This window comes from Anastrepha ludens, chromosome 5, assembly GCF_028408465.1.
Source record: "Anastrepha ludens isolate Willacy chromosome 5, idAnaLude1.1, whole genome shotgun sequence".
In the NCBI taxonomy this organism is placed as follows: Eukaryota; Metazoa; Arthropoda; class Insecta; order Diptera; family Tephritidae; genus Anastrepha; species Anastrepha ludens.
The window spans coordinates 87,818,378-87,890,466 of NC_071501.1; positions in this window are offsets into that span (position 1 = coordinate 87,818,378).

Here is a 72,089-nt window from a genome sequence, read left to right on the forward strand (position 1 = left end):
ATCAATGGCTCGAAAAGTGTTATGAGGACTCCGCTCCATCAGAAATAACAATAAAACGATGGATTTCTGACTTCAAACGACATCAAACGTCGTCGCAGTGACACCGATGGTGCACAACGCACTTGACGTCCAGTGAGGCGGTAAGACCAGAAAATATAAAAAAATCCACAAATCGAATGAATGATCGGAAAGTGAAGTTGCGTGAGTTCGCTAACATCGTAAAGATATCAAACGAACGTCTTGGTTTTGTGTTGCATTATCATTTGACTACGAGAAAGCTCTGTTCAAAGTGGGTGCTCACTGTTGACCAAAAACAAAAGTCATAGGGCAATCAAAATAATAACAAAACTACATCAATTGAACTTCGTATTGCTCCCATACCCACCGTATTCACCAGATTCGGCTCTGAGCGACTACTGACTGTTCGCAGACCTGAAAAAAATGCTCGCCGGTAAGAAATTTCGCTCAAATGAAGGATTATCTCTGAAACTGAGGCCTATTTTGAGGCAAAAGATAAATCGATCTGCAAAAGTGGCCCGGGACTTTTCAGTCTATATGTTATTTAATATGGTATACTACTGACCAGCTGCACTCCACAATAAGGGACAGTCAGCTGGTTTTCAGTTTTCACATTAGCATCAATCGATTTTTGTGTGCAATATTGGGGAAGCTTAACGCAAAGATTACTGGCGCAAACTACTTAGATGATCGTTCTTATGGTTTGAAACCCCTGAACAAAATGCCCACGACAGCTACAGAAATTCGTCAATAAAGCACAACAAATTTATTATTTATTCAAACTTTTTGTAACGAAGGTTGACTCTTTCAGAAATTACTTTACTTATGCCCAAGGCGAATCTGTTAAAGGTGGTATAGGTAAATCAGCTGATTTTTTTTCTTCTCCTTCTTTCGCTGTGTCCATGTGGCTGTCAACACAGAATGAAACAAGGCGAAGTCATTCTTTGTTTTCCACTTTGCCAATACTTTGCCATGACAATCAAACGTACAAAGCTTTGTTGTTGGTCTAGTGCCACCACCTGACTTATGCCAACAAATAATTAAGCCATCAAAAAAATTTTCTAACAGAATCAAATGCAGTTTAGAATTTTTCAATTTAGTCAATTTAGCCGTAAAACTGTTGCCTCAAAATGGTAGTTTCAGTTGTATTGTTATTTCCTATGGTTCCAGTGAGGAACAAAGGGCCACAATGAATTTCTTCCATTCAGATCTGTTCTGCGCCAGCCTCTTAGCTTCATTCATGGCACGCATTTCCAAATCCAACAATCGTCTCGAAGTGTTCGGTGGCCTTCCTCGACTACGACTGTCTTGGGGATTCCACTCAAAAGCGACTCTTGTAAAGTCGGCACATTGTCTATGAAGGGCGTGGGCAATCCAACCCCATTTTCTTCTGCAAATCTCAAGGAGTATTGGAGTTTGCTGAGTTGCTCTCACCATTTGAGATTTTGTTCCAGTTTTGGAAAGACGAAAGACAGAAGAATCCGGGGGTCGTTTAATGATGTTAACTGAGCCAACATAAAAGTAGACGCAAAAATTGGTCCCTGCATTCTGATTTATCCCCCTGTTCTTTTTATGTGAAAATTTGCGTGCCGTTGAAAGCTTAAGTATCAAATTTCAGTTCTTGTACCGTATGCCGCAAATCCCGGCATTTGGTACCATAGTGCAAGGCGCGCAACGCGAGTCTGTAGGTATTAAAAAACCCTACGCTCGCACTAATGCTCCACTGCATAAGTTTGGATATTTGTATACGTTTGGACTTATGCAAAATTGGCACAAATCACAGGAATTTCGAGCGAATCTGCAGCATATGGCCACTGCTAAAACAAAAACAAAGTCAAGCGACTCATTAGAAATAGCGCAGCGGAAAAGAGAAGAAAGCAAACGCAGTAGTAGTAATGCTCGTCATCGCTTCATTCATTCAGCCAAGCCAGCATGAATTTAAAGAGCTTTAATGCTTTTCAGCCTCAACCATCTTCCGCTATGTGGCATTCACTCGCCCAACTAAGAACAACTCGGTTCATCAGCTGTCCTCCGCCATACAATTACCAGCATATCCATTGCCTTTGCAGGCGGTTAGGCAGTTCGGCAGTCAGGCAGCGAGCCAGCGACTGTTGCTGATTACAATATTCTTGTCAAGCTGTGGTTGCGTGTGTGTGTGTTTGTCACTTTTCTGAAAGCGATTTCAACGCTGTGATTACCATCGGGAAAATTACAAGATACACACGCACACTAATGCACTTTCCATGTACACCAATAAGATTTTGCTGATTTGAATGTACAAATAATAGAACGCGTCAATCTGCCCCGCCTTGCTCGCTTCAGAGACTTCTGCTTCATTGATTCAAATTAGTAGCTGGAAATGAGTTGAGCGTCGACGCGTTGCGAATCTTCAATGCGAAGCAGTGTTGAAAACCTCGAGACGAATGACGTTTATTTGATGTATTTTTGTGTGCTTTTGTTGTTGTATGTAATTGTTCTTCTTCTTCCACTGTGTTGTACATGTTTTTTTCTGTTACTGTTGTTGTTGTATATGTAGTGTGCTGTCATGCAGCTTTCTTATCTGCCCGCACCATTTGGCATAATTATTGCCCTGATTGCCACGACCGTTGCTGGCGCTGCTGCTGGCTGTGGGTTTATACTCTACCCACATACACACACACATATATTGCTTAGCTTGTTGTTGCTGTAGTTATTGTATCATTCCAAAAGTCATTTGCAATTTTCTAATAATACTTATTGCCGCTACCACCGCCACTGCCTTGCTATTGCTGTTCTATGTGCCTTGACGGGTGTCTTCTTCTTCTTCGGTTGCTGCTGCTCCGCACAGCAACTGTCAATTGTCATGTGAAATGCGTATGAGTGTTAGTGTGTAAGATGTGTGCTTACGGCCATTCTCAGGCGCAATATGCAATCTTCGCAAATGAAGACAACATTAGCGCGCTAATGGCAACAACAACAACAATGCCAAACGGCAACATAGTCAACTCGGTGGCTCCAAATCGTTGTTACCGTCGATAAATCTGACCTAATTTTTATTGTAGCATTCATTCATTCGTTTTCATAATTAAATTGACAGCCTGACTGGCTGTCTAAATGAATGAGTGAATAATTTTCGTATCTCCGTATGGCAAACCGAATGCGACCAACCTCCTTGTTTGCATACATTTGTAATGCACTGTTGCACTACTTTGCATAGCTCACACTGCTTGATTTTACAATGTGCGTATTTCGTCTTTCTTTCCGTCAAATTGTCAGTAATACTCGCCATAGCTACTTTCTTGATATTCGAATGCAATAATTTTTGTAATGGACTGTTTCATATGTTATTTATGCCAGTTTGGGAGGCACAGATTTTTTGTATGTAAGTTTTATTGATAAGTTAACGCCACTCTGAAGTAAGTAATGCGAATTCGGTTCCAAATGATGGTAAGTTTTTCAGTCTCATGACATACCTCTGCTCCGACGGCAGCTTTGATGAGGAATTAGTCATTTTAAACCTCCTCATCCGCAAGAAAAAAATTTTATTTTCATCAATTTCGTTTTTAGTTAGAATTTCACTGGGCAACAACCGAAGCCTTCTCGTTCCCAAGAAATTATTAAAAAGGCACCACTTTTGACAAGTTTGATAGTTCATTTATTTATTTTTCAAATTCTTTAATTTAAATTATTAAAAAAAATTACGTTGGACAAGTTTGACTGTTAACTTACTTATTTTTAATTTCACTTACTTTTTTAATTGTTTTAGTTCAGTATTTTTTTTATTATTTTTAATTTCAATTATTATTATTTTTTCTTTTTCCTACATTTGACAAATTTGAAGTGAAAGTAAAAACTAAATAAGTGAATCATTTTTGAATTTCACTTATTTTTTCAGTTCAATAATTTTTTATTAGTTTTTGTTTTTGCATATGACATTTTTATTTACTTTGCAATTTCAGTTATTTTATTCTTTAATTTCAATTTTTTTTCGATTATTTTTTTTTGGTTTTATTTTACGTTTGATATTTAGTTATTTATTTATATTTTGATTTCATTTATGGCAGGTTGAATTAGTTTTAAAGGTGACACACAGATGGCGCTATTTATCACTTTATCGCGTTGGCAATACTGAATATATATTCATGACAAAGCCTCATCCCTAGGCTTTGTTTATCAGTATCTGTCATTTCGCTGAAGTATAAACAACGCAGTGTTTTCGTGCTCCGAGTATGTCAACTTTCGTGCCGTCGAAAAGCAATTTGCGGGAAGCTTTGCTTTTCTGCTTCAATTTGAAAAAAAAATACAGCCCAAGCCCGTGAATTGCTGCAGGAAGCCTACCCAGACCATACTCCGTCGATTTCAACATGTGAGTACTGGTTTCGACGATTCAAAAGTGGTGATTTTCACACCGAAGACAAGGAGCGTCTTGGCCAGCCCAAAAAGTTCGAGGACGCGGAATTGGGGGAATCGGTAAACGAGGACTCGTGCCAAACCCAAGAAGAGCTTGCTGAATCATTGGGCGTTGATAAATCAACCGTTTGCAAGCGTCTAAAAGCGATGGGAATGATCCAAAAGCAAGGACATTGGGTCCCGTACGAGTTGAAGCTGCGCGACGTCGAACGGCGACTTTTTACGTGCGAATTGCTGATCGAGCGACAAAATCGGAAGGGTTTTTTGCATCGGGTGGTGACTGGCGACGAAAAATGGATCCACTACGATAACCCAAAACGCAAAAACTCATGGGGTTTGCCCGGCCACGCATCAACGTCGACGGCCAAGCAGAATATTCACGGCAAGAAAATCATGCTCTGCATTTGGTGGGATCAGGTCGGCGTCGTATATTTTGAGCTGCTCCAACCGGGCGAAACAATCACGGGGGATCGTTACCGACTGCAATTGATGCGTTTAAGCCGGGCATTGAAAGAAAAACGGCCGGAAACGGTAAAAAGGCACGACAAGGTTATTTTGCAACATGACAACGCTCGGCCGCATGTTGCTCAACCTGTCAAAAAATACCTTGGAACGCTTGGCTGGGAAATGTTACCCCACCCGCCGTATAGTCCAGACATAGCTCCCTCCGATTATCATTTGTTCCGGCATATGAGTCTCGATTTGGCGGACCAGCGGTTCTCCTCGTACGAGGCTACCAAAATATGGGTTGAGTCATGGATAGCCAAGCAGCGGCCAGAATTTTGGAGAAACGGCATCCGGAAATTGCCCGAAAGATGGGCGAAAGTTGTAGCTAGCGATGGCCAATACTTCAAATAAAATATTTTTTACCGTTTTTTCACAATAAAGCCCCAAATCTTCGAAAAAAACCTTTAAAACTAATTCAACCTCCCAATATTTTTATTTTTTTATTTCAATTATTTTCAATTTTTAAATTCTTTTATTTCATGTTTTCGATTTTTTTAATTGGCAAGTTTTGCATTTAATTATTTTTTTTTTTTTAATTACAATTATTTTTTTAATTATTTTAGTTCAACAATTTTTTATTATTTTTAATTTCAATTATTAATATTTTTGCTTTTTCCTACATTGGACAAGTTTGAAGCGAAAGTAAAAAATAAATAAGTGAATCTGTTTTGAATTTCACTTATTATTTCATTTCAATAATTTTTTTATTTTTTTAATTTTGATTTTTTCTTTTTTTTTTTTAATCTGACATTTTTATTTATTTTCCAGTTTCAATTATTTTATTTTTTAATTTCATTTTTTTTTTACTGTATTTTTTTATTTCGATATTTTCTTGGCCTTTTTTACGTTTGACATTTATTTATTTTTTAATTTCATTTATTTTTATTTTTTATTTCAATTATTATTTTTTGAATTTCAATTATTTTGATTTTTATTTTTAGTTCCAGTGATGTTTTGGATTTTTTAATTGCCAAGTTTTACACTTTATTTATTTATTTTTTAATTTCAATAATTTTTATTTTTATTTTTTTTTAATTTTTTTTTATTCTATTTTTTATTTTTTTACATTTGGCAAATTTGCCAGTTCACTTATTTATTTTTTAATTTCAATTTGGTTTTTGTTTTTTACATTTGGCAAGTTTAACAGTTCTTGTTTTTATTTTCTAATTGAATTATTTTTATTTTTTCATTTCAAAAATTTTTATTTATTTTTACTTTCAATCATTTTTTTCTATAAATGTAAATATAGTGACACTAAAAAATAATGAAAAACTTGCCTTGAAAATTGCCTAGCATCATGAAGTTTTAGCCTCTTGATATTACAAATAATATAACTGGACTAGCCTTTCTGGGTTCCGATATTTTAATGCATTGCAATGCAAATTTAAGCAATTTTGATATGTAGGTATGGTACGAGTTTAAATTTCTTGAACTCCACTTAAAAATAGATCGCGTATATAGTAGTTCTTTATTTGAATCATCTTAGTTTCTCACATTTAAGCTTGGTTGTTGCATATTTCAACTTTCTTTGTATAAAGATTTGTCCGAGAACACCCCTAGTGAAATTTTCCGGCAAATAAAGGGTGGTTAAGTTTTAAAGGCCCGTGTTGATTTTGAATAAAATACAATTTTTTTAAGAAATTGTTGTCATTTCTCCTTATTATGATAATATTGGTATGGCTCAATTACGTATAAAATAAAATACTGGTCAAATAGCCACTACGGTCTCAGCGGCACACCTCCATCCGATGGTCCAAATTTTCGATGACGCTGAGGCATAATTGAGGTTCTATGCCGTTAATGTGCTGAATGATCTCATCCTTTAGCTCTTGAATTGTACCTCGCTTATCGACGTATACCTTTTCTTTCAAATAACCCCAAAGAAAGAAGTCCAATGGTGTCAAATCACATGATCTTGGCGGCCAATTGACATCGCCGCGACGTGAGATTATTCGGCCGTCAAATTTTTCGCGCAAAAGAGCTATTGTTTCGTTAGCTGTGTGACAAGTCCTGTTGAAACCACATATCGTCCACATCCATATCTTAAAATTCGAGCCATAAAAAGTTCGTTATCATCTCACGATAGCGAACACTATTCACACTAACTGCCTGACCGGCCTCATTTTGGAAAAAATACGGCCCAATGATGCCGCCGGCCAATAAACCGCACCACACAGTCACTCTTAGTGGGTGCATTGGTTTTCCGGCAATTACTCTTTGATTATCATTCGCCCAAATGCCTCAATTCTGCTTATTGACGAATCCACTGAGGTGAAAATGTGCCTCATCACTGAAGATGAAGTGCGCGATATGCATTTTGATTTGAACTCCCGTTTTCATAATAAGCCTGAATAACTTTAACGCGTTCCTCGATTGTGTATCTTTTCTTGTCAATTGAATTAGTCTGAAATTAAAAAATGTCAAATGGAATGCAGAAAAAAACTTGACGTGGTTTACATTCAACATCGGCCCTTGAAATTTAACCACCCTTTAGTTTTCTAGAGTATTTGAACCCTATAGAGGCCTCCCAAATGCCAGTTTATTTACACTTTCAAAATTAGAGGTCCAAATAACCCTTTCTTGAGCAATCTAATTGGTCAAAATGTGCTACGAAACTATATTATTTTTCGTGAAATTTTACTATATGCACACAAACTACAATACTTACTTCGCTCTGATACGAATTTTAACCCAAAAATACTCTGGCAGCAAATTGAAAAGTTAATATGGCCTGAGAAAACAAAATGATTTGGGCTCCCAAAAATGCTGTTGCACTGCGTTATTACGAAGCATTAGATATGTTAGATTAGTCTTGTGCTGGTATTCTTTAGACTGAGTTAATACCCTCGGTGGTCACCCACGCTTAAACAACAGCGACAAAAAACGAGTACTTCCGTCTGCAAACTTCACTTCGTTTTTTTTTATTGCAAAACTGTTACTCCATAATATTAAAAGAAAAGTGCTACTTTGGAGACTCCAAAAATCCTCACCTGAGCAAGTTTTGGTGCCGCTAGCATCTTAAGTTACGAAAATCAGCCTCATAGCTCTTTTGTTTAGAATTAATGCTGTTTCTCATAAAACTGTAACTAGTCATTTTGCAACTAGTCCGATTCTAGTCTATATATATTCCACATGTTTCAGATTTTAGAGCATTCCGGAGTATGTGACATTCATGTAGACAAAAATGTTGTTTCTTATAAAACTGGAATCAGTCATTTTGTCACTAGTCCAATACTAGTCTCTAAATTCCACATGACACAGACTTTAGAGCATTCCACAGCATTGGGCATTGTTGTAAACAAAAATGTGGTTTCTCATGAAACTGGAACCAGTTATTTTGCAACTAGTCCAGTCTAGTCCAGTCTTAAAATTCCAGATGCCACAGACTTTAGAGCATTCTTTTGCATAGTGTATTGATGTAGACAAAAATTCGGTTTCTCGTGAATTCTTTTTTTTTTTACTTCTTCTATAATTTTCGAAATCATACTCTTAGAAGTTAGCCTAGCATTGAAACTCCATAAGTTCCTCATCTCATCCACGTTTAACAACAATGATCGTGCCCGGAAAGTATAGATTTCAATATGGACAGATTATTATTCTTTCCTCTGGTTCCAAGGAGAAGCAAAGGGTCACCTAGTATGGGCAGATGGTGATGGGAAAAAGTAAATATCCGAAGAGATAGAAAGGGATTTAGCTTCAATCATTGTTTCTTTTGACGTAAACTTAAATCGATAATAAATAATGAAAAAATCTAATCTCATCTTCATGCTTCACTACTGTTTCTCCAGACTTTATGCCCATCAACAAAAAAAAACGCTCTAAAAAAATATCTCTCTTAAAATTCAAAAATTTTTCCAATTACTTAAAGTATCCGCTTACAATTCGCACGCGCTCTTCCAAAAGTCCAAAGCTCAAAAAGTTTTCCCGGCCAAAATCACTGCTGCTGCTGCCTCGAATGTAGTCAACAAAAACCTGCTCACAAAACTAAAATCCTCTTCATCTTCACAATCTATGAGGGCATAGCTTTTATTGCAGTCGTTAAATGTTGCCATCATTGTTGCCGAGTTGCTGTTGCAGCAATAAAAACGGAACGACAACAACTCAGCGACGATAAATGCACCGTGCATTCACACATTTCTGCACATTAAGCAAATTTAATTGCGCACTATTGGTGAAATGTGAGCGTTGCAGCCGAAAAGCCAGCAGTCGACCAATAAGCGAGTCCGACATCCTGCCATTTGGTCATGCCACCGGTGTGACAACACACAAACACCAAATACCCAAATGGCTAAAAATTCACAACATACCAGACCCATCTTCATCCACAACCTAGCCTTTAGCCAACCGAATAGTGCTCGTTTCACATATTTTGATTCAACGCTGCTGCGTAAATTTTTCACGACTCACAACAAATTACCCACCCAAAGCTCCCGGTCGGGAAGCTAGGTGAACGCAGAGGACGAGTGCATAACAAAAGACCAACATAGCATAGCAGAGCACAGCACATTTGCGAAAATTCGCGTGAAAATCTCTTGAGTTTACGACTTTGTTATTGCTGCCAGCCAACAGCCAGTCGTCAGCTTGGTCAATAGCCCGCAGCCCGCAGCCTGCAGCTCGCAGAACTCGCTTTTGACCATAATGATGAGATGCTTTGCAATTTCGCCCAAAATGCATCCGCTCGGAGTGAGGAGACCTGTGATTAAGGGTATGCCGGGCATGTGAGGTGTGCAGATTGATGTTAATGTTTGTTGTGTTTATCGCTTGCGGCCTGATTTTGTTGTTAACGCATTTGAAAATGTCATTATTGCTTTCTTGTCTCTGTTGGTTTTACCAGCAATAATGCCATCTGATATCTGGTTGTTTTTGCTTTTGATTGCAATTTCCTACATTACAGTATTTTACTAAGTTTGCCGAATTTCCAAGCAAAATGTTGCACAATTGTCTGATTTTGTATCGGAAATGAACTTGAGAGGCTTGAGCCATGCTATTGCATCGAATTGAAGCTCTTACGTAGCAGAAATATACTGGAAGTTCAATGCTGCTCGCACAGGTGCGTACTAGATTCTGTGACTATTGAATTTGGGAGATGGATTTTGAACAACAACACAAACTTTTAGGGGAGTTCTTTGCCAGATATTAGTCCAACTCACTGTGGCAGCGTATAGTAAAACCGGCTGTCGTGGGAACGACTAAAAAGCAATTTTGTGTGTGGTTAAATCTAAAGACTACTCTTTTCTCATTCCTAGCCATAGCTCCCGTTGTTGTTATTATTGTTGAGGCAGCTTACCAAACCCTGTCAGTGAGATGTAGTCACTGATCGTCATCGTCTAACTCATCTACCGGTAGACCCAGGAAACGTGCTGCTTCGACAGGTTGGGTCCAGAGGGAGAGGGCTGTTAGGTGAGTAGGTTTGATGAAAAGATGGTTAGTGTAGTGCGGTCAGCCTTCATATGCTGGACTTATATAGGGTATGTCGGGATCGATTCTGGATAGGCAGGAGCTTAGCCCGCTACAGTATCCAGAACCCAATTGAGCCAGGGTACTAAGGGCAAGCGTTTTGAAAACTTTTTACGGTTTTGAACCTTATTAGCAATTGCAGTTGTGTGCGCGGAAAAGGAAAGCAAACTATCAAAGGTGGTTACGCGCAACAGCTTACTTTGACTTTTAGCTGTAATTTGACCTCCTTCGCCCAGCTGGTAAAGGAGGTCGCCGTGGATTTAGTGACTGGTAGCGAGAAAGTTGGTGGTGTAACGTTCACTTTGGAACACAAGCCAGCGATGCCATTGCCCGACACCATTATCGAACAAACGTCAGCATAGAAGACCAGTCAGACTCCATCTAGTGGCTGAGCGAGCTTCAATTGTAGAATTTGAAAAGTAAGAGTGAAAGGACACCACCCTGCAGAGCACCCTGCTTTATACTCCTCTAGTTTGTTCTCGAAAGGATACTGACGAATTCCGACCACTCAAATAATTTGCGGACCGCCTCTTCAGCTCCTATGGGAGGGTCGTTGTATAATATCATCTAGCAGCGTGGTCTTCTTCAGGGCCAGAGCTACTAGGATAGTCCACTTGAAGAAGCAGTTTTGCTAAAGCCCGCGATTAGTTTGGGCGTTTATGGCCATGAGTGCTATGGTGCTGCTCTGCACTCTTCGGAATCCATGCTGATGTGTGGCTGGGGTCAGGTGTTTCGTGTAGGGAGAAAGTCGTAGTCAGGGTCGGCGGACTTTACGAGTCTTCACCACTGGGGAAAGGAGAGCTATCGGGCTATGAGGCTCCCTTTGGTTGGCGGATTCCTCAGGTTTCAGTAGTGGAACCACTCTCCCTGCTTCCCACTTATCATGAATCATGAGAGTGCCATAGGCAAGTTAAACACCCTTGTGAGAAGTCCTACTCCTACATACCCATGTCAGCCGGTTCTACGTTACCGAAATGAATCGGGGGTTTTCCAACCAAGGGTTGCCGCTCCAATAAACTAGCCATGTCCAGGGCACCACAGCTCTTCTCATAGTCATCGCTGCTTGCCATATGCCTCGCGCCGGCGACGACCCACTCCCAGAGGTGAAAAGATCTCAAAATGTGTAAGTAATATTAAAAATATATAGAAAATATTGTAGTATCCCTACTATTGCCTTTTTATTGGAACTACATTTTTTTTTATGTATTACATTTTTCCCCAACTCAGTTGCACTGTACTCATACAGCAGTCACCAAGTTAGTCGCACTTGTCGTAAAATTTCCCAAATTCAAACGCATGAACTTTACGACCCAACTTTGTGGCCCACTAATGCAATTGCAATGCTGACAAGAACGCGTAGCCTCGGCTGTACCCGCATGGGGAAAGAGGATTGGGGCGAAATCTGTCTTGCAGCAAAGCTGTGCGGCTAGGCGATTTATTTGGGCCATGCAGCATAAAAAATTTCTATTTTCGTAAAAACTACTGAATGTCCATGTGCTGTGTTGCTACAGAAAACCGAGCAGCTGCTGGCAAACAGCAAAAAAAAAAACCAAAAAGCTGTTCACGGACTGCAAGCACTGTTACACAATTTTTTGCCTGTGAGTGACGAAAATTTTCCACAAACTCATAATCACTTTACCTAGAAAGTTAATGTACTTCCCACGCTTCGACTTCAATTAATTTATTTTAATTAATTTTCGGCGCTTTATTTGATTTAATTTCGTTTTTTTTTTTTGCGTAGGCAATTGCGCGCCTGACCTTCGTGTTAGCCAATTGGTGCTGGCCCTCTAGGGGCCAATTTTTGTATTTTCAAGTGCAATGTCTGCGCGTGCGCTTAGACTGCCCATGCGCCACCTCTTCACTGCGCCGATTCAACGCTGAAACTCTACTTAGGCCAACGCGTATGCTGGCGGGACGTGCCTCGCTGCCCGCTCGTCGTTATTGGCTGATGTGAATACGATTTTCCAGCCAAGTCTTTTCTCGCTCAATTTATTCCACTTGCTTGGTCGCTTAGGCTTACTCAGTGCTTTGTTTTTGGTGCGGTTGCTGGTTGTTATTGACTTTTGTCGAATTTCGAACTTCAATTGTTAATCTATGTATTTATAATGCATTTCACGTGCGTCAATTGTTGTCCATTATCAGCAACGTGTTCGATGTGACGATGCGACAACGACAATTTGACGACAACTCATTCGGTATTCAAGGTTAATTGCGCCGTTTTTATGCCGAAAGAAATTACATGCATGAAGCTCTACTCTGTAAAGGAACCAAGAAACATAACGTGTCTAAGCATACCCTGTAGGGAAATTTATTAGGGTCAAGCTTGTGAGCTTCCGTTTTGATATAGAGCTAACTGTGACTGAAAAGCTAAGCAACAGTGCACCTCTTCGTTTGCCTAATCACTGTAGTGGCTTTCAGGTAGAAGTTATCGCTCTTTAAGAAGATAACCCTGAAAAAGAGGTAAATATACATCTTTTTGGATAGTCAGACGGCTGTGAAATCGTTAGAGCCAGTAAAGAGCTTGTCAAAAACGGTAGTTCAATCCTGAAATACGGAGTATCGCAATATTTTAAACAAACCTGATCTGGATGCCAGGCCATAGAAATATGGAAGGTAATTGCAAAGCAGATGAGCTTTCGAGAAAAGGAACAACACTAAACATTCACCCAGGTAATGTACTAATACCGATTCCAAACTATTAATAGATAGATCATCAATCAATGCTGCTAATGCCCGTTGCAGGCAATCACCTTTTTGCCAACTTCACCTGCTTAGTCAGAATGGAACCACGGTCGCACAAATTCGCTACTGAATCTTAGTAGACAGGATTCGAGAAACACGATAGAGGTACTTAGAATGCATTATCAAATGGGAAAGCATGCAAATAGACTGGGCATAACATATACTGACTTTTGTCGAAGTTGTCAAGATATTGAAGACGTCAAGACAGAAAACGGCTTTCCACGCTCGGATTCGCTTTTCTTAACAGCATTGAAGATATGTTGCAAATGTTTCCGAAATTTAAAAAAAATTGTAAATCCGCAGGTGGGTTCAGAGAAGATTCAGGAGTTTAAAGGATGAGCTCGAGTGGTATCACTATGGAAGTATTCAGACCTAAGTGTGACGGAGGACAACTACTCAACCTAACTCAATTTAACCTAACCTAAATGTTACTATTTCGTTCTAATTATTTGTTCATTAAATTTGCTTAAGTGAATTTTTTTTTTTATTCGATGCTTTAAGAAATGTCTTGTCTGCATACCACCAGGAATGATGGAATGTAAGATTGGTAATGCTAAGTCTTTTATGCATTGATCTACAAGTATCGTGCGCCCCTATGTGCTAGATCTGAACCAAAAATTTCCTCTACAGATTTAGCTGTAGTTTCGCCTTAGTTTTTCCCTACACACCACCGGGTCGGGGCATTGAAAGATTTGCTTTAGTTTCTACAGGAGTTGTTGGGTAGCGCATGAGTTTGAAGATGCCAGATGCTATGACGCACATTTTAAAGGATGGTTCTAAATGTGAAACAGATAGGGAATTGGCGTATTCTACTCAGAACTGGGGATCGGCATACAGCATATTTCAAGCCGAAATACTAACCTTAGTGCAGGCTTCCCCCAGAAATCTAGCGGCTATAAATATTTTGCTTTCAAATAGATCTTCTTTGTTTACATCAATAAGCCGGACGACCAAACAGGCATTATTTCCGTATGGATTTTGTTGAATAGCACAGAGTTCTCCAGTTCGCAAAGGAACTAGCAATAGTTTTGAAGTTAAATCAGAGTTCAACGTCCGTAAATGTTGCTCATGTGGACGCATTTACTGCACGGGAAGCCTTCTCTTTGCTTGCCAGTTAAACCCACCTCCTTACGTTTTGTTTTTCTTGTTGGGTATATATTTACTTGAATGCTTCTATTTTATGTACATATACTTGTGTAATTTTAGACTTACTAGCATAGGCTTATATTTAAATACAAAAAAATTTTGATTTGTCACCTAATTTACAATAAATTTTTTTTCTAAATAATTAATTCTTTTAAAAGCCAGAATACAATACAACGATATGTCTGGTGCGATAGGAAACCAAAAAAAAAAAGTTATAAAAAGATTTATCTGTACAACGCTCAGTTGTAGTAATACCTATTTTGATTATTAAAAAAAATAAAAACTTAAATTCAAAATTTTTTTTCGAATCTTGTTGCAGGTTTTTATTTTTCACTGAGCGATGTACATATGCTTGTGTAATTTTAGACTTACTAGCATAGGCTTATATTTAAATACAAAAAAATTTTGATTTGTCACCTAATTTACAATAAATTTTTTTTCTAAATAATTAATTCTTTTAAAAGCCAGAATACAATACAACGATATGTCTGGTGCGATAGGAAACCAAAAAAAAAAAGTTATAAAAAGATTTATCTGTACAACGCTCAGTTGTAGTAATACCTATTTTGATTATTAAAAAAAATAAAAACTTAAATTCAAAATTTTTTTTCGAATCTTGTTGCAGGTTTTTATTTTTCACTGAGCGACAAACCTGGGTTAGCCTACATACATCCGTAAGATAACTCTCTCTACCTTTGCCTTATCCCTATTTGGGGTCGGCTCTTCTTATCCTTATGCGCCAGGTTCCTCTGTCCTGCGTCGTCACATCATCGATTGTTGCTCCTTGGTGTCGTATTTAGCCAGGTCGATTGTGGTTTTCATCTAGTTCTTGTTGGCTCAGTTATGTTTATGGCGAATTTAACGATGTGGTCTTCATTTCTATGTATTATGTATCCGTGCTATCTTATCCTGCCTTTTCTCATTTTCTCCGAGATTGGGGCAATTCTCATATCTTCTCACACCTCTTCACTTTGTCTACGCGCGTTATTTCTGCCCTCATTAATTAATACTATAACGTCCAGGTAAAAGATATTCTATGGCGGTAATATGCTTGAACTTTTGTCAAATGATCAATAACAATGTCAAAACTCAACGGGCTGAGTGCTGAACCTTGTTGCATACCTCCACATCACAGGGAGCTTTTGCGTTATGCCGCCTGGTGTACATACTTGGACCCGGTTGCTTCGTGGTACATGCCTTGAATCAGGTTGATGTATTGTTCTGGTATTCAGGCTCTTAAGCACAGCCATACTATTAGTATTATTAGAAGGCCTACGCACTGCGACCAGAGCTGATCTATTGTGAAAGGCCTATTTTTGTAACCCTACAGTTTTAGACTTTTTAAAAATTTTAGCACAATTTTAGGTGTGTTGTTCCAAAGATTGCATGGAGATACTACGATACCACTAAGGTGATGAAGTCTCTGTCTGCCCAACGCAGGACATTCACAAAGCACATGTTCTGAGCTTTCTATGTCCATTTCGCAAAAGCGGCAGACATTGGTCTCAGATAGCCCAATATTATTTAGATGATGCCTCAGGCTGCAGTGACCTGTAGATATCCTGTTAAAAGACGCAGATCTACTCTGCTTAGTGAGAGGAGCTTGTCATATATTCCTTTGTTGTGACTTAGAAATAGTTTGGCTTGACGCTGACCGTCACAGTTTAGCCAGTGTGCAGCAAATTTTCTTCCTTCCTATTTTCTAAGGAATTCATTAATGTGGCCTTTTGTGAGTCCAAAGAAAGGCTCAGGACAAGTAAGTTGTATATTTGCTCCTTGTTTTTCAAGGTACTCAGCCATTTCATTTCCCTCATGTCCTTCATGTCCCGGAATCCAGCCTAGTGCTACTATGTTGTGGTTTCCTAACGTGTTGAGAAGGTGTAGGCAATCATTTACCAATTTAGAGGTGATAGTTGTTGATGGAAGGGTTTTTAGAGCCGCTTGGCTATCTGAAAGTATGTAGATGTGAGTACCTCTCATTTTCCTGCTAAGGCATTCTCTCACACATATTTCAATGGCATGAAATTCCGCCTGGAATATTGTTGGGTAGAGTCCCATCGGAATCGATTTTTTAAATTTAGGCCCATTGATTCCTGCCTCTGTTCTACCATTTTCCAATTTGGACCCATCAGTAAACCATAGCTGAGAGCCAGGTTTGAAAGTGATAGAATTAGTTCTCCAGTCTGTGCGTTCATTAATTATAACTTGGAAGTTCCTGAAGAGTATTGGTTCGGGTGATAGTATATCATCCCTATGAAGAATGGGACTATGTAGGAAGTGTTCTAAGATCTTTAAATGTCCTTTCATATCCCCACTTTTTAGTTCAGATATACCTTTTAATCTTAAGGCACTCGAGCCAGCTTCGCTTTCAACCAAGATTGGAAGCGGTGGTGTGTTCAGTGATTGGTTCAGGTACCTCCTTTAGGTATAGGGCATTATAGATTGCTTCATAGGAAGTGTTATCAAAAGCTCCTGATATGTCAATAAATGCACATAGAGCTATCTGTTTGCACTCAATAGCCTTTTCAATAACTGTTGCCAGGCTGTGTATTGCAGTCTCAGTGGATTTTCCCTGTTGATATGCAAATTGAAGTCGATGCAGTGGGAAGTTAGAAGATTTCTTTGTGGCTTTTTCTCTTTTACTGGACAACTTTCGTGAAACGCAGATGTTATGTTTGAGTGTAGTTCGTTCGATTCAAACTCAACCTCTGATATAAGCTGAATATGACGCCTAGAGCAGTTAACCATTTGTTCTAAACAAAAGTGAAAGTAGTCCCAATTAGTTTTTCTGGGGTTTCTGTAAATTGTCATTTGTGGTTTGGTCGCACCTATATCAAATCTAATATGTCTGTGATCCGACATAGATGTTTCCTCTGACACATGCCAATTTGAGACTTCGGACAAGGCATTATGACTAGAGGGAGTAATGTCAAGGACTTCTCCCCAGATTGCATTAATGAAAGTCGGTTCGTTGCCTCGATTTAGGATAGATATATTATACCCAAGTAGAAATTCAAGAAGGTACTCACCTCTTGGATTTATGTTCGTGCTCCCCCACGCTGTGTGGTGCGCTTTTGCATCACAGCAGAAGATCCACCGGAGACGTTTTTGTTGACAGTTTTCCACCAGGGATATAACCTCCCTTGTTGGAGCAGTAACCCCACCTCCTGGAAGGTAAGCGGAGGCAAGTACTACCTCATGCTCACCTTTGCTCGTTGGTACTTTTACCCAAATCACCACCAGGTCTTCTGTAATAAACTGTGAAATTGGGATAGAGGTTAGTTAATTATTTATTATCAACGCCGCTCTGGGGCGGTCTTTGTTAGCAGCATATATCAACTTACCGTTTACGCTCTGGAGTCCCAGAACGACTCCTTTACGTACAGCCACACGAATTGTCTAGGTACCCTATCGAAGACCTTCTCTAGATCTATAAAAACTATATACAGATTTTTATTCCTATTGCCTATATCGCACTTATTGTTGGCATTCCGTTGACTCAGTTAGATATCGTGTTTAAAAAAATATTTTATGAACCTTGCTTTTAGAATCAGCCTAGATTGTTTTCTACTGTTTGCTCTCAAATTATACTTAAACAAATTTTTAAATATGTATATATATATATCACACTTCCAAATTTCATAAAAATCCATTGTCCGATATCCGATTACTCTGTGAGAGTTCTTGCTTACAATGCAGCTGCTCTCTGTTACACACGACCTTACTGGCTGAAAGTCACGCTGAAAAAAATCTATTTGAAATCAAAAAAACTCAAACTATAACCTCCATCCACTGCAGATATTAACTGCCTCAACAGGCAACTTAACTCTTTTAATTACACAAATGTCTGTCTACCAGCCAGCGTAAACAAATATTCTATACTACACACACACTTCCACACACACATGCATACATAAGTACTTGCATATATTTATATAGTTAAAACAAGTACCTGCTATTCGAGCTCTTAAATGACCACCGGAAGCACATAAGCCACAGTCGTAATTGATCGTCGCTTTTTGTTTATGTATTCTCAGTGATTTTAATTGATTTAATGCGCTTTTATGTTAGCAGCAACTCTTGTCTATTTTTGCTATTTTTACTCAGTTGTTTTCTTCTTTTCCTTCAAACTCGTACCTTTTGCTTAGTTGAATTGCTTTTAAAATAACAACTTTTTCTGTAATCTTGATAAGAATACAATGCCACAAGTTACTTACGTGAATACAGATATACCTACACTTATATGCACATTTATGTTTGTAAGGGTATAAGCAAAATAATCGCAAGATCACCAACGTCAAGTTCAACCATACAAACTTTGAAGATTTTAGTAACAGATTAGTAATAAATGACACTCTTTTTGTGAAACCTGAATGCACAAAATCTCTCAATGTTTGACGTCTTCCCACAGCTAACCGTCCATCCAAAGGTACTTGCAGTATAGTACCATCGTTATGGCAGTCGAAATGTGTGGCTTGTCATATTGAGGAATCTCAGAGCGCTAGTTAGTCGCTTTATTCGGAGGGCATTCTGACCACTTAAGCTGAGTACGAATGGATCTGTTGGGCTTATATTGCACACAGAGGAAAATATCTTTGTTTTTTCTTTACATTCTTCCTTATGTCCTATGTCTTAGGTGTTTTGAATTACATATGTCTTTATTTCTCATATAATTTGTCTTTAAATGTGAGACTTGGAACAACAGGAAGCGCAGTTAAGCGTTTGCTCTAAATTTCAAGCTCAAAATATGGGCCGTAGGCTTATGCATTGCATACCAAGCTGATTTTCTTTTGTAACCTGCGTACACAGGAAGGAAAAAGGCAATAAACAAGACTACCTTGGTAAAAAAGTTTCCGGAACAACCGTCAGATGGGACTCTAAGTAAACTCACTTGAGTTCTATTTCTTTTGTTAGCTGGCCACATCTATGATTGATATTGAAACCAAAATTTTATCGCCATTGCTTGGTATTTGTAAAAGTTACGCCATCTTGAGTAAATCTTATCACTTTTAAAAATGGATTTGAATTTACATCAACGAGTTTGTATTTTTTTTTTTTTTGCGCTAAAAATGCATTTAATGTTGCGACGACCTTAGAAATAGTGGAAAACTGGTTCGGTAATGATTCTCTAAAGAAACACAACCGTTTACGCGTGACATGAACGCTTCAGTAATGATCGTGAATCCATCGAGAATGACAAACGTAGTTGCGTACCGTCCACATCGAAAACTGATGAAAACATCAATGAAGTGAAAGAAGTGTTGTTAAATAACCGCAAATTAACCATTAGAGAGCTGGGAGAGGATTTGAATATTGGTTAACTACTACGCCCTGTAGTTCATGATTCGGGTTTGCTGCGTGTCGCTGCAAAGTTCGTCCCAAAGGACCTGAATTTCATGCAAAAAAGAGGCCCTTTTGATATCACCAAAAACATGATTCTCAAGACTGAACCCGAGCCAACTTTCATCCCACTCATCCTTACTAGAGACGATACGTGAGTTTATGAGTACAAAAGGCAATCCAGACAACAAGTGAGTGAATGTGATCTCAGAAGGAACCAAGGCTAAGGAAAACCACGTCGTTTTCAGTCAAAAAAGAGCGCAACGCTAACGGCTTTTATGGATTACATTTGGTACACCACGATTTTTCGTCAGAAGATCAGACAGTTAATAAGGACTCTTATTTGGGAGACATTTAAGTAAAGCAATTCGCCAAAATCTAAAAGAATAGTAGAAAAACAACTCATGGATTTTGCTCCATAATAACGCACCGTCGAACAGTGCCAACAATACTCGCGAATTTTTTGGCAAGAACGAAACGAATACCATCCAGCAGCTATCGAATTCACTTGATATGGTTCCCTGCGATTTTTTTCTCTTTTATCGAGTCAAAAAGCCACAAAGGTACGCGTTTTAACAGCCGAAAGGAAGTAATGAACAAATTGAAGACTACTGACGGCTCTGATGGCTATACTCAAAATAAAGTTCCAGAAATGTTTCCAGAGCTAGACCAAACGCTGGCATGAGTGCGTTGCAGGTGCTAGGGGGTACTTTGAAGGCGATAATATTCAGGAATAAACTCGTACAAATGAAGTCCAAAATAAAAAAAGACTGGCGTCATAAAAATATGTTTGCTGAATGAGCTAGTGCGTTGGAAGTTACATCTCTAGCTGACTTCCAGTGAAAGCTTGGTGACATCCAGTTCAGTGGAAGCGAAGTTATTGCGTCTAAAGCGTCAGTATGTTTGTGTGATCGGTACAAAAATGAGTTTCAAACAAAGAGCTTATATCTAATTTTGTTTCAACATCGGTAAAACATTTACCGAAACATTTGAATTGATGAAAAAAGTGTATGGCGATGATTGTCTATCTCGTGCCAGAGTTAATGAGTGGTTTACACGTTTCAGATATAGTTAAACATAAGAACATATATGACAATAAAACATACGGGTCGCCCAAAATCAGTAACCACCGAAAACTCCATCGAAATTGTTCGTAAAATTATCAAAAATGAACCGAAATCATCGTTGAAATTCATGGAATCGGAGTTGAATATCTCCAGAACATCGATTTATCGCATTTCAACTGATAATTTGGGCTTACGAAAGGTCTGTGCACGTTTCATTCCGCACAAGTCAACTGAGGACGAAAAATTCCTCTGAATTCAACATTCGAAAAACCTCATTAAAGAGGCGAGAAAAGACGAGAACTTCCTTTACAAAAATTAAGTTAAATTGTAACTGGTGATGAAACGTTATGTTTCCAACATGAACCTGAAACTAAGCGTCGAAGTGACGAATGCAAGACCTCAGTCGAGCCAGCACCTAAAAAATCGCGTTTGGAGAATTCAAAAATCAAGTCGATGCTCATTTGCTTTTACGATTCCAAAGGAGTTGTCCACAAGGAGTTCGCACCAATGGGCCAAACCGTCAATGCAATTTTTTAGATTGGCGTTTTGAAGCGTTTGTTGCATCGCATTCGTCGAATTCGCCCTGGTGATTATTGCATGGTCATGCACCACCTCATCGATCTACTCTTGTGACTGATTTTTTCACTAGAAATCGCATTTTAAACATCAATCACTCACCGTATTCGCCTGCTGTGGCTCCCTGTAACCATAAAAGGAAAACGTGTTGCATCCATAGAGGCCATACAAAAGGCTTGTACCGGCATCCTGAAGGACATTCCGGTCAATGACCTGAAACGCTCTTTCGAAAAGCTTTTAGATCGCGCAAAACAGTGTATCGAGGCCAGAGGGAACTATTTTGAATAAATAAACGCGAAGTTATCAAAAGAAAGCTCCTGTCGTTTCTATTTTAGCTCAGTCCTTTTTTTTTTGGCTTCACATTGTATTTTGCATTTTCTGAATATATTCCGAGAACGTTTTGATGAAGGGGGTATTACAGCGTTTATGAATCCTGCACTTATTCACAAGCATCAATGTTTTCACACCATAAATTAATTTTTTTTTTTTTGCAGAATTCTTCGTATACGTTTCAATGTCTTTTTTTCTGATATGAAAATTCATAAAACAGGCAATAAGCGGTTTTCATTACAGTTGATCACATTTGCTGGCATTTCCTGACTTAATTTTTGTTATTATTGCCTTAAATTTATTGAATTGTATTTTAAAACACATTAATCACACAAATAAGGGCCGACCACTCAGCAGTTTAAACTCATTATAATCGATTATTACATTGCGTAGAGCAGTGATTGCTTGGGTGAGGTGACCAGACATCATCAAATCGGCACTATAGTCTCGCATTTTTACTAGTTGCATAGTAAATTAAAGACTACAGCGATTTTACCACAAAAAAGATTAGAAATTGAAAGCAACATCAGAGTTTGTGTTGAGAACTGCTCAATTCGGGCAAGGAGATACGTCCCTAATAATCATAGTTGCTTATATTTTTAAAGAGTTCTTAAGTGAAATGAAAAATGCGAAATATTGAGGGTTCTCTCTGTGAATTTCTGTATCGATTAATTCAGAAGTGCAGAACTATTGAAATAGTAGTTAATTTGTTGAAAACTGACGTTAATCTGTCGCAAAACACTAAAACGGCTATCGCACCCTAATGGCAGGCTACCGATCTGATATTTTTTTTTCGCTATAGAAGTTTTAGGTTAGTTTTAGTTTCATTACAGTTGAGTACACAACCGATCAATGACTATCACTTTAGTGTCACTCACACAAAACTGTTACGGAATAGTTTGTGCTCTTACAAAAAAAATGTAAAATCGTTTACGCTGAAAAAGCTATAGTTTACCCTTTACTTTCTCAACCAGTTAAATCACCTGCCTCTAATCTTCCTAACTTGTGAATGCAAGAAAACTAGAGAGTAATCGTAGTTCGGAGATTTTCTATGTTGGTCCCTCAAAACCTATCTATGTATGCCCGAAATACCCCTATTACTATATACTAGAGCCTTAATTGAGTTTAATATCTCTAAATTTGGGATTAAGACAGATTTTTCATTTTCAAAAGATCGCTTATTAAAATTTTTGAATATTTTTTACGAATAGTTTAATTGTACTTTTGTCTTTAATGCCTACTAACCTTGGAATATGTTGCACTTGACTGCACAAGTCTAGTATACGACTCCTTTTGCTCGTATGTTCATCTTTGGTCACTTCGTCGCTTGCCGAAACACCACTATGGTTAGTCCTTATTGTTCAGAATACTTGAACGAAGAGGAGTTGGTCGAACATGTGGTTTTTTTTGCAGCAGGTTTGTTAAGGAACGCGATGACCTAGCAAGCACATCCGGTGTGTTTCTGACGCTCAATATCGTGATGCCACAATTGCTTGAGTCGAATGAAAAATGGAGGGCGGAACAAGCTTTTGCAACACGAATTATTGTGCAACTTCGGAACAATGATTGGAGGCGAAAGAATGATGCGAGACGAAAGCGGCAGCAAGCACAACTGTCGTATTGATAAAATAACGATTGAACTTATTGCTCACGACGGCCTCCAGTACAACGTCCTGCCACCCAGTACAACGCGATGCTGTGTAGTTGACGAGACTGTAAAGATCTTCGGCATGCTTGCATATATTCCGTGATAATCGGCATAAACTTAACCACATCGATCACAGCCTGTCTGAGTACGAGTATAAAGAAGACAAGTTTTAAAGGAGCGAAGTCCATCATGCCGGTCAGCTTTACTGCTTTGTTAATCTCATAGATCTTAGTGTCAAACGCTGAAGGTGCTACTTGGACACACATTACAGGTGAACTACCTGATACCAGCACTGTGGACATAAAACAATAACTGGAATAATGTTAAGACACATGCAGCAAAAATAATGCAGTACCTCCGATACGCGGAATGGGCGACTGAATAGTAGGAGAGTAAGGAGGCACTAACTCTTTGACTGACGAACAACACTCACGAAGGCCTGAGGCTCAATACGATATCAGCCGGGAACAACAAACAAAGTTGACCTCGCTTTCTTTTGATGTTCTTTTTGCTCCAAAAAGCGGAGTAATGGAGACTATCTATGCCATATATCCCTGGACGCAGGAACCTATTGTGGTCAATAGATACAAATGCGGCACAGATAAAGACATGAAGGTGGCTACAAACGTGGTGAACAAACTGGTCCATTTCATGAACGATGTTCTGGGCCCTCCCAAAAAAATGCCGAAACTGGTTCCACCAGAAGAGCTGGAGGGATTGCTTTAGTGGCCACACCACGCAGTAGACGACGGTCGCTGTAAGTGCGAAGTCATTTTGAACCCTACCTCACCCACCAAAAAAAACAAAATAAAAGCTTGCAAAAACACAGTTGTTGTTTGATCGGCTATAGGCTTCTTCTAATGAGGTTCGCTAGAAGAGAATTGCATTTCAATATTAGCTTTTGGACCACCTTGGAAGTTTAAAATCTCGAAACTCGAAGAGGTGGTTCAAGTCGATCTCCATTCTCTTACAGCTGTAATTTTCCGGCCCTGCTCAGGTCAAGCTAAGGGAGCACATAAACTTTTTCTTTCAATCTCCAAACTCTTCGCTCTTTGGTGTGAAACGTCTAAGAATTTGATGGATTTCTGCATATTACATCACTCAAAAATAACCCTGATTAATCTAAGGCATGGAGGAACCGAGGATGGTGAGAAGAGTAGGAGGGTCTCGCGAGGTTTGAGCCAAGTTCTTTTGCCGTTTTTTTTGTTGAGCTTCATAAATCGTGTTACCTGGTAGCTCACTTCAATGTAATGCGATTAACCACCTGGTTTCAAATTTATTGATTCTTGTGGCTCTGGATTCTCTCGCAAAAAGTTGCTCTTAGCGGCAAGAGCTTTCTGTAATGCTTGGTTGGCGAGGACAGTAATAAACCCACAACTTAAGTATACATTCAGTCAACGAAACTCTGAACCCGAACGGTTTGTAGGTATTTAATTTATTTACGTAAATTTGTTTTACATAATAGTCACTTTTTTTTAAGTGATTATCCTGTAGGGAAACCAAAAGCCATGGCAAAATATATTACATTTATTTCGTCAGCGATAATTTGCGTTAAAATTTTTAAATTTTAATATCAGCGAATTCGAAATACGAATAATCATAGCCGCAGATTTCATTTCACTTAAATTACTTACAACCAATCAAATAACCAATCGAGCAACTCGACCTTTTCACCCCTTCAACACTTCAAACCACACACAGACGGACACATCAACTCAATGGCATCGTAGTGTTGCCACACAATTGCACTTGTCAGAAGCGTGTGCAGTGACGCTTAAAAAATATTGCAATAACAACAAATAACAGCAGTAATTGTAAAAGTGCATGTAAAAGCAAAATAACAGCAAATAAAAAGGAGACGAGGAAATGGCATGAGAGGAGAGCATTTGCTGGCGACAGGACAAAGCAGATTGTCAGCCACGCCAATGCACTGACCCATCGAGTTGTTGATGGTGAGTGGCGACTGGTATTTAGCCGAGCGAAGTGGTAAAAGAGTGTTTTTGTTAGAGCTTAATCTACTGTTAGTGCATTACAACACTAACGAAAACAGCCAGCAGCCAACGGCCAACAGTCCGTATGCAGCAAATATCAACAATAATAGCGGTGAGCCATAGTTGTTTGCTGCAGTTGCACACTGAAATCGCAACCATCATCAACGGACATAACCCGCCAGCGACCCTTTGCACTTTCGTTGACGCTTATGCACATGAGTTGACTGGCGACCCAGTCTACCGGACACAAGCAGTAGCAGTCAAACATTGCATAGCGCAGAGTGTGCGGTCGATTGCCTGCCGGGCTTGTCGGATTACGGACATAATTGTTTGTCCGGCTCGGCCCAGTTCGGCTGTTGGCGGCAAGGTTTGAAGTGGGCCATAAGCTGGGCAAATAGTTACATAGCCTCCTTGCCACTTGTGACATATGTGTGTATGTTAGTGTTAGCAACAGTTTTCTGTCACTTGGCAATGCTATCACACTTTTGAATAATACTCAGCAGTCAGGCACACAAATGCGCGTTAGTGTATGTGATTAGCAATTCAAATAACTAAGCTTTCAGAGAAAATCATGCTGGACACAGTTTGTGATCGAGGAATTTGTATATTTATTTAAGTATTACGGAAGGTATTAGAAAATAAAGTGCAATAAGTTCTAGGTGTCCTTAAGTGGTAAGTGATGTCAGCGTGGGCATTTAACGGTAGGCCCCAGAAACGCGCGGTTTCGATGGGTTCAGATCATAAGGAGTATCCCCTGGTAGATGAGTTGGTGTCAATAATATGAAAATATGAAGAGGTGATCACCATCGTACGAGGACTATTAAAATAAAATATGTAATGCGTTGATGTATATTCAGGATAAGTAGTAGTTTAGCCTGCTGATATATTCAGTACGCAATTTTTTTAAATCTTTTTTATTAAATTTTTTTTTTTTATTATTTTTATTATTTAATTTAATATTTTTATTTTTTTTTTTTGGCTTCCTTTATAAATTGCACTTGTCCTATATTTACAGCTGGGATTTCATAACATTTCGGTTGAGTGTTTAAATTTTTCTAGTTATCAGCTGAGTTGGTGTTGATCGTTTGAGCCGGCTGGAGTTTGCGCTTTCTGTTAATAGGCGTTGTCGCATGTCTGTATTCGTCTGATTCGTCAAACAAAGCATATGATTTGTGCTGCCTTTGCGAATGATTTCTGCTACTATATCGATGTTGAGGACGCTATGGATATCTTCATTTCTTCATTTGATCAAAGAGTATTGGTTATAGTTCTAAGTGTTTTCGATTTTGGTCGTGGAATAATGTTGCTGTAAGGTTCAATTGCAGTTTCCACAGATTTCCATACCGTATGCTCAGATTTTCACGATCACAGTTTTGTATAGAAACACTATATTTTATTCAGCAATGCCGGTTTCGAATGCCTGCCAAGTAGCCAGTGAAGTTGGCGGAATGTTCTTGCCAGAGAAGTTTGGAATCAATAGCCATTCCAAGGTATCTTGCCTTGGTGTCTATAGGGATTTGTGAATTTTTTATTGTCAGATTCTTAAGTACAATTTTCTTGTTAGAATAAACTACATGCATTGTTTTCTCACTATTGATTTGTATACCCAAGCATTCAACCATTTTAAGGTTTTGTCTAAAATCTGCTGTAACTTATTTGTTGCTGCTTCTAAGGGTTTAGGAGTTGCCAATGGAACAGTATCATCTCTGAAAGTTGTTGTCATTGTTGAATATCAGCTGTGTGCAACACACTTAGTACAGGTCCTAGTACTCTGCCTTGAGATACCCCGGCTTCCATGAGTTGAATATTGAAATATTTGTCTCCATATTATACATGAAAGTATCTGTATGTTAAATATATTCGCATTATCAGTTAGTAGTCTATTGGAAGGTACTGTTTAAGTTTAAGTAATAGTTCTTTGTGCCAGACGCTGTCAAAAGCTTTCACTACATCGAACGTAGATGTGCCAGTGTTATGCAGGTTTCAAGAGGCAACTTGAGCTCTTCGTCTGCCATTGGGTGTGGTTGGTCTTCGAAAACAGCATTCCGGGGATGATTACACTTGATTAATATCGTTTATCGCCTACCTGTAGTTTGTCGGGTTTAGCGGTTGGTGTACGTATTGCTAAACCTCTTATTTAAGCTCACTGAGGTGAGTCTTCATATTTATATGAATTGATTCTGCCTATAGCATGGGGCTTCTGAGGTAGTTACTACGGTAGCAGAAACTACTTGGAACACAATAGCCTGGCTCTGGTGGTGATAGTCAAGCGGCATTAGAAGTCATCCTATGGCTATGTTGACAAATTGAATATTAAGACCACTACATTTTTGCTAGAGTTGAGCTCATCTGATTCTGTTTAGAAGGAAATCTGAGATCAGTTGAAAAATACAAGTGAAGAGGAGTTCTCCCATAGTGAATTTGCAAATGGAGATTAATTTACCTATAAAATTATACTGCAAATCGAATACCTAAATGGACAGCCGAGGCAAAATATTTCTTAAATATTTTGGTGGAAAACTTAAAATATAATACATCACAGAATTCCGGCGGTAAAATCGCAATTCTTTTTTTTCTCTGAGGTACCCCAATGTACGTATGGGCGTACCCTGCAGCGAAAAGCAGATTTACTGTGAACTATTTCAGTTTACTTCAGCATTGAAGTGGGTCATCTTCTATCTTGTTTTCAGCGCTAGAAACTCGTTTCTCTAGCAAGGAAATATCAGCTTTCAATCTCTGTATCGGCATCATACCAGCTAACGAAGTAGTTAGATTCTGCATCAGGATAATACCAGTTTATAGACTTCTGCATAATAGACCAAAAGGATGATGGTCCAATATATGGCGAAAATCACTAGTTTCGAACGAAATATTTTATTATACAAAATGGTTTATCTTGAATTTTTAACATTTATCTACATATCGCTCAAAAAAAAAACAAAAAACGATTTTTTTAAATAAATTAGTATACAGAAAAGTTTGCTGCGAAAAAATGCATGGCGATATTTGCATATAAACAGCATTTCCTCCAGCAACGACTCCAGAATAAAATCCTTCTCAACTCAACTTGATTTTGTCACAATAAGGATATTCATCGTGGCCTCCAGATCTCCGTGGCCTCTGAAGAAAGTAAAAACAAGCAGAAGTCCACTCCCTCAGGCTCCAAAGATTTTTAACTAGTTGCAGTGGCAACAAACATTGTTACGTATTTTATATTGTATATATGTTTGTTATTTAAAAACAAAATTTATGATAATATTTTTTTATTTTTACTTAGTAAATTGAAGAATTTGAGCTCGTTTTTTCGATATATTGGTTTTTAATATTTAATATTTTGCCAAAGAAAACCCCTAATGAAATTGTATAACAAATTATTTTCTAGGACATTTTAACCCTCTAGCCACCTTTAAAATGCCCTTTGTACGAACTTTCTAAAAAAGTGGTCAAAATGACCCTTTCTGGAGACAGTTAATAGGTTACAATGTTCCACAAAATTATTCCTCGTAAAATTTTACTACATGCACCTTAACCACATATTTCTTTGCGATATGTAATTAGCACTTTTTTCATTTATTCTACAAACACTTAGACAAAATATTTCAAATTTTAAATGACAAAACGATTTTGAGGTTTTACTATATGCGTACAGGTCTTTCATGCAGATTTGGAATCATTCCGCCTTCAGGGAATGGCCCTCAAACTGCTACACAATGCAATTAAAAACATAACAACAAAAACACAACCAATATTTAAGATTAATATATATTTTAAAAATAATTCCAATTGGGCATTTTGCAACTGGTGCACTTCTAGTCCCTCTCGTACCAGTGTAGAAGAAGTTATGAGTGTCTAGAATTGCACCAAATGCCAGCTCGTGAGGTATAATATTTTTTGAGTAGTTAAGCTTTTCATTATGTATCTACCATATGAATGCACGCGTAGGTATGTGTTTGTGTCAGCTGCTTTAACTGTCCGCAAGTGCTATAAAAGCAGTGCCTCTCATGGCATCAAATAACAGTGCATTGCTACTTTATTAAAACAACAAACATGCAAAATGCTGTAAATATTAACAATTTTTTAAAGTTTCTGGGAGTGTTTTGTGTTTGGGTGTTTGGTTCATCTGCATGCAGACTCGTACTCAGTTGCTGAGCATAAGCCGATTTTGGCTCAATTCAGACTTTAAATTTGAGCCAGCCACTGGAGCAAAAATAAAAGTACCGTAAATAATAAAAGTTTAAATAATAACAAATCTCCCATATGCTTACATACTTTATTTTTTTTGTTTTTTTGTATATTATCATATTGTGAGGCATTCCACGCCTAACCTCTAAATCCTTTTACTTGCGTCAGTTCTTTAATATTTCCATTATTCTTTTTTATTATGATTTTAGATTCGAAAGATCGTTAATTGAAGTTAAATTCAAGGAGGCGCAAAATTAATCACCCTATCAGATGATCTATAATTTTTGCAAATGGCGTCGTACGTCAATCATAATTGACACTTCTGAATTAGACAGCCGCAGTGTACAAAGAGACAAGAAAAGGAGCGCGTAAAGTTCAGGAAAACGATTTCCATCACTTCAAATAATTTTTTCTCTTTCGTAAAAAAGTATCTTTCTCCATATAAATAATAATATTGCTCTCATTATACGGAAAAAACAGGCGACAGCAGCAGAGTTTTAGATCACTTAGAGCTTGCACTGTAACGAAACTGACAAATAACTTTTTTTATTTTTTTTTTAATTATGGAATTTAAAAAAGGGAAGCAAAATAATCAAAACTTAATTAAAAAAACAAATAATTTAATTTTTTTATTTTTAAAAGCTATGGAAATTAAAAACAAAAGAAAAATAATCAAAACTTAATCAAAAAACAAGTAATTTTATTTTTTTTATTTCTTAAAAATTATGGAAATTAAAACACGAAAGAAAAATATTCAAAGCTTAATAAAAAAACACGTGATTCTATTTTTTTATTTTTAAAAAATTATGAAAGTTAAAAACAAAAGGAAAGTAATCAAAACTTATTCAAAAAATCAAGTAATTTCATTTTTTTATTTAAAAAAAATCATTAAAATTTAAAAACAAAAGAAAAATAATCAAAACTTAAGGAAAACTTAAGCAAAAACCCAAGAAGTTTTATTTTTTGATTTTAAAAAATTATGGAAATTGAAAAACGAAAGGAAAATAATCAAAACTTAATAAAAAAACAAGTCTTTTTTTCATTTTTAAAAAATTATTAAAATAAAAAAACAAACGAAAAATAATCAAAACCTAAGGAAAAAAGCAAGAAGTTTTATTTTTTTTTTTAATTATTGTATGAAAATTAAAAACAAAAGAAAAATTATCAAAATTTAACCAAAAAACAAGTAGTTTTTTTTTTATTTTTAAAAAATTATGGAAATAAAAACACGAAAGAAAAATATTCAAAGCTTAATAAAAAACAAGTGATTTTATTTTTTTTATTTTTAAAAAATTATGAAAGTTAAAAACAAAAGAAAAATAATCAAAACTTAATCAAAAAAACAAGTCATTTTTTTCATTTTAAAAAAAATTGTGGAAATTAAAAACAAAAGAAAAATAATCAAAACTTAAACAAAAAAACAAGAACTTTTATTTTTTTATTTAAAAAAATTATGGAAATTAAAAAACGAAAGGAAAATAATCAAAACTTAATAAAAAAAACAAGTGTTCTTATTTTTTTTTATATTTTATATATAAAATAAACAAAACTGAATAAAAAAACAATTAATTTTAATTTTCATAATTTTTTAAAAATTAAGAATCAAAGGAAAATAATAAGGGAATTTTATATTTTTTATTTTAAAAAAATTATGGAAATTAAAACACGAAAGAAAAATAGTCACAGCTTAATAAAAAAAAACAATTGATTTTATTTTTTTATTTTTAAAAAATTATAAAAGTTAACAACAAAAGAAAAATAATCAAAACTTATTCAAAAAATCAAGTAATTTAATTTTTTTATTTTAAAAAAATTACTAAAATTTAAAAACAAAAGAAAAATAATCAAAACTTAATCAAAAACTCAAATATCGCGTTCCTAATTAGCTTTCAATGGGTGTATTGAATGAATTGTGTTCATTTTTATATTTCATTTTTTTTCTTGGACATAATTCTGAAAGACTTGCTGACTAAATTCACGATTTATCATTTGTTTAAAATAACACCACACGCATACACTCTTATCACTCTCCCAATCACTTTTCCAACTCAGTAGTTCAAAGTCCCAATTTGTGTGTGTGTGTGTGTGTGCGCGGATTTGTAACAAATGCTGCCATCAACAACGCATCGTTTGTTATTTTTATTGCTCATGTTGTTGTTTGTACTTAGTGTTGTTATTATTATTGTTCTCGGTGTTTGGTGTCTGCTGCTGCTGCTGTTGATGGAATTGTTAAATTTCATATCTCATAAATTGAGTTGGCGCTGATTGTGAACGCGACGTGTATAGATATGTATAAGTGGGTATCATCGTCGACCCATTGGGACTATCCGCACATGCAGTAAATAAATAGTTTAGTGAGATTTGCACACACAAGTAATTTTCAAGCTTTTAAAGTTATTTCTGCTTCATCAGACTTGCTATGCCCCTCTCTGAGCGAAGTGACTCAACCATCTCGTTATGAGGTATTTGATATTGCATGGCTACCCTGAAGACTTTTGATTACTTTTTTCCCTGGCAATTAATGAAAGGGTATGTAGATATGTATGTATCATCCCCTCGTAACGCATAAGTTCCACCTGAAATATGCTTCGATACTCGGAAGGTCCAAGACAAACGTTGATCCCAGGATTATTCTAATACACATCATCGAAGACTCTTTAATAGAGCTTTGATCTATCTGCGAATACATGGATATACTTGGCTTTTTTAACCGCATTTATTCTTCACTCATCCCTCTAGGGAAGCAGGACTTAAAACACTGTATGTGCCCAGAATTGCTGTCAGTAGTATGCAGTTCAACTGTTCAATGTACTCTGGGAGCTCGGTCAGCATAGTATGGAGTTTACACTATTACGTAATGCTTCGCTTTCCGGAATCCACTTACCCGTCCAGAAATATCTAACAAGCTTTTTGCTATCTGGGCTGCATTATGTCAGCATTAGGCGGTTCAAGTGAACACATAAAAAATCGCATCAAAAAAGCATCAGAGGCATTCTTCACTTTAGCCAATTGCGAATGCTTGACATACTTTGCAACACAAGAAAATTTTCAATTCAAATGTGGTATCCTGCCTGCTGCATGGATGCAAAACCTGGAATAGCTCAACAGTTGACAATAAATCGTTGCCTGAAGCGAATCTTGAAAATATTTCGACTGACTGTTTTATCAAACGCGGGCTTATGAATCAAAACTCAACAAACGTCAGTACTCCTTGATATACGAAAAAGGAAATGGAGCTGAATAGGACATGTCCAGCGAAGAGAAATCGGAAGCCTAACAAGAACTGTCAGTGACTGGAACCCTTATGGTAGTAGTAGACAAGGGAGGTCAGGAAATACCTTTAGACGACTTCTAGAACTGGAATTCCGCTTCTAGAACGGATACCCATACATATTTTTTAGGGCTTTCGCGCCTTAGCCCAGTACCAAGAAATGATTTGTTAAGGAATTTTTAATGAGACTTTACCTAGCTTTATCAGTAAGTTACTCCTTTTTTTGTCATACCAACATCGAAATCTTCTAGTATTTTCCATTCGTATGCGTATATACCTCGATTCTCCTCACTAATTTGTAATTCCTCGATTAAGTCTCACTAATTTGTAATTCTTAGAGCTGCTTGCTACAAAAATTTAAGAGCTGTGTTCTGCGCTTTGCATTTCAATTATTTAACAGACAGTCAGACTGTCCGAATTGAAGATATTTTGCGTAAAGATCGAGCGCGGTGCCACTTCCGTACTATTCTTAGCTTGAAAACTCAAGAGAAATCTTAGTACGGAGATCCCAAATTGACGTAACTTTACTCATTTCAGTGGTGAGGTATGCCATAGACTGGGAGGGGTCGTTTTTCCTTCTAAGGTCGCTCTTATATGAAGTGAGAATTAATATTTCAAAAATATTAAATTTTTTCTGTAGGAATATATCTTTTACAAAGCCCAGTTGAAAAATTCTAAACACTTCCAATGATCAAGAGGCTTAATTTCGTATGTTAAAACACTTGATATTGTAAAGGTATATTGCAGAATCTTTGTTGAAAACCGACTTTTTCTACAGGTAATGCAGAGGCATTTATTGGCGAAAGATTGTAGCCTCTGTGCGATGGTGTTAGAGACCTGTCATGTTTCACTTCCGTACAATAATATTGACTTCACACTTGAGCTGAATATTCGCAATTTAGTGCGCCTGGAAATTTGCAAACTTGCCCATACTGATTGCATTCACCCGAACGCCGCCCTTGCTTTGTTTAGCCTGCCGTTGACATCTTCATCTGCTTCACCGTCTGCCGTGATAGCGCAGCCGAAATGGCAATAGCTTTCGACAAATTCCACCCGGCCTCCGTTAATCATAGTAGATCTTGCTTTATTGTGGTGGGCTCTCATGACTATAGTTTTGGCGGTGATGATCTCCAGTCCGTCAGTGCGTGAAAGCGTGTCTTTCCGCCTTCGCTTGTATGACAGTGAGCTTGTGAGGGAGGAGGCAGATGTCATCGGCAACTTCAGGTTTTCAAGATGTCTGGTGAAACTCCATACGATCCCCTTTCGTTCAGCGTCTATTGACTCATAACGTCGTCTAGAACTATGGCGAAGAAGGAGGTGACAGGGAGCAACCTTGCCTTATACTTGCGTTGGTGGTGAATGGGTATCTGTTGTTGCCGTTGTGGAGCACTACCAGTTTGGAGTGCTTGTAAATGGCTCTGATAAGGCGGATTATCTTGTCTCTAGCAAGTACAGCACTCAAACACAATTAAGCTCATTGTACTGCACTCGGATTCCCTTTTATTTTTTTTAAACCCACCCGACCTCCGAAGAAATCTGAGTAGATCTCATGGTGCCAAAGAGCCAAGGTGGTCACTTCTTAACATATCAATGCCCAAGACCTCAAACCTGATTCGAGCGATGACGGCGCAGACGCACAGAAAGTGGTCCGCCGTCTCATCCTGCTCTTCACAAGCAGGGCAGAGAACACTGTCTGAGATGCCTAACTTTTCCATGTGATTCGCCCATAGAATAGGTTGTAGTAACCCATTTGCTAACCGTGGCATTGTTGGCTGCAGAAGAGAGTGGCAGAACGGGCTTCGGGCCAAAGAAGTTGGCCTCTCGTTATCCACGATACCCGGATGTGGATTATCTTAGCGGGAACTCCCTTTCTACTCAACGCCAGCCAAAGTCCCTACTACCAATTCCGAATTTAAGTAATAGTTTTTAATGATTTCCAAACCCTGCTCATTCGGAAACTTCACTATTAACGTTGTTGGTATTTTTAGATCATAAAGAGGTTACTCTGTCTTGGCATTTATTGTAAAATTTGTTTGCCCCTATTTGGAAAATCTGACAGAACATTTAAAGTTGGTTTAACTAATCCACCATCCCTCCTTAGTCAAATTTTGCAGTTACTTTGCTTTAGCCAAAGTGGCAAATTATTCCATGTTTTCTGGTATTTCTTACAGGGTAAGCAAACATGCAAATAAACATCTGTATGTGTGTTTTTATGCTCATGCGATAGCACTACAAAATATCCTCGACTACAATTTCACATATTTAAGACGATTCGTTTAAAATAACAAAACGCCTCACAAATCCAGCAAAGCAAATCAACGCGCATTCAGGTGGGACGCGGTGAGAACGTCACTCAACATTTGAAATGCTAGCTTGCCTGGTGGATATATTTCGTTGATGGACAGTAGAACAAGTGACGGGTAGAGGAGTGAGGCCAAAAAAATACTACAAAAGCAACTGACACCATTGTTGTAAATGAGACACGGCAAACCGTGCGCTCGTAGGCGAAGACGATGGCGAGACGTCAACAGCGTCGCAAATCGCAGACAACGAAGCTCGTTTTGAGGAAAGCACTGAAGATGGTGGTGCTGCGTGCAGTGGCGGTGATGACTATATCAAAAGTGGTATAACCATAATAATGGCTTGCGATTGCAATTACTGCCGCTGTACTCATAGATGATGCTGATGCGAACATTTATTTATTTTATTTTTTTTTTTGTTTTTTTACTCTGGTGCTTAAAATTGCTGGCTATATTCTTAGTGACGTTGGTGTCTTCTTTCCCTTGCTGTTTATTCTCCTTCTTGCTATCACAATTCTTTTCTTGTTTCCGACACAAAAAAACCGCTGACGTTTGTCTCGCGCGCAGACGTCAAAGGCAAGCAAGCAACACGATTTGCCTGTCAGCTTGCCACAAACATCTGCTACTATGTTAGCTTACTAAGCAGGAAAAGTATGAGCATGAAATGGCTTTAATATAAAAAGATGGGAAAGAATGAAGAAAAAATATCCAAATGGAGTGAAGTGACCGTTTTTATGCGAAAAAGTAAAAGTGGTAGAAATATATTTATTTGTATGTAGCAAATCTATGAGTGCGTGAAAAAATTTAATTAAAAAGAAAAATTAACACTATTTACTCATCGGGGGGTTCACATATGCGACAGCTCCCTATTCAGAAATTTTATTATATTTATTTTCAATAAGTATCGCACTATACAGCCCCCAAGATACCAGATCAAATGTGAACAATATTATAAACTATTAAAAAGATATAAAAATAGATTCATCATGGGTGGAGACTTTAACGCTAAAAACGTATACTGGGGTTCAAGACTAACTACAACGAAAGGAAGAGAATTACATAAGGCAATGCAACTTGCTGGATGTGATGCGGTCACAACATGCAAACCAACGTTCCAACTGATTCCAAAAAAATGCCTGACCTTATCGATTTCTTCAATAGTTTTGTCTCTTCATTTTTAAAGAACATATGGACAAATTGAGTAACCGATTCACAGATTGGCATTACTTCAAGAAAATTCTAAAAAATTGCAAAAATAATGCAGCACAAATAGTTAATGAGGAACAATTAGATAGTGAAGTTCAAAATTTTACGTCCAACGTGCAACTTGCCGCATGGAAAAGTACTCCAACTATTAAAAAAACCGCAGTCATTACTCAATACCCAAAGGACATCAGAGATCTTATTTCACTAAAGAGAAAACTTCGCAGTAAGTGGCATCAAACACGAGCACCAATAGATAAAACTAGCCTAAACAAAATGACCAAAAACCTTAGTCGGAAAATAAAGAAATTTAAAAATGATGGGTTTTCTCGTTACTTGCATTCATTGTCCAACGAGCGTCATGTGGATTACTCTTTATGGAAATGCACAAAGTACTTAAAAAGGCCACAAATGCACTGTCCTCCTCTCAAGATAAAAGAAGGAAAATGGGCTAATAACATTTCCCGGAAAGCAGAACTATATGCAGATTATCTAGCTGATATTTTTACACCTCATGAGGCAACATCCGAAAGCCTGTCTACATCCGTGCTCGAAGAGTTTGAAGAAATTCCACGAGTCACGAGCGCCGAACTAAAAAGAGAAATTAAAATGCTAAAAAATTAAAAATCGCCTGGTTTCGATATAATCACTGCAGAAATACTCAAGCAGCTTCAACCTTAAAGCATCCAAATTCTCACTAGCATAATGAATGCATCTTTTAAGTTTCATTACGTTCCTATTCTCTGGAAAACTGCGGAGGTTATTATGCTCCAAAAACCAGGCAAACCTGGACACGAAGTTTCATCGTATAGACCTATATCACTCCTACCAGTGATCTCAAAGCTGTTTGAAAAGCTGTTGATTAAAAGGCTCAATAAAATAATAGAACGAAAAAAAATAATTCCAACACACCAGTTTGGTTTTCGAAGTAAATATTCTACAATCGACCAGGTACACAGGATCACGCACGAAATAGAAAAAGCACTCGAAAATAAAAAAGTATGTTCTGGCGTATTCCTCAATGTGGCAAAGGCATTCGATAAAGTTTGTCACACAGGTTTGCTTTTTAAACTAAACTAAAATTAATACTTCCTAAGCAAAACTACGAAATCTTGGAGTCGTATTTTCAGATTGCTATTTTCGAGTCAAGCAAGATGATGCTTATTCAAGTCTTCGACAAATAAATGCAGGAGTACCTCAAGGCAGCGTTCTTGGGCCTCTGCTATACCTTATCTTTACACATGACCTACCGTCTGATCCTAATTACGTCACAGCAACGTTTGCAGATGACACCGCCTTGATTCCCGTTAGTGAAACTGAAAACGAATGAACAGCCACATTACAAATTGCGTTAAATAAGATCTGCCAGTGGACTAATACATGGAAAATTAAACTTAACCAAACAAAATCTGTACACGTAGTTTTCACAAACACTAAAATACAACATATACCACAATACATAAATGATCAACAGGTCCCATACTCAAACTATGCGTAGTACCTAGGTATGACACTTGACTGCAAACTTCGATGGAAAGAGCATGTCAAGAAAAAGAGGCAAGAATTGGACATCAAACTCAAAAACATGCAATGGCTCATGGGTAGCAGATCAGCTCTCACCATAGAAAACAAGCTGTTAATTTACAAGCAGATACTAAGGCCAGTATGGAGTTATGGTGCGCAGGTATGGGGGTGCGCCAGTCAAAGTACGAAAAACCAAATCCAACACTTCCAAAATATGGTCCTTAGGTGCATTGTCAAAGCACCATGGTACTGCAGAAGTACCGACATTGAGCGCGACCTTAAAATAAACTCCGTCAACACTGAAATCGCAAAGATTGCAGTTGCCCATAAAGAAAGACTAAAAAACCACATCAATGAAGAAGCACTTAATTTAATTGAAACCAACGGATTAATACGAAGGCTCAGACGCACTAAACCTAGCGATCTCATACCTCCATAGAAATGCTTTATGTCATGTAGAGTGAAAATTGTGTAATGTTAGCATAATTAAGTTGCTTGTTAGTCATTTGTAAATATTAGTTCATAAATATAAAATTACAATAAAAAAAAAAATTAGTTACTCACTTTTTACTTAGAGAGTAGAATTACAGTGGTCACACAATTTATTCATATACCCTGCATAGTACGTAAAAAACTTTAGCTTTGCGCAAAATATTTGCTGTGATAATATATTTTTTTTTGATCAGTGTAAGAATGCTACATTTCTGATGAATTGCCATAAACAAAACTCCTGTTATTCCAACTCACCAAGGAAAGGTTGCGGTTCCAAGGAAAGCAGGCAGACGTAGCAAAATGACGCAAAACATTTATTCGTACGCTTTCAGTTCATGATATTGTTGCTACAAAAGTAACAGTAAAAATCATTTGTGTTTTTACTAATATTGCTAAAAATGAAATAATATAGGTTTTTTTTTAGTTTTTCTCGCTGATTCAGTGTCAGTTGCGCGTAATATCTCGATGAAAGTGGCCAAATGGGACGAAGTGCGGATTTACCAATAGAAATTCGAAAAATTGTGATTAAATTGTGATTAAATTAAACAAGTCTCTGCGCGAAATCGACAAAAAATTGGCAGATCGCATTATACGGTGCAAAGTGTTATTGCTAATTACGTTAATACAGGTAAATTGGAAGCTAATCACCACCAAGCCCGAAGGCGAAAAATATTAACTTCACGTGCGGATAGCAACATAGCAGCGTCAGTCGTGCAAAATTCCAAAATAACCTGCACGATACTATACCGAAATATTCTAGAGTCTTTACATAAAAAAGTAAGCCCAATAACAATTCGTAATTGTCTGCAAAACGCTGGTTATCATAGCAGAGTGGCAAGCCCTACATTTCAGATATTAAGAGAGAGAAGAGATTGAAGTTCGCCAAACGCTATATAAAGGAGCCAGATTATTTTTAGGAAAGCGTCATATTCAGTGATGAGTGGAAATTTAATGTTTCCGGATCAGATGAGGCTTTAAAATTTTGGCGAAAAGAAAATACAGAACATAATGAAAAAAATCGTGTTCCCATCGTTCAGCATGGAGGAGGAAATTCAATGGTTTGGGGGTGCATACTTGCATCTGGAGTAAGAAAAATGGTTTTTATTGACGATAAAATGGACAAACTTCTGTATTTAATGATTTTGAAGAATAAATTGCATGATAGTGCTGTTAAACTTGGACTTGGAATGCTAGAGGGTTCTTGTTCCAACAAGACAAGGACCAAAATACTGATCTTACTCTACACGAAATGTAAGAATGGCTTATTTACCACTGTAAGCAGCTTAAATATTCACCTCAATCGCCGGATCTGAACCCAATTGAGCATGTCTAGGAGCTCTTAGAAAGGAGAATCAGTAAGCGTCATTAAAGGCTCCTTTAAGTGTTGAGTGGGAGCAAATTGCAGCTTATGAAACCAAGGCAATGGTAAAAAGTATGCAACGACGTTTGGAGGCAGATATTAAAGCTAAAGGCGGCCGAACAAAGTACTAAATACTCGTTTATTTCATTTTTTTTTTTAATAAAATGTTCCTTATATGGCTATGTATATATGTATATATATATAATTTGCGCGTACACCCTTTTTGGGTATTTGGCCGAGCTCCTCCTCCTATTTGTGGTGTGAGTCTTGATGTTGTTCCACGAATGGAGAGACCTACAGTATCAAACCGACTCCAAACGGCTGATATTTTTATGAGGAGCTTTTTCATGGCAGAAATACACTCGGAGCCTGCCAAGGGGCGACCGCCATTAGAAAAATGTTTTTTTAATTTTGATGTTTTCACCGAGATTCGAACCGAAAATATGTTATTATTTACGAATATATCAAAATTTTGTTCAGTGTGCATACATCGTACTAAGTATCAGGTGTATCTGTTTATAAACTGTGTATCTGTATTTACTGTGTCTAAATTGTGGGACCACTGTATCGTTTTTCAGAAATAAATGATTTGCTTCTGTGTGCAGAGTTGAGTGGCAAATGAGTTGCCTTATTTATTTTATTTTCCGCACTTAATTTAATATATTAAAAAATATTATCGATAAAAATTTGCGCGATAGAAAATTGTTCTTCCTTAAGCAGTTGTCATTTTCGCTGTACAAAAATAGTGGAAAGTTGCCAATTTCTGTGCACTCCGGCACACTCCGGTATTTTGCTCTAATACCAATACAAATATGTATGTATGTGTGTATGTATGTATATTTGCACGCATGCATTCAATATCAGTGGCTTGAAACAAAAGGCTTCAACTCATATTTCAGTGTTAATAAATTTAAAAGAGTCTACATTTCTTTTCATTTTATTTGTTATTGTTATTTTATGTCTCTTTTGTATTCGCAGTCTTTTATCGAAATTCTAATAATCTAGTGGCCAGCATTTAGAAGGGTTGCCAGCATTTTTCAAGCAATTTAATTTAAAGCCATTCCTTTTTGCTGTAAGAAAGCACATTTGTGGTTTTTTTAAGAGACTGAGAATTTAAAATGATAATACACAAGAGAAATATTGTTTATTAGGGCGGGTCGATTTAAAAATCGCTCATTGCTCTGTGAAAATCGTATTCTAGAGATCAAAATAAGAAACTTTTCCGAAGGAACCATACCTCTAAAACGAATTCTGATGTCCCCCAATTTGGGTCGAACGAAAAATCCCACTTTGACCCATTTAGAGTGCTCCAATCGAGTCCAAATGTATGACCGACCCCCACTAACTTTGGACGGCCGACCCACCCATGCCAGTGGCACACCCCCTGGAACTCCCCTGGGGGGTTCCCCATACAATCATTTCAAAATATCACCATTTTTGGCCTTTACATGAGAAAAGAAACTAAAAAGTTCGACCCAAATTGGCGGATATCAGAATTCGTTTTAGAGGTGTAATTCCTTTGGCAAAGTTTCTTATTTTGATCCCTAGAATATGATTTTTACAGAGCAATGAGCGATTTTTTTGCCTCCCCACAATTCGACCCGGCCTATTGTTTATAAAAACTTTTTTTTATTATAAGCTGGTAGATATTTTCATGGCATTTATTTGTTGAATATGATATACGGCATATTTCCGCCGCGGCTACAAGTTACAAGATCCATTCGATCAGTCCAATTTTTGACTATTTTTCGCATAAATCTGGTCATCGAATAAATAAACTACGGACGGGGCTTGAATATTGCAATACATCGATTGTTAGCGCGCTGTATGGCAATTGTCTTGTTGGCTCGACAGCGCTCGCCTTCCACTGTAACGGCAGCTCCTTCCTCATTTCCAAAGAAATAGGGCGGATGATGTCGCCAGTGCTCTATGAACTTCGCAAACAGATTTATTTTTGAATTAAAATTTTCCATTTAATTCAAGATAGAGATAGAGAGAGAGGTAGAGACAGAGATAGAAATAGAGATGGAGTTTTTTTTCAACGATTACACCTCGTAGCAATCGAAAGCCTTAGTCAGTGTGGGACTTTAATGCCACTAAACACACCTCAAGTCCGACGGTTCGTCCTACAAGGATACCGTTTTGATAATTACGTGTGGAGGCCGTCGTGAGCAATAAGCTCAAACGTCAGTTATATTCGTCTACAGTTCGTCTTGCTGCTTTGTATCAATGCGATAGTTGTGGTTGCTCTCGCATCCTTCCTTCGCCTCCAATCAATGTTCCAAAGTTCCACGATAATTCGAGTTGCAAAAGCTTACACTGCCCTCCATTTTTCATTCGACTCAAGCATTTATGGAACTAAGTTAATGGGCGTTAGAAACACACCAGTTGTTCTTGCTAGGTCATAGCGTTTCTTCATGAACCTGCTACAATAGAAAGCCACATGTTCGACCATCTCCTCTTCGTCCACGCGTTCTGGACAATAAGGACTACCAGCTAAGTCAAGGCGATGCAGATATTTTTCGAAACATCCGTGTCCACTTAATAGCTGCATTAGGAAGACATCAACGCTTCCGTGTTTCCGACAGGTCCACTCGTTAATCCGTGGGATCAACCTATGCGTCCACGGGCCTTTTGATGACTAGTCCCACTTTGATTTCCAGTCAGCTATCGAGGTAGAACGTTCTGCTTGTTTGAATTCATCTGTCGGCTTCATACCTTGCGAGCAGTACAACCTCTTCTGTAATTTTGCCCGGATGTTTATTGGAATTTTGCTAGCTTTGACGCTGATTGCATCGTCCGACACCGTTCTATAGGCACATGCGCTCCTCAATGCACATTTTCTACTGACCTGCAGTACTTCTTTAAAATGGCACTTTTTTGCTCCGGCCCAGATTAGAGAGGAGTACAATATTATGTAGTCTGTCACAGTGGACAGAATTTTTTTCCTGGCACGCTGCGGTCCTCCTATGTTCGGTAGCATGCACATAAGTGCATTTTTAACCTTTGTCGCCTTCGCACTATCTTTAAGATGTTCCCTGAATGTTAGTCTGGCATCAATGTGCATGCCAAGATATTATATTTTATAGCCTTCTGGGATTCTATATCGTGGTCACGAACTGATATTGACAGCTTTTCTTCCTGATTGCTCCTACTGATCAGCACCAGTTCTCTTTTTTGGGCAGCTAGCTCCAGGCTGGCATTATTACATACATGCGGAAAAGCTAGGGTTACCATTTAACCCGCATTGCAGAAGCTGTGGGGACCTTTTAGAAAAGGAGACTGTTGAGCACTTTCTCTTCAAATGTCCGGTTTTGGCAGCTAGACGACAAAGATCACTGGGCACTCCTTTCTTCGCCAACCTAAATCCTGCTCAATTATATCAACAGTTCTGGCTGGCTGTAGATATCTGCCTGTTGCAGGTCTCATAATGGTATCAAAACGGCGCTTTAGTGCTACTTGAGGAGTGCCTGACTGGCACTTCAACCAATTCACTTACCTACCTACATCTTAGCGTTACTTTTGAACGACCCTTTATATTTATATAAATTATTGATCACATACGATTACTTAGTGCCGCATTTTCCTGGAGCTGCCAAAAATATTTCAAAAAATTTGCAAGAGATTTAAAAGAATGTCTCCGTGTGTGTGTATTTTGCCACATCTTAGAGATGCTTCTTGGTAATTGGCCATTAATCAAATGTTGGCAACTCTGCTTACCACCCACAAAAAATTACGAAATAAAACTGTCGTGCAAAATTCAAAAATCGGCAAAACCGCACACACACCCACATAACTGCATTTGCATAAAGCATAAATAAATAAGCACCATCAAGTGAATTTTACGACAGCTAAAGTCGTTCTTCACAAAAATACAACAAAAAAAAAACAAGTGGGATATCAACTTTAGGTATTTGGGGGCTTAGCAAAGGTACTGCACAAATATTTTGTTTTGCTGCTTCGCTCTGCTCTGCTTACAAAAAGGAAGGTCCACATGGATGTGTACGTATGTATGTTCTTGTGTATGTATGTATGCATGTTTGGGAACCTCATATTTTATGCTTAGTCGAGTCTTTTAAAATGCAAATTTACACCTTTGGCTGGTGTAAATAAGCCAACCAAAAAGTTTGTGGCACAAAACAACAGCAGCCACACGCAAATACATAAAATAAAGTGATATGTGCAAAAATAGCTGTGCTCTATGTAAAGCAGGCGGCATGGCAGAGTTAGTAAGTATTACAGCACCCGCATTTCCAATGGATATCAAGTGACATAAGTACGTATGTGACACTTGCAGACTCTCAGAGACAAAAAGATAGGCAGAGTGCAAAGCAAAGCAGAAATCCAAATTTAATTTATGGCACACCAAATTTAAGAAAACGAAGCATAGATTTAAAGAAACTGAAATAAATTCGTTAGCATCGTGATTTTTTCAAGGTAATTCGATACTGAGGTAAAACAAATGGGAAATGCTGCCAATTCTCAGAGATAAGCAGCAAATAATCTCAGTACCTTTTCGCGTATGAATGTGCGAAAAATTTGAGAAAGTGATACATATAAGTTTATTTTATAGGTTTCACTTTTATCTAAAAGAATTTCATCCACCAAGCGACAAAACATTTCAAGGGGTTTTTAATATTTCATTATAAGCTTTCTGTCAGCGATGTAGTTCTAATGCGAGAGTCGAGGTCGGATGGAAAGGGTCCCAGTCTTACTAAGCGTTTTCTGCCTTGGTAAGTTTGCCTTCGCTTCATATGAAGTAAGTCTGTCCTCACTTGCTCCACCGCCAGTTTCAACTTCTCTGACCAGTTGTAGATTTTTATTAGTCGTAGTGTCCGCTTGAGTATATCGGTCAAGGTTGTATTGACAGCTCGTTGCGGTGATGGGGGTAAGTTGATTGGATATTTAATTGCTTTAATATGAACTAACTTCCATCCGGTTGGTCCGGCACGGAACAGCTAGTTTCCTTATCAATGGAAACTAACATCTCCTAAGGGTATGCCTTTATTTTGTATAAATAAATACTTGGCGCGTACACTTCTGTTAGATGTTTGGCCGAGCTCCTCGTCCAATTTTTGGTGTGAGTCTTAATGTTGTTCCGACATCATTTTAAGTCGACTCCGAACGGCAAATGGGAGGAGCTATTTCATGGCATAAATACACTCGGAGGTTTGCCATTGCCTTTAGTTACTTTACTTAAGAGGTTGAGCGCCCTTTATTCCACCTTCAAAATATGGCAGTCCAAGAGATCTCCAATGCATTGTTTTGTGGGCAAGGCTTTCGCCGATTGAACGAAGTTATTCCAGCAAAATATCCCTCGAAACATTGCTGAAGACTTCTAATATGTCCAAGAGGACACTGATGCTATACCTGAAAAACGGCAGAGAATTTTCTTAGAAAAGTACTATAGAGTTTTACTGTATGCGCTATTTATTACTAACATTTTTATTACTATTTTTAATATTGTTTTTAACATTATTTTTCAATACTACTTTTTATTATTTTTCAATACTATTATTTAATACTATTTTTAAAATTATTTTTTAATTCTTTTTGAAATACTAATTTTTAGTACTATTTTTGATATTATTTTTCAATATTATTTTTAATATTATTTTTTTAAAGTAATTTTGGAATATTATTTTTAATACTATTTTTAATGCTATTTTCAATATTAGTTTTAATACTATTTTTAACACTATTTTTAGTACTATTTCTAATATTATTTTTAATACAATTTTTAATACTATTTTTTAGTACTATTTTAATGCTTTTGTTTATTACTATTTTTAATACTATTTTTTAGTACTATTTTTAATATTATTTTAAGCTATTGCTTATAACGATTTTTAATATTATTTTCAACTATACTATTTTCAACATTATTTTTGAATACTATCTTTTAAATTGTTTTTCAATACTATATTTAATAATATTTTTTAATTCTTTTTGTAATACTAATTTTTAAGACTTTTTTTTATATTATTTTGGAATATTATTTTTAATACTATTTTCAATGCTATTTTTATTTACTATTTGACTCAATACTATTTTTAATACAATTTTTAATACTATTTTCAACATTATTGCTCCATACTATTTTCAACATTTTTTTCAATACTACTTTTAACACAATTTTTAATGCTCTTGTTTATTACTATTTTCCAATATCATATTTAGTACTATTTTTTAGGACTCTTTCTTAATACTATTTATTAGTACTATTTTTAATATTACTTTTACAATGTTTTAATACTATTTTCAACATTATTTTTCAATACTATTTTTATTGCTTTAGTTTATTACTACTCAATACCATGTTTAGTACTTTTTTAATACTATTTTTCAGGACTCATTTTTAATATGATTTTTTAGTACTATTTCTAATAACATTTTTAATGGTATTGTTTATTTCTATTTTTAATATTATTTTTCAATACTATATTTAATATTGGTTGGTTGGTTGGTTTAAGGGTGACCCCGCATCGGAGTGCCACATAGACCGCAAGTTGGGTCCGTTGTGTTGCCCTAGAGCTCATTATGTTACATGATTTCCCCACCTAACCGAGATTTTTATTGTGGATTTTGGTCAAAGATATTAATTCGTTTCGAGAATTTGATGAGAGATTCGATTTTCAGGCTCGAGAGTACTGAAAGATTGTCAATTGTTGGAGAGCCAAGAAGAGCGAGGCGACTTCTGGCTAGACCGGGACAACTGCACAGCAAATGTCTACTCGATACTTCTTCATCTTCGTCCTCGCAGTATCTGCACAGGTCGTTCTGAGGAACCCCGAGCCGACGTGCGTGAGTGCCCAACAGGCAGTGGCCGGTGATAAGAGATATTATATGCCTTAGTTCGTGTTTCGAAAGACTTATAAGGGTTTTCGTCTGTTTCAGATTGTAGGATGGCCAGATTTGTCTGGTCGTAACGCAAGTAGTTTCCACTCTCCACCTCCGATCAGCAATGATGTGAAATTCTCGATCAATGAGCAATTTACATGTTGAGAGCGGAATGTGGATTGTGGGTAAGTTACTAACATTTGATTGCGCAGCTCCGGCTCTTGCGAGCTCATCAGCTTTGCAGTTACCTTCGAATCCACTGTGACCCGGTATCCAGATAACTTGGACAGAATTCTGAACACTTATCTCGTTAAGAGATAAGAGACAGGATCGAACCACATCTGAGTGGGTATAAGAGGAGCTGAGTGCTCGAACGGCCGCTTGACTGTCGGTGAAAAAGCGGATATCCTCTAGTGATATTCTATTTTCTAAGAGAGTTTTCGCAGCATACCAGATAGCGCATACTTCCGCTTGGAATACGCTACAGTAGTCGGGTAATCTAAATGATAGATTGATGTGAGGGGAATTGGAAAAGATTCCAAATCCCACTTTGCCGTCTTGTTTTGAACCATCTGTATATATAGTCAGAGGGCCATTGATTTCGGTTAGATTTGTCTTCCATTCTTCCCTAGTTGGGAGTGAACAGGAGAATAGCAAGGGTGGTGATGGAAGACTTACATGATAGTCTGTGTCAGAAGAGATAACAGTGTTCCTGTTCAGTATGGCCGAATGGCCAAGATACTTATTCCATTTCGATATAGCATTCATGCGTGTCGCTGCTTTCGCTGCAATCGCTTTGCCAGCCAGATCGATAGGGAACAAGTGAAGCAACGTATTTAGAGCCTTAGTAGGTGTTGTACTTAAGCATCCTGTTATCAGGAGGCTGGCTGTTCTTTGAACTCGATCAATTGTGGCTACTCTACACCGTTTTTCGAGTGCTGTCCACCATACAACCACACCGTAGAAGAGTATCGGTTTGATGATCGAGGTATATATCCAATAAATGATCCGAGGTGAAAAACCCCAGGTTTTGCCTATAGCTTTCTTGCAAGTATAAAGAGCTATGAAAGCTTTTTTGCATCTGTTTTCGATGTTCAATTTCCAACTCAACTTCCTATCTAGAATAACTCCTAGATATTTAGCTGAATCAGATAGGAGTAATGATTCCCCTTTTAAGGTTATTGTTTGCAGTGGAGGAGATTGTTGTTTCCTATTGAAGAGAACAAGATCTGTCTTTGCTGGATTCGCATTTAGTCCGCACTCGGTGCACCATTTTGACAGAATATTGATTGAGCGTTGCATGAGCTCAGTAAGAGTATTCAGGTGTTTGCCTGACACGCAGAGAGCAATATCATCTGCATAGGCTACAACCTTGCAGCCTGCTTTTTCGAGATTTCGGAGCAAACTGTTTACAGCGAGATTCCAGAGAAGGGGTGAAAGTACTCCGCCTTGAGGAGTGCCTTTGACGGCGTACATTCTCATGCGGCTTAACCCAAGCTCTGAAGTGATTATTCTACTTTGGAGCATTTGTTCGATCATCTTACGGATGGAGTAATTAATACCCAATTTGGCAATTTCAGACAAAATAGCGTTGGGTTCAATATTATTAAAAGCACCTTCTATGTCCATAAATGCGACAAGAGAGTACTCCTTATTGTGAAGGGAAGTTTCCACTGTTTGCACCAGTGAATGAAGTGCCGTTTCAGTCGATTTCCCTTTAGTGTAGGCATGTTGTGCCTCTGAGATCAACTTAGTATCAAGTTGGGTTTTGATTTGCTCATCTAAGACTTTTTCAAAAGCCTTTAAGCAAAAAGAGGTTAGGCTAATGGGCCTGAAGTCGTTTGGTTTACAGTGTGAAGGCTTCCCCGTTTTCGGAATGAATACTACCTTCGATTTCTTCCAAATTGTCGGAAGATAAGACAGATTTAAACACTTGTTAAAGATCCTGGTTAACCAAGGCAGTAGAATTTCTAGTCCTTCTTGAAGTTCTGCTGGAATGATGTTGTCAGGACCTGGTGATTTAAATTTTTTAAAGCTTAGTATTGCTGTAGAGATGCTATTAGAGCTGATTAGATCTGATCTATTCCCATAATTACTCTGAAAAGTGCTGGGAAGTGCAGGTAAGTTGGCAACACAGCCTGGAAAGTGAGATTCTAGAAGTATTCTAAGAGTGTGGTCAGTTGAAGTAGTCCAAGTTCCATCTTGAGTCATGATAAAACTGGGAGAGACTGGGTTTGAAGCAAGAATCTTGCGTAGTCTGCTTACTTCTGAGGTGTTTTCTAATTCTTGAGTGTATGATCGCCAGGATGTGCGTTTTGCACTTCTGACAGCTTTCTTAAAGTCTTTGAGACATTGTCGATATTCTTCCCATTCGTCTGTTATTTTAGATTGGTTAAAGAGTTTCCGAGTTCGATTGCGAAGTTCTGAGATTTCTGGAGTCCACCAAAAAGGTTTATGCTTACCTCCTGTTTTTGTCAGGGGACAAGATTGTCGTGCTGCGCTTTGACACGTCTTCGTTATCATGTTGACAGCGTTTTCGATATCGTTTTTATTTGCCATTTCAAACTGCCTGATATCAGGAAGTCCATTGGCAAGATGTTCTTTATATTTGATCCAATTCATACGCTTTTTGTTAAGGTACTTCATGGGTTTTGCCGTTTCGGCTTTTAAAGTGAATGTTATATATTGGTGGTCGGAAAAAGAGTGCTGTTTATCAACGCTCCAGTCCTGCACCAGTTGTGTACATGATTCGCTAGCAAGAGTAATATCGAGTACCTCTCTTCTAGACGAGTTAAGAAACGTAGGGACATCACCTCTATTACATATATCAAGCTTATTCGCTAGAATATAATCAAAAAGTTGCTCACCTCGTGTGTTGTTGTTTGTACTGCCCCAAACAGTATTATGTGCATTAGCGTCTGCTCCAATAATGACGCGTTTCTGGATCAGATGCGCCGTATTGACGAGCCTTCTCACTGCTTCAGGAGGAGGCGCCTCCGCTGCGTCGTAAGGCATGTAAGCCGACACAATCCAAATCGGGCCGTGGACAGCTTCAACCTCTATGGCAGTGGTGTCAGCATTGCTAAAGGGAAGAAGAAAAGCATTAATATGTTTTCGAATGAGAATACAAGAGCGCGATCTAACGTTAGCCTCACCTTGAAACAAGGTGTAGTGCCTATCTTTCAGGCCGCATATCTTGTTGTTTGATATCCAAGGTTCTTGGGTGAGAATGATGTCTTCTCTGAGGTCAGAGAGACGAAGAATGAGGGCTGCCGAGGCAGCCTTAGAGTGGTGCAGATTAATCTGCAGCACTTTTAGACGGACATTCGATGACTGTGGCGTTCGCGTCATCACCGCTATCTAAAAGACTATCCTCGTCCCCGAGTTGAATGTTAAATAAGTTTCCCACAAGTTCGCTGTTTGATTCCGAGTCGGACTCAATCGTCGAATCTTGTGAGAGAGGCTTATCGACATCCATCTCGGGGGCCGCCGTACTCTCTTCGCTGGGTGCGAGGAGATTTTTCGGCTGATAGGTCCAAATGGTAGTGGTAGTGAACCCGAATGCCACAATCCCCTTGCGGTCGTCCAGTGCTTGAACGCTTTCCTGGTCCAGGAGCAGCGTGACATGTCTGGAGTTTCCTGAAGGCTCTTCCACCTTAACTACCCTCCAGTTTTCGGTGGGTAGGTTCGGGTTTCCGATCTTCAGTAGCTCCAGGATGGTTTCCGGATCGGATGGCTCTACAGGTATTCTTGCTCTGCCGCGGGGTTTGTTGGGAATTTCACTCTTTTTGATGAGTTGGAGATTCGCTCCGGGCCATACCTCGCCGAGTCGGTCGAGGGCCTTGCCGTACAGGCTGACCGAACGTTGATCCGAGCACGCGATCAACTTGACCCTTGCCTGGAACCATCCCGCGTCAGAGCAGAAAGGAGGAGGCCCTGGGTTCTGCTTCAGAACGTCCAGGTATCCCAACTGGAGTTTTCTCTCCACAATCTTCCAGTTTGATGGAGAGATGAAACCGTCAGGGTGGCTCTTATCCACCACCGCCATGACCAGACTATCTCTGGCAACTTCGCAGAACTTGCGTAATTTGACCTCAGAGGAAGCTTTATGCTTCTTGGGGTCGTTGGAGCTAGAAGGATCCTCTGAAGACCGCTGCCGCTTAGCTGCACTCGGTTTCTCTTTGGACGCCTCATACTTCCGAAGAAATTCCCGGGCCCAACCGAGAGTTGACTTTTGTTGGTCGGACAGCTCCTCCTCAGGGGTTTTGCCGAACTTTTCCGTAAGGAAAGTGGCGCGTCTTCGATCTCTGTATCGACGGAGATGAGGAGGGATAGGTTTTCTGGAGACTTCTGTCCGACTTGTTTTCCCAGTTTCTGGCAAAACAGATTTGGTGATCAATGGGTTCTCCGCACCCGAGTCGGTTTTGGAGGAAGTAGAAGCCACCTGGGAGTGCGGTGGTGTCTCCTTGACGGTCTTGCTCTTAGTGAGCACTTTAGCCACCGAAGGGGTGGTTTTTGACCCCGCCATAAGTTTGGTGGAGCCAACGGGTCTTCCGCGTCGGGAAGGAATTTTTTGTTGTGTTGTTTGTTTTATGTTAGTTTTGTTCATTTTTGCGGGGCGGTCACTCAGCTGACGAGTCAGCAGTCGTAACCAGAGATATTCGTAGGGAAATAATGGGGTTCGCCACGGCAGAGCCCTATGCCGTGGTAAGTCGAATTTAAACTGGGGTGCGACAGGTGCCCCAGAGTCCGCATACTAGCGACTTAGCTCACCCTAAGCCATGCATCCCTCGGCGTATGCTGTTCCACCTTGGATTGGTAGCCTTTGATATAAGGAAGTGGCCTTCTCCCCGTGAGTCCATGTTTACTCCATTCGTATTAGCAGAGACATGACCTACTAATACGAGTGGCTTCTCGCCTTCCACCGAAGTGGATATGGGTCACTGCCAGCAATTATGGCAGTTACGGCACGCGTGCAGTAACACTGCACTACATGTTATTCCCCCTACCATAGTTGTTGGTTGACGAGAACTAGGCTGGTTCGCGAGTAGGCTTTTACCAAGGCTATGACCTACTTAACCACAGAAGATAACTGTGGCGTACCCTATCCACCACCTGGGACGCGCCGCAATAGGTGCCCAACCAAAGGGATATTTAATATTACTTTTCAATACTATTTTTAAAACTATTTCTTAAACTTTTAATACTACTTTTTCAACACTATTTTTAGCACTATTTTTTAATACTATTTCTAATATTATTTTTAATACCATTTTTAATGCTATTGCTTATTACTATTTTTAGTATTATTTATCAACACTATTTTTGATATTATTTTTTACACTATTTTTTAATACTATTTTCAACATTATTTTTCAACACTATTTTTAAACTATTTTTAGAACTATTTTTTAATACTTTTTTTACCTCTATTTTTTCAATAATTCCTTCCATTTGGAACTACGGCTGATAATATTTTTTACCATATCAAAACATAGCATAGAAAGAATAAACAAATTTCCAATCATCCTTTTCAAATACCCCTCAGATATTTTCTACTATTTTCTAGTACATTTCACTAGATTATTCTTATTTTTCCCTTAAAATATTTTTAGCTACACTTTTCTAGTACTATTTGTTTGATACTACAAGTTTTTGCAAATATTGGCTGGGGAATATTTCATTACTATTTTTAATACTATTTTGAAAATATTTTTTAATATTATTTTTAATCCTTTTTTAATACAATACTTTTTCTGCTTCTAATTTTTTAATAATTCTTTCTTCTTCAAACTACTGCTAATAATATTTTTTTCCTGATAGCTTACCATGCCAGAAAATAGCTTGGAAAGAATACCATGAATACTCGTTTTAAGTAGAGTACTAGTTATTTTTTACTACTTTCTAGTACATTTCACTAATTTAATTTTATTTCTCTCTTCAAATATTTTTTTACTACTTTTTTCTACTACTTAAATATTTGACACTGTTTGCTTGATAATAATAATAATAATAATAATTTATCCTAGTAGGTGGTCCAATGACCGACACTGCGACCTAAAAGATCTTTTGTGTCAAGCTACCTAATTTAATATGGATGATCCTTCTGATCATCCGCGAAAGTTACCCGACCACTACATCAGGTTCTAGTTTGCCTAGTTGTTCTCTGCCTTTGGAAAGGAGTTGGTTGAAAGCCATGTTCTTCCAACAATTTTTCTGCTATACGTATAAACCTTAGTATATCTGTAATAGGAGCTTTCTTTATTTCTTCCGGATCCAGTTGATCACGGTGGAAAATTTGCATTCTGGTTCTAGCCAGTGCAACGCACTCGCACAATAAGTGCTCCGTTGTTTCATCATCCTCAAAACAGAGTCTACACTCAGTGTCCCTGAGAAGTTGAATTCTGTTAAGATGATAGTTTAGATAGTAGTGGCCCGTAAGAAAGCCTACTATTTTCCTGATATCTACTTTCCGTAAGTTAATCAGTTCCTTTTTGTAGGTAAAAGGTCTAACCAACCTCTTGGCTTGACGAAGTTTCAGATTATCTTTCCAGTAAGCTATTCTGAGAGTATGTTCCCACTGGTCTACCCTAGATTTAGCTTCCGCCCAGTTGATACCACAATATGGTTCTGGTCCTATAAGGTCTGATGTCGATCCAGCCCTTGCCAGTTCATCAGCAATTTCGTTACCCTCGATTCCAGAGTGACCTGGAACCCAGCAAAGTACAACCGTATTTTTTGTACTTAATTCTTGAAGATTGTTTACACATTCTTCCACTAGTCTCGACTCCAAAGAATGAGACATTAGTGCTTTCAGTGCCGCTTGGCTGTCCGAATATATAGTTATGTGGGCCCCTTTGATACCCCTTTTTAGATTTGTCAGTGCACAGATCGAAATCGCTTGGGCTTCGGCCTGGAAGACACTGGGCCATTTGCCCATGGGTTCTGAAATTTTTGTGTTGGGTCCAAAGATCCCGGCACCAACTCCAGTATTTGTTTTTGAACCATCAGTGAACCATTTCAGACTTTTTGGGTTAACCCAAGGTCCTCCAATTTCCCATTCATCACGGTCTGAGATAATTATCTCATAATTTCTATTGAAGACCCGTTTCGGAATCATGTAGTCTGTTACTGAACAGCTAATATCCCTATCCGGTATTTTTCTTAGAATATTCATATGACCAAAGTCACTGTATTCCTTATTTGACAAGATTTGCATTTTTAGTGCATTTCTAGCTGCACATTTCCATATGAATATATGCAGTGGGGATAATCCTACTATCGCTTCAATTGCAGTTGTAGGACAGCTTCGCTATGCCAAACAGGCCTACCTTTGAAGACTTGCCAGTAATTTCTTGGCTGTTTCTTGTGTGGTTTTGGGCCACCAAACAAGGGACGCATAGGTAATGATTGGTCGAATCATCATTGTATACATCCAATGAATCATTTTGGAGTCAATGCCCCATGTTCTCCCCAGGAGACTGCGACATGCCCACATGGCTCTGGTGGCTTTATCTATCACCGATTTAAGGTGAGAGTTCCAATTTAATCTTTTATCCAGAACAACTCCTAAATATTTGACCTCATTGGAATAGTTTATATTTGTTCCTTCGACAGTAATTGAACCAAGGTCCAACTTATATCTGTTTGTGAAAGGTACAATAATAGTCTTGCTGGGATTTATAGAAAGTCCTTCTGCACGACACCAGTTTAGAATGAAATTTAATGTTTGATTCATAATGCTGGATATTGTTCTGTCGAATTTGCCAGGAATGATCACTGCAATATCGTCAGCATAGCCAATTACCTCCAAGCCTAACTCACTTAGTTTGACTAGGAGGTCGTCAATAACCAAGGACCATAATAAAGGTGACAAAACACCACCTTGGGGGCATCCTTTTAATGCTTTGACTGAGACTGATACATCTCCTAGAGATGAGCTGATTTCTCTGCTTTCCAGCATTGCCTTTACCCACCCTATGGTCGGCTTGTCAATGTTTTTATTTTGTAATGCTCTATCAATCGAGCGATAATCTGTATTATCAAATGCACCCTCGATATCTAAAAATGCGCATAAGGCGATTTCCTTAGAATAATGAGCTTTCTCTATCTTTGATACGAGAAAGTGAAGAGCTCCTTCTGTAGATTTCCCTTTATTATATGCGTATTGCGATTTATGCAGGGGTGTGTTCTTTTCTAGATTTTCTCTAATGTGAAGATCCACCAATCTTTCCATTGTTTTTAGGAGAAACGAAGTTAAACTAATAGGTCTATATGACTTTGGAAGTTCACTGGACCTCTTGCCCGTTTTTGGAATAAATATCACGTTGACCTTACGCCAAACGTTTGGTATGTATTCCATACTAAAGCTATTCCTAAAAATGGCAACAAGTGGTTTTATTAGTATTTCTATCCCTCGTAAGAGGAGGGCTGGAAAAATACCGTCTACCCCTGGTGCTTTAAATGATTGGAAGGGCCCAACGGCCCACCGTACTTTGTTTGGGGTAAAGATACGTCCTGACAGACTCCAGGATTTTTTGTTAGCCACGACCCCTTGGTCTGGTGTTAACTGATCATCCCTCACTGTCGATGACGTATCTATAGATCCCGGGAAGTGTACTTGAAGCATATATTCCAAAGTATCTTTCCGATTTTTTGTATACGACCCACCTGGTCTTTTTAAAGTTGTAACACCGTTTGAGTGTTCCTTGCACAAAGCTTTATGGAGCCTGGCGCCCTCTGGCGCCTCGATAATACTTTCACAGTATCTTCTCCATGACTCGCGTTTAGACTTTCTCAATTCTTTGTTGTAATTTGTTAGAGCAACCCTGTAGTCGTCCCATACCTTTGTATGTTTACAACGATTGATTGATTGATTGCTTGATACTATAAGTTCTTTTTTAGTATTTTTTAATACTATTTTCTGCTACTCTTTTCTGCTTTTGTTAGCCATTTAGGATAAATACATGTAATTTTTTCAGTTTTACGATAAAAAAGAATTGGGCATTTCCAGTATGACTTTCACTCTCATTTCTCGCTTTTAAAGTGAATTTTTTTTTTTGCTCATTTGTTTAATTCCTTAGCTAAATTGTTGTGCTTTCTATCCACTTTCCATTTATATTTTCTGCTGCTATATACCCTATTATACTACTATGTTTTACTACTTAATACCATTTTTCTTTCTATACTATCCAAATTAAAATTGATAGCCCATGTAGCAAATATTCTAAAAATTATTTAGTGTATTTTTTTTTCAATGTTGCATCTTAACACAAATAAGTAAATAAATTAAAAATACACTTTCCTACGTATCCATTTCCAAAATCTATTTAGTTCAGTTTTACCGAAAAAATTTTTAGAATAAATTTGAGATCTACATATTTTTCTTTTACTTTCACTTCTCACTCATGAAATGAAAAATCTTCACTATTGAATTTTTTTCAAATTTGTTAGCACACTTTTTCTTGTATGTTTTTATAAATATTTGCACGATTTTCCAATAATATTTTTTACTCCCCTTTTACTACTATTTGCTACTCCTAATTTCAGCCAATGTTATTAATTATTTTTTACTACTACTCCACGCTTTCGCCCTATATCTGCGTAATTTAATGCAAAACTTATTAAATGCCCTCCTTTGACTTTACCCTCATTACTCCTTCGTCTTCTCTCTCATCGCTTCACTCACTCACATGACTGCATTAATATGCATGGAGCGGTGGTCGCTTCTTTCTTTCCATTAGAGAATTATTGCTAATAAAATTAGGTAAATCCCTTAGCACACATGAATATTCCTTCGCCCTTTATAGCCAGTAATCTAAAACGTGCGCTGCCATCAGATTAGGCGAGTAAGCCAATGGCATACGCGTACGAGTACGGCAACCTCAAGCACTTTGCTGCTCTTCTGCGTCTGCTATTGGCCGGCGAGTGGAAAAATTACGCAAATGCAAATATTTGCCGAAACGATTCATATCGATAATCGAAGAACAAATCGTACTAATTGACATTCGAAGCAAACAAATGGACAGTGATAAAGTGGCTTGCTTGCATAGAGACCGAGTGGCGAAGTGAGAGTGGAATTGTGGTAAAGTGGCAAAGTGCTGGAATGGTTGGTTGTTGGTATAGCAGAATGGCAGGTTCGAGACAAATGCAGATGCGGTTATTTAAAGGCTGGCGCACTCACATAAATATGTATGTACATAAATGCTTAAATACGTTTGGGGGTGTGTGTGTGTGCTGAAATTTGATGTTGTCCAAACTGTGGCCAAAAATCGCATGACTCATGCAAATATATTTTGCTGGCAATGCAATATCGTTATTCAATTTTATTTTCATTTCTTGAGGTTGGACATGAAAATATTTGTATGGCAAATTTTTTGCAGCATTTAGTAAACAGAAATAAATAAAATACTTTAAGATTTGGGTATTTAAAGATTCATACCTTCGAAGCCTGGAGTGTGGCCGCAAAAAAAAAATGGAAAAGAGCTGCTCCCTCTTGCGCACTAAATACAAAATAACTATTTATTTGCTGAGCTCGCTCACTCACTGCTTTTATCTGCATATTTACAAGCGTACAAATGTATCTGCCGATGCTCCATTCGGCTGGGTATGCCACTGTAATATCACCTGAGGCACATTTGGATAAAAGCATAGGCATACATACACACGCAAAATATAATCAAATATGTAGAAATACTTAAATGTGTACGCTTGTATATATGACACATATATATGTATGTATGCGCGATTGTATCTTATAAGCACTTTAATGCGAGTTTGGGTGACTTTAATATTCGCATAAATGTCATCAACAGAGGCCAAAGCCGCAAACCCATGTGATTGGGATTTCCTTTCTTTAGTTTGTATTTTGTTACTTTGTGCACATATTTTTCTACTTACATTTACATATGTACATATGTATTTACAGTACTTACTTAGTATACACAGTAAATTAGAAACGCAATCACAAAAACTCAAATTTATCGCACTTTCGCTTAATATCAATTTTAAAATTATTTCGTTCGCATTCGTTTGTCAAAATTTATAAATTTCTTTTAGCTCTTCCATAAGTTTTTAAAGTTTGGTATTTTCCAAATCTGATGTAAGTAAAACGTCTTAATTATTACATATTTTCGTATTCATATTAACATAAGAATAAATATATTTTTCTATTTTAGGTGTAGGATTTAGAATTCTGAAGGGAAATACAAAAGCAAAAAATCAATAAAGCAATAAATATTAGGTTGGGGAATAAGTTCGTAGCATTTTTAGTGAAGAATTTTATTTAAACGAAAAACAATTACATATTCGCCGTTGCTGTTTACAACGCCTTCCCATCTCTCCATCAATTTGTTGATGGCATTCCGCCAAAAATCGCCTGGTCTGATGTCACAGAAGCTGTTGAGCCAGTTTTTAAAGGCCTCTTAGTTATCGAAGGTAACGCCCTGCATATGGTTTGATAGGGAGCGGAAAAGATGGTAATCGGTCGGTGCAAGATCCGAAGAATACGGCGGATGCTAAAGGACCTCCCATTCGAGCTCTTGGAGAGAGGCTTTGACGACTTGTGCAACATGGGGCCTGGCGTTGTTGTGAAGGAGTTTGGTTTGACCATATCGGTCAGATCCTTTCAGTCGAATAGCCTCATTTACATGGGGTAGCTGGGCAATGCAGAGCTCCTTGTTACCCGTGACATTTTTTTCGAGCATTTTCCTAGTCCCCCGAAACACATATCATGATCTTATTTGGATGAAGATTCGGCTTGACTCTCGACTTTGGTGTATCTGCTGGAGCCAACCACTAATTTCTTTGCTTCATATTGATGTATGGGCACCATTTCTCATCTCCCATAATGATTCGGTACAAAAAGCGCTGTTTATGACCGCGTGTTGTTCGATGACGGTAGAGATACTTAGAAGGAATTTGACGGCGAAGCTCCCAGGCTCCCAATTTTTCGATAAATCCCATTGAATGAAGGTGATTGAAACCCGTTTTATGATCACAGCTCATTTTTTCCGTCAATTCATGACTGGTTTGATGACCGTTCTACTTCAAAAGTGATTTGATACGTTCTTCATTGAGGCCTTCAGAAGGTGCTTCCGCTGCGGGACGTGTCATCGACGTCAAATTCGCTATTTTTTAACTTTGCAAACCACTTCTTTGCTGTAGACTCGCCTGTGACTCCTTCTCCATACACGTCGCAAATGTCCCGTGCTGCTTTGGCCTCAATGAAAAGCAAAGAAGAGCAGGTGTCGAAAATGTTAGTAAGCCAGTAGGCCAGTAGTAATTTTTTCCATGTAGAAGCAATGTCGAATCGAGTAGTGAAATTCAGTGAGAAAAATTTATGTTTTTTAGATACATTTTTGACGATACAGGTTGTGTTAGTTTATTCAGCAAATTTCCGTCTAATAATGCAAGATTTGAATGATTTTTCCTTTCTGATTGGTTGGTAGAAGTTCTGTCTGAGTGACACATCCCCCACTCAATTAGCACAAAAGATGACATTTTGGTACACCAAACCATCTTGATTTGTCTATGCATATCTGTCTATGTCATCTATTTTCTTTCCTGCAACTTCTACCAAGTTATTCATTGAGAATTCCCCCAGCACTCTATGTTGTAGATCACCCAGACTTGGGCCCTCACACAGATAGTCCGCTGAAATGCAGCTTCTACATTTATTGTTGTACGGCCACCCCATCTTCCTTCGGATACTCTAGAGGAAGCCGCCTGTCTTGCCAGTTCATCAGCTTTCCCATTTCCTTTTATGTTCCTATGGCCAGGCACCCAGATGTGAGTGATATCTGTCGTGCGTACTAACGCATTTAATTATTCTTTTGCATTATCTGACGATTTACGAATTGATTGTTGGTGATTTTATTAGCTAAGATGGCTGCTTGACTATCTAAAAAAATACGTGCTGCAGATGGCTCTTGTTTTGTTGTGTTATTATCCTGCAAGCTTCCCTTATCCCGAGAGCCTCTGTTTGATAGACAGCATCCCAATTTCCCAGACCAAAGAACTTGAAACTTTCAAGGTCTTTCGAATATACACCCGCACCGACTCCGCAATCCATCTTGGATCCAGAAGTGGTATCTTCCTTGACTACTAAATTTAACTCGCATTTCTTTCGCGTAGGAATTCTAGTCTGAAGTCTAGGGTGGCGGTAATGTAGTCTGATGGATTGCCATTTATTTAGCCTTCGGCTATCAAGAACTGTACTACGGCCAAACATCCTAGCATTCCAATAACCACCCTTTTTTATTCAGATGGCGGTATTTGCTGCTGTTGCAAGATACTAGAAATTGGTTGAGTGATAGTGAATCTTCGGAGGTTCCTCGAAGGTGCCTCGAAAACAAGTTGATTTACGGTCAAGACTCGCAACGGTCATCACAAGTCACAACAGAATTGTCTGAGACAAGAAATCTCATAAAGGATTTAAATGGTTTTTTTCGATTTCAAAATTTTTCGTTGCGCTTACAAGTCAAAAAATCAATTATCGCTAAAAAAAATCAGCTAATTTATTACTATAAAATAAATACGTATATATTAACGCTACGTTTTTATTTTTGTAAAATAAAGTCAGTTACTAGGAAATTACTGAAAATCATAATTTTTTCGGGCCTCCCCTTAAGGGCTACACATAACTGCCCCAAACGGAATGATATTTTTATTCTGATTATTTGTATTTGAGTATCTCAGTTAAAGTCATACGATGGTTGGTTCAAGGCTCACGAAATCGTTTGACTTTCCTTTTCTCGCCAGCTTTTTGACGAAATAATTGCACTAAGCTTTTGCCGTCAGAAACTGAGAGGTATCATAAGAATCCTCCAATAGTCTAGGCATAGTCGCCCAATTGGAAAGACCGCCATTTTCCCCCTAGTTACCTGAAATTATACCTTTAGATACCCCTTTCAGAACTTATTCCGGATTAATAGTTGCGTTTGCCGAATTTGCTTACACCCGCCTTACCCGGGAATTTCCCTCAAAATGGTTGTTCGAGACTGGCTATTCAGAACATCGCAGTTGCATCTCTCTTAGTGAAATTTGTGCTCGTTTAATAATATCAAAAGTAGTGGATTCACAATCACAAGCAAGGCAATCTTTTCAGTTTACTTAGTATGATACTTGAATGGCCGTTTTTATTCTATTTTGATCCAAATGATTCAAAAAATAATCATTTCATAACCTTTGACTGATTCAAACTGAAAATAAGTTTGGCATCATTTTTTAGTTTTTTTATGAACAGTACTGTAAGTCACTGTACGCAATTTTCTTTTATATACATATGAAAGATAAAAACTTTCTTACATATATAAGTGTACGGAAATTCACCCAACATACCTTTCTTTCCATATGTTCCACTTAACAAAAAGTGTCCCCATATCTGTCTAAATCTGCATGTGCACATAAACGTAAGGCTTTATATTTTATTATTATTATGTTTTCTCCCTTGAATTCGTAAATATGTACATACATATGTACCTACGCATAATTTTTGCTCGCTCGCTTTTTCCATTTTTAGGATTTGAAAAAATTTATGTAAATTTTTTCTCGCTTTTGGCTTCTAGTCGCATATTTAAAAGATTTTTCCCTCGGTGTAGGATACATAAAATGTACATAAACATGTGTATATGTAGGTATGTATGTATGTATAGGTAGCAGTAAGATATCTAGGTAGCAAAATGTAGACCTTTGACCCACCTAAATATACATTACATCCACACAATATGTGAATAAGTAAGAAGAGTAGTCGAAAAGGTGGAAATATAAGAATAGAAAAAATACATAAAATATGCGAAATAAAATTTGTATAATGCAAACATCGGTGACATAATAATTGACAGAGTTTGATAAGCAGAGTTTAAAATATATTTTTATTTTTTTATATTTTTTTATTTCAACATACAAAAATCATATACATACATATGTATGTATATCATGGCACTCGAAACTCAGAATATTCAATTCTAATGTAAGGCCATATTTATTTTACCGATGCGAAACGTGGAATGCCACTATAGCCGATGCAAGCTTACTATAAATCTTAAGCTAATCAAATCAAATTTTAATCGAATTAAAAAATAAGTAGATGCCTACGAAAAAGTTCTTACGAAAAATTCTTAAAATATTCTAGCCAAATATTATCTGAGTTATGGACCAGAACACAGCAGAAGCCAGTACAACTCGAAGCTCGAAAGAGAAAATGGGACTGGATCGGTCATGTACTACGGAGGGAAAGAGGCGATATAACAAGGGCCCCGATTGGTTGGAACCCTGAAGAAAGCCGCATGCGACGAAGACCAGCGTACACTTGGAGACGACTGCTGGAGTCAGAAGCCCGTGTCATATGCCTTAGCTAAAATTATGTTAAGGGATTGACGCAAACGAGACCCGAATGGAAGAAATTCGTTCTGGCTCTATTCTTCAATTTGAAGCTCTAGGAATTAATAATGATGATAATGACACATAGAAGTGCATATACAACATTTCATTAAGATTACTGACGAATTCTTTCCAGTTCTTTACAGTTCGCAGTCTGTTGGAGTGATATTTTTCATACAAAAAAAAATGCATTGAAAGCCCAAATTCCTTAGAGCGGTAGGTAAGCCTGACGGATGGAAGAAAACCTAGTGCTACAATAAAGATAAAGAATAAATTGATTTTTTTTATTCTTTTTCGCCTATACTTTTTCTAATTTTAAAGCTGTTCATTTTTTTGAAGATCGTTAATTTTCGGGCAATACTGCAAATATTTTTTCTTTTAAAAATGTTTAAATCAAAATGTCAGAACCATCTCAAAGGTGTCGCTGCGCCAATGGTATGGGCACGCGCCTACTAATACTATAACAATCCTCCACCTCGGCTAATTCTACCTTGCGACCACAAAAGTATAACATCTGGGTAGAGCCGCGTTTACGTCCGAAGACGCATCAGGTACCTCCGTTCAGGTTCCTCTCCTGCAGGCTATACACCGTCGATTGTCCCAATCACTCCTACTGTTTATAGGTGGTTTTAGTGTAAAGGAGGCATAGGAAAAGTTGCAGTAGTGTTGTATTAACCCACTTCCGTCTTGTCTTCTGTACGATATTGTATTGAATGTTTCGCTCAAAAGTCTGTGCTTGTCATCGGTTCATCAGAAACTGGCCGCCTTCTCTGCTGCTGTAACTATTGCTATATCGCTTTGCGCTCCAAATACATATGGCGGAGTCGCGTCATGATCTTACCTCGGCTTGTTCGAGAATATCTCGATCCTTTCTGAAATGGTCGCAATAAAAAACGACGTGTTTTGCGTTTTCGTCAGGAGTCGGACAATTTGGACAGAAAGGGTTGTCTGCCAGCTTAAAACAACGCAGCTATTCCCGAAAACAGCCATGTCCGCTGAGCAACTGCGAAATGTGATATTCGGTGTATCCATGATTTCCGCTCATCAACACGGGGTGTGAGTATGAAAGTCTAACGCCCGCTTTGTGACTGATCCTACCGCTGCTGTCACCGGCCTATTGTCAGCAGTGGTTCAGTTGATTTTTCTACTGGTGTGGGCCGTGCTCCTTGCACGTTATGGAGCTGATTATTTCATCTGCCAAGAGGTCCAGAGGTATATTTCCAGCTATTACGAAGATTACATTATCAGACACCGCAAGCCACACGCAGCGCGCCTTGCCTGTATGTCTGGGTGACTTCCCATAGATTAGACTTCTTGTCCCCCGCCCAGATAGGTGCTGCATAGAGAATTATGGAGTCAGCCACCAATGAGAGTAATCGTCTGCGATTTCCCTGGGGCCCGTCTATATTATGGAGAAGTCGCGTCAGGGCACCATTGACAGATGCCGTCTTGGAATTTACATTTATTAAATTAAGTTTTGTATCGATCGAGACCCCAAGATATTTGAACGCCTTTTTCGAGATTATGCGGTGTTCAGCTCAAAAAATTTTCGCCCTCCAGCACTTATTAGAACTTGTGACCTGCTAATTCAAACTTAGCCTCGTTAAGCTATCGTTGCACTTTTCTTTTAAGTGGTCAAGTTTTCTATCAACTACCATCAGTGCAATATCCTCAGCGTATCCCACAATTTTGGCGTTGCCAGAAGCTTTACCTTCAGAACTGCATCGTACATGACATTGCACAAAGTTGGTTCCAACACTGATCCTTGTGGTACACCACCGGAGACCTTGTACGTTTTTTAGCCATTTTCAGTGGCATATCGCAGGATTCGGTCACAATGACTGCTGATAATTCGGACAAGGTAGGCTGGTACATTGAAACCTTTGAAGGCCGGGATGATACTAGGCCAGTTTGCCGAGTTAAAAGCATTTTTAACGTCTAAGGTGATCACAGCCCAAAACTTTTTTGCCGATCTTCCCGCACTTATAGCCCTTTGTGATATTTCTACTACCTTATTGGCGGCCGCCGTAGCCGAATGGGTTGGTGCGTAATTACCATTCGGAATTCACAGAGAGGTCGTTGGTTCGAATCTCGGTGAAAGCAAATATAATAAAAACATTTTTCTAATAGCGGTCGCCCCTCGGCAGGCAATGGCAAACCTCCGAGTGTATTTCTGCCATGAAAAAGCTCCTCATAAAAATATCTGCCTTTCGGAGTCGACTTGAAACTGTAGGTCCCTCCATTTGTGGAACAACATCAAAACGCACACCACAAATAGGAGGAGGAGCTCGGCCAAACACCTAACAGAAGTGTACGCGCCAATTATTTAAGCCGAATTGGTGGTCAGAGACCTGTCGAGCTTTCTAAATGCTCCTGAATCCGTTCGCAGATAATACTTCCAGTATATGGCAAAGGTAGGTCGGGTTGTATACCCGATTTAAGTAGAAGAACTAGACTTTAAATTTGACATCTCACTGGGAATTTTCCATCGGTAAGCCATACTGCAATTTTTAAATGAAGGAAAAACTGGTGTCTTGCAACAGCCTTTTCATTTTTGTCACAAGGCGCGCATAACTCGTCTTATACCCAGAACAGGTAGCAATACACAAATATCGATTGCCATCTCTCTGATGATTGTTCGATAATATTCGAGTGCAACTTGCTTTCCTTAACTATTTCAATATTTTTGGCAGACAAATACAGCAGTGTACTTTAGCAGTCCGATATGGCTAGCATTTAGTAGAAAGGGAGTTCTCGCTAAGAAAATCCGCCTCATCATAGCCCTTTACGCGAACTCCGAACTGGCAGTGCTCCACAACGGCAACATCAGCGACCCATTCACCACCAACGCAGGCGTAAGGCAAGGTTGTCCTCTGTCGCCTCTTCTCTTCACCATCATCCTCATGAGTCAATTGACTCTGCACATCAGAGGCATCGTATGGAGTTTCACCAGACTTCTGGGGGACCTGGACTTCTCCTATGGTATCTGCCTCCTCTCTCACAAACTCACTGGCATGCAAACAAAGACAGACAGACTCTGGCACGCACTGTCGAACTGGAGGTCAACAGAACTGGAGGAAGTGAAACCTGGTTGGTCTCCAACACCATCACACAGAGCCTACAATCTTTCGTCAACAAATGCCTCCGCATCATCGTAAAATATTCTGGCCAAACACCATTAATAGCAACGAGCTGTGGAGATTAACAAATGAGCAGCCCATAATATAGCAAATCAAAAGCAGAAAGTGGCGATGGATATGTGACACGCTTCGAAAAACACCAGATAGCATCATGAAAATGGCACTGCACTGGAACCCGCAAGGGAGCAGAGGACGCGGTCGACCAAAAATCACATGGTGAAGGTCGTTGTTGCGCAAACTAACAGATGTCGGCATCACATGGAACGGCGCAAAAACAACAGCTCAGAACCGTTTACGATGGAAGAGACTTGTCGTGGCACTATGCTCCCGTCCGGAGTGAACAAGGCTATAAAAAAATACCACAGTACAGCTCGTGAATGATAGGATACAAAATTACGCGGATTGAAGAGTAAATTTGGTGATGTTGAGAGTAAATTTGGCTTAACATAATTTTTGATAATCTGTAAGTGCGATCTGATAGAAAAGTGTGAAAATAGCGAAACGAAAATGAAAAGATGAAAAGAGAAAGATAAGACTTGTTTCTAAGCAGAAAAAACTCTGCGTTTCAGTCAGCTCAACAGCTGATTCTCTCAAATTCACTTAGAAATGAGTAGCGGCATGGCGATATGCGTACTCTTCTGCAATCTCTCAACCGTGCATATGGCCCGCTTTAAAATCTCTGTGTAAATCCCAAGCTTGTATTTTTGAGCTCTTCTACAAAGTATTTCCCAAGGCGAATCTACTCAAGGTGGTAACATTTGAGCAACAAAAACATTTTTTTTTAATTGTAACTGTCAAGGGAAAGAAAATAGAATTATAAAATGATTGACAAATAGATAAAATAAAAATCATTCCGTTTTTCTGACATTTCTAAATTAAAGGCGAGTTGAAGAACAAGCAATCAACCGCTCGATTTACATCACCTTATCTAGATACGCCTTGGTATTTCCAATGCCTCCTTCAATTACCTTTTGCTAGAAACACAAAACTTTCAAAACAGTCTTTGTTTAACTAAATTCGATGTAACAAAATTCGCAGAATAAGCCACACAGTTACTTGTTTATGGAGGCATTTATTATTCACCCGCCAGTTTGAATGGGCGGTACCGGACACTTTTTGAACAGAAGATATGCATTTTTATCTTACTTATGTATGAGCAACTTAATGGGTTTCTATAAAAAATGCCACATGTCGTAGACATTTGCTTTGGCCTCTCAGTTATCCATCTTAATCTGAAGCGCTTTTTGATTGGAGGCAAGTTCGTTCTGTTGCCCACAACACTTTTTTAATAATAGGTCTATTTATAAGTTCGTGCGGTTTTACAACAGATGGCGTAACTTGATTATTATTCCATCGATCCACATTTCCAAACATTCATTGGAGAGCTACTGTCGTAAGGCACAAACGTCAGTATAAGTTTTTTATTTGAAGCGTAAACAACAATATTTTTACCACACTTGAAAATGTCGAATTTCGTGCCAAATAATGTGTTTTTGCGGGGAATTCTTCTTCATTATTTTAATATGAAGAAAAAAGCAGCCGAAAGTCATCGTATCTTGGTGGAAGTTTATGGTGAGCATGCTCTATCTGAGCGAACGTGCCAGAAGTGGTTTGCACGCTTTAAAAGTGGTGATTTTGGCTTGGAAGACGAAGAACGCGAGGGTGCGCCGCCAAAGTTCATGGATACCGAATTGGAGGAATTGCTCGATCAAGATCCGGCTCAAACGCAAGAAGAGGTTGCAAAAACTTTGGGAGTTGATCAATCAACCATTTCCAAACGTTTAAAAGCCATGGGAATGATCCGAAAGGTAGGCCATTGGGTGCCGTATGAATTGAAGCCAAGAGACGTTGAACGCCGTTTTATGGCATGCGAACAACTGCTTCAACGGCACAAAAGAAAGGGTTTTTTGCATCGAATTGTGACTGGCGATGAAAAGTGGGTCCATTACGACAATCCAAAACGTCGGGCAACGTATGGATACCCTGGCCATGCTTCAACATCGACGTCGGCGCAGAATATTCATGGCCTGAAGGTTATGCTGTGTATCTGGTGGGACCAGCTGGGTGTTGTGTATTATGAGCTACTGAAACCGAATGAAACGATTACGGGGGATGTCTACCGACGACAATTGATGCGTTTGAGCCGAGCACTGCGAGAAAAACGGCCGCAATACGCCGATAGACACGACAAAGTTATTTTGCAACATGACAATGCTCGGCCACATGTTGCACAAGTGGTCAAAACATACTTAGAAACGCTCAAATGGGATGTCCTACCCCACCCGCCGTATAGTCCAGACCTTGCGCCATCCGATTACTATCTCTTCCGATCGATGCAACATGGCCTGGCTGACCAGCACTTCCGTAATTACGATGAAGTCAAAAAATGGATCGATTCGTGGATTGCGGCAAAACCGACCGAATTTTTCACAAAGGGAATCCGTGAATTGCCAGAAAGATGGGAAGAAGTAGTAGTAAGCGATGGACAATATTTTGAATATTAAATTTGTAACCATTTTACGTCAATAAAGTTTCAAATTTCGAAAAAAAACCGCACGAACTTATTCATAGTCCTATTATTTTTCTTCCTTTCCTTTTTTTTTAATTTCTTAAAATGTTTTGGTCAACCTCAACCATTTCTTATATATTTTTTTATAATTCCTTTTATATTTTTAGAATTTTTTAGTTTTTATTTTTATTATTTTTTAATTTTTATACCACCAACTTCGCGTATTGGCTATTCCTCTTTTCATAATTTTACACTCCAAGGGTTGGGCATTCTTAACGCTTTCCTTTTTTTATTTCACATTTTTCGGGCAACTAACACATTGTCAACGCTGCTGCTGGTCCCTTGGGGCACAAGTAGTCTTTCATCCGGCCTTTTGGTGCAGCGCTGCGTGGCCTAACCATCTGCTTGCCTGCCCTACTTCAGTGATTGGCGCTGCCTACCTACCTTGTGCGCGTACCTAAGCACGTAACACGTTTTGGCATGCTTTTAAGCAATAATTCATGGATTAACGCCATTTAATGCCATTTGGCTTTTGCTTTTCCTTCTCCTTTTATTGCTTATAAACCTTTTTTTGGGCGAGCGCGTCTTTTACTTAACTTGTTTTATTGCGCATTTCAAGCGCTTTTGAAATCGTCTGTTTATCCTTTTTAAAGTATTTTTTTTTTTGTTGCCTTTTTTGTATTTTATAGCATCTTCGTTTTTTGCTCATTTTTGTTATTTTCTCCTAATGGTTTGGCACTTTTTATGCCCAAGTCGAATTCAATTTTTCTTTTTTATTGTATTTTGCATTCTACTACAGATCGCTTGCATTCCAACAAAATGACTAATATGTGTTAATTTAGCAGGATTTGTCTTTCGGAACATGTGTTCACAGAAACCAACAAACAAGAAAAACATTTCAAATACCCATATTTTTAGTTTTATAGCTGGTTTGTGTTAATGCAGCACTAAATCAAACTTTTAAAGCCCAGAAAGGAAATAAAAAAAAAAAAGTTATTCTACATGGCACAGCTGAGCTGGGATGAGCTATGCTTTGCAATTAACGCATAATTTTTTTGAAGTTGAGTTTCTCGGTTTTCTACCCCAAGCGCCCATTTATCTTAACTTTGATTTTTGATATGTTTGAACTTCATGTCAAGTGTCCTTGTACCTTGAAAAGATTTCAGCCTTTCTCGTTGTTGTTTTGTTCTGTATTCTAAGGAGCTTTTGGGCTGGCACGTGCTAAGAAGGCAAATTTATTGTGCTTTGGCCTTTAGTTTCCATCCGAAAAGGCTTAAGACGAGGAGAAGATGAGGAGTGCAATATTTAAGCAGAGGTCGTTTTTGCTTAAAATTCACAGGATTCTTTAGACTAGGGAATGTGTGGTGAGCACAGTTGTAGAGAGGAGAGAAGAGAAATGAGAAATTGCTGTGAGTTGCTATAATTTTGATATTATAGAGTTTAGTATGTATGTATGCAAGATGTATTGCGCCCATCGGAGAGTGCGTGACGTCACATTGGTGTAGTTGTGCATCGGGTTTTGAGTTTTAAATTTTAAGTTCGGACTTCGAAAAAATTAAAATTTGAATTGTGAATTTCGAACTTTGAATTTGGAATATTTCGAATTTTAAATACTTAGGTTGTGGAATCTCGAGTTGTGAGTTTTTAATTTTTTAACTTTGCACTTTTTAGTTTCTTTTCTCATGTAAAGGCCAAAAATAGTGATATTTTGAAATGATTGTATGGGGAACCCGCCAGGGGAGTTTCAGGGGGTGTGCCACTGGCATGGGTCGGCCGTCCAAAGTTAGTGGGGGTCGGTCATACATTTGGAATCGATTGGAGCACTCTAAATGGGTCAAAGTGGGGTTTTCCGTTCGACCCAAATTGGGGGACATCAGAATTCGTTTTAGAGGTATGGTTCCTTCGGCAAAGTTTCTTATTTTGATCCCTACAATACGATTTTCACAGAGCAATTTGCCTCCCCGCAAATCGACCCGCCCTAATATACATATATATATATATATAATTGATATATAATTGAGTTCGTCGAGCCCATTAAAAGTTTTCACTTGTTCTGCGTTGGACCTCCAAAGTTTGCCGCTTACTTTGACACCTCTTGTGGCAGCATGCACATCCTCAGGCATCTCTATTCGAAGGATTTCATCGGGGCTTATATTCCAAAGTTCAGGTCCGACTATTGATCCTTGGGCCGCACCTGCAGTTATTTGTTTAGTCTTACACCCTTCTCGCGTTTCGTATAAAAGCACGCGATTGCTTAGATAGCTACTAATAATTTTCAGTAGATTATTCGGGAGCTTGAATTTTACCTTTAAGGCTTCAATTACGACCGTTGGCTGATAATGTAATGGCCAAGGGGGTGAACTCGTTTACACATTGGAATGTGTATGCCCCAAACTCCAGATCAGTGAATACAACGTTTGATCTTGATCGGGCCATATATTTAGTTTTTTCTGCATTGAGTATCAGTCCAGGTACAATGGCACGGCACATTTGGATTAGCATGGCCTGTAGATGCTTCCATTCGGATTTATTTTGTTTATTATTGCATGTAGCACGAGGTTAAAAACCAGCGTCGAGAGAGCATCTCCTTGTTTAACTCCTGAGGCAATAGAGAACGATTCCGTACCTTCTCCTTGCACTACAAACTTTTGCTGTCATATTTGTAAGGGTCATAATATCAAGTTCAATAAGCTTTGTTGTTATTCCTATAGACTGCAATAAGTATTTTATTTTACTTCAGTCTATGCTATCAAATACCTGCTGGAAATCGGTAGATAGACAGTGAATATCAATGTCATATTAATATAGATTTTCAAAGGTTTGCATGACTATGAAGCGATCGTCGATCGTCAACATATTGACTCTAAAGCCTGCTTGGTAATCATCTAGTATTTCTTCAGCATATTGGCTTAGCCGTAAATAGAATAAATTTGCGAAGACCTTATACACTGAGTTCAGTAGCGATGTGCCTCTGTAATTTCGACAGTTTGCTTTATCGCCTTTTTTATGTATCGGAACAATAATGCTTCTGACCCATTTTGTAGGTAAGGTGTTGGTTTCCCATATTTTTATTATTAGGCTGTGCAGATGTTCGGCCAACTCTATTCCACCATATTTTGGTAATTCAGCCGGTAACCCATCATCGCCAGTAGTTTTATAATTTTTCAGTTTGTTTATGGCGCCTCAATTTCCTCGAAACTGGGGCTGCTTATATTCATCTCATCGGTCTGCAATTCTGGTTTTTCTCCTGCTTCTCTTTTGTGCTTCTAACTTTGGGATTTCGACGATTTCTAGAACTCTGGGAGAATTTAATTCCCTTTCAAAGCATATTGGCCTAGTTTTTCTTCCTCAAAGTACTACTTCAAAGGGTTACTGAATAAATTGTTAAACTATTTTCTAAGTTTGGTCCAAAATATTTCTTCGTAAGCTTTGAAAAATGTTGCATTTCCTACATTGAAACGAAATAAGTAAATTGCAGTCTGTAAGAAATAACGCATTTTCAGACCAGATAAATTTTAGATAAATAAATAAATGAATAACAAAAAATAACAAAATAAATTGAAATTGATTATGATACTGTAATTAATTACTCGTACTTTTGCCAACTAAACCCATATCAATGGCCGAACATGTAATCACTCCCAACAACTGACCTCATTTAACCGCTTGATTCTCATCCTGTTGGGCGAAGCATTTTGACCCATTTATGGGTCATAACACACATGGAACCCAATTAATTGCTTCCCATTTCATTTCATTTCCAATAAGAAACCCTTCAAGGCTGTCATGAGCCAACCGGATAATGACCAGATGATATACAGGCGCATATTAATTTACCAATTTTCCTCTTACGGAGTTGTTTAAATGTACAATACAAGGGCATAAATAGTTTATCACAGTAAAACAACAACAAAGTCATGCCATAAAGTTAGGTTTGCAAAAGTTTAGGTGTCACTGCTAATGTGCGCTTGCTTCATACAGACCTTCTCTAATTAGGGGATTTTCCCTCAACAGCTAAGCATTGAAATTTTCCAAAGCTAACAAGTACTTACATACAAATGTACATATGTATGAATGTATGTATTTATGTTTGTTTGCGTGTCCATATACTGTATGTGCCTAACAATATCGAAATTAACCTTTGCCAAACTAAATTTGGTTCAGAAGAAACTTTGTGCCATCAAACTGCCGTAACTGAACCAGAAATCAATTTCACAAAGACCGAGGCCCTGTTGCTTATGTATCTGAATACATGAATGTATATGTGTATATATGTATATACATATGTAAATATGTATGCCTGTATATGCATATGAATATCAAAGTGAAACGCATCGCAGGCTTATCTGCTATTGTTGTTGTTGTTTCTTATGTACACATACCTGCCGGCTTTCCGGTGGAACCTTTTGTCACATCAGCTCCAGCCCGTTTTTGTACACCCAAAAGTAAATAAAACGCCTCGTCTAATTCTACCTTCTCACTCTCGCCGCGTATTTGCCTACGATCCACAATCAACAAATAACATGAACTGGAACTTCTTGTATGCTTTTGCTGGCGTGCAAACAAAGTTGACTCTACAAATCATCACAAAACTTCATCAGCCCTTAAATAACAAACAGAAAAGGGTTGCTACACCCATTCGATTTCTACAATCTGCATATTTGGTTTTTGCTTTT